Raw genomic sequence first — 72,089 nt, 5'->3', positions numbered from 1 at the left:
AACTCCCTTATAACAAAGAATTGAAAACAAAACCAAATGACAGAATGACACCATTTGGTAGTGTGTACCAGGTTTGATGCCCATATTTTCCTATATTTCCTTATCGATTTTCTAGGACCAATACTGGTTATAACATTTATTCATTGTTTGGCTTCTTTTAAGTTTGCTTTTCATTTATGTGTTGTATTCATCATTATTCTCCTAATTCTAAAAATTTCACTATGAATTAGTTGAAATTTCTTTTTCATGACTACCTATATCTGTAATACCTTTTTTCATTGCCTTAACCAGTGGGGTAGGAAGAGAATTTAGAACTAAAAATAAAATAAAATTGAATTTTAAAAAGTGAACCACAGACACTCTTTTTTTTTTTTTTGTGGGGCAATGGGGGTTAAGTGACTAGCCCAGAGTCACACAGCTAGTAAGTGTCAAGTGTCTGAGGCCGGATTTGAACTCAGGTACTCCTGAATCCAGGGCCGGTGCTTTATCCACAGCGCCACCTAACTGCCCCCACAGACACTCTTTATCAAATAGATGTTTTGCCATATAAAACTGACTGCTTTTATACCATTTATATTGTTATTGATGTGTAACTATTTTGATTTTTTCAGTTTGGTTTTATGTTGATTCATAACATGATTCGTTTCATAAGAAATGCAATAAATTATAATTTCTACAATTATGATGTCATAGATTATATTTTCAGCCTCAATCAAAATAATAATATGGTTTCTTTATTTGCTTCAGGAGTTCTGTTAAAAAGATATCAAAGTAACCTCTAAGCAATGGAGAATAGAGCAAGGTCTATAAACCAATGAGATTCTGTATTTTACCATTTGTCTTTTGCATATTTGGGTATCAAGCCCTATGAAAACAAGGTTCTGGGGACCAGGGGCATCTCAGAGCATGAGGAAGATCTGAGGTCCACTTCATTAGAGGGGATCGTGGACCCTTTAAAAAAGTGCCATTGGCTCAGAACTCTGCCTCAGTGTTTTTTTATTGCAGATTGGGCATTATAATCCCCACTTCTGTTCATACCTCTGAAAGAGCAGCAGTTTCCTTTTTCACATTGTTGCTCTAAATGTCATCTCTGGATCAGCAGCAGGCAGCAGGCACTTGAGGACATGATGATTCATTGCTTGGATCTTTTCAGGAGGATAAATTTCTTGACTGCCTTGATAGGACAAGTATTTGATATACTGATATACTGATCCAATTTCTTTTGACCTCAGCTTCCATGACTTGGCTTTTTGATTGAGGGTCATAAAGAATCCCAGCTGCATCTAGTCTGGACCTCTCATAGTAGGTGGGGGCCTGAAACCACTTGAGAAGACATGCGCTGATGATGCATTGTCTAGACATGTTTCCAGAAGGAGATGAAGGGGGAAGCACCTGGAGAAGTTGAATTCCATTTTGTCCTTGTTGCATATTTTTACTGTGTCGACAAAGTATACTTCTTTTATTAAATTGACATATTAATGCTTCATTTTGTCCCAACAATGAACCTGAAATAAGAGGGTGATAGTGATAAAGACATGACTCTAATATTTGGCATAGTCTTTACTGTTTGGGACAAGACAAGATGGCGTTTTGTGAGAAGTATCTTTGCTCTGAGTTCATGTGGTGGGTAATTGCTGATAAATATATATTTGTCACAATGTAAAAATTGTAGAAGTAAAAATCTAAGTTTTATTATACTCAAGCATATGTTCAAACCTCAAAGGAAACCTGAACACCTTCTGACAAGACTTTTCTTAAGCAAAATTAGATAGAAGTAACAGAGCTTTCTTTTACATATTGCAACTTGATACATTATTCTCTGTCCATAAAAGTTAAAGAAAAGAAAGGATAATATTTCCATGCTTCTTTCAATGTGGTAAAAGTTGAATACTTTTAGTTAAACAGAATTGTAATCTTATATATCCCCTACAGAAATAGACCTCATCAAACACACTCTACAGGTAAATTGTCAGGTTACAGATTGAACTACATTTAGAGGTTTCACAAATAGGCTGATTGAGGAGGAAGATTTTCATGTCACCAAGGAGTCAAGAACAGTTGAGATTCTTCCTCTGACTTCTTATGTAAGGAATGTTTAAAACTCTAAGAAAATGTTCACATGCCATGGGAGAGATTTTAGTCAGATGAGACTAATATTAACCAAACATTGAAGGAGGAATAAAAGGAAATTAAAATTTTCATAACAGTTCACCATTTTGATCATAGAAAGGTCTCCAATACCTCTTTTTGATTACTCACTTATGATAAATTTTATTAATCTCTGCCCTGTGCATTTTTTCAACTGGATTTAAACATACAGACAGAAATGAATATTTAAAACATTACAAACAACAATAAACCATAAATAATATAATTGTCAATATTGGTATTCAATATTGCATAACTTAAAAGTCTCCTTGATCCAACTTATTCTTGGTAACCCATTGCAAATATACATTTAATCACTTTCTTTCTTTCTTTTTTGTGAGGCAGTTGGGGTTAAGTAACTTGCCAAGGGTCACACAGCTAGTAAGTGTCACGTGTCTGAGGTCGGATTTGAACTCAGGTTCTCCTGACTCCAGGACTGGTGCTCTATCTACTGCCCCACCTAGCTGCCTCTAATCACTTTATTTCATCTTGAATCTTAGCTGTCCTATGTTTGATCCTTGGAAATAGTTTCTCTTGGACATTCTGAAATATAACTTGTTCCCACAGCAGTCCTGGAGTTCTGTTCCTCCCAGTAGATTTGCTTCCCTGGTTTCAAGTCACTTGAAAAGGTTAACTAGTTTGTGTGGTAAAAACCAGTTCAAATTTATAAAGCTAATCTTATTAACAACAGAGCTATATGAAGAACATTAAATTAGGAACCCATAATTTATCTTAAAGTTCAGAGAATTTTATTTTTCACATAACACTTGATCTTTCTGTCTTTACCTGAATCCTTTATTTGATATGACTAATGCTATCAACATATAGAAGGAAATATCTTGAAAAGAATCCATCAGGGCCTGAAACTTGCTAAATGAACCATCTATTTCTTACTATAATCAGAAAGAGACTTCAAAAATGAAAAAAACCTCCACAATCTAAAATTTTCTTTATATTGCTGATACAATTTTATGTACAAAATTCCTAATCCAATTCTGAAAACTTATTACTAAAACATAAACAAAGACTGTATATCACTGGAAAAAATTTAAAAATTTTTTCTCTGTATACTCAATTGAACTGGATGTTTAGCATATTGTTCTACTTTTTGGTTTTGTCTGAATTACCTTCAAGATAAAAAGAAAATTGGAGAATTTTCATACTTGTATTATAATAACTCATAGATGTTGGGTATTACAATTACATATACACATTTATATATACATAAATATACATATGTATATATACATTTGTCTATATGCACATATAAATAAAAGAATATATGTACACATAAATAAGTGTATATATGTATATATATCTAAATATCAATCTATATCTAATCTATCAGTCTATCTATCTATTACCTTTTACAATTCACTAACCCTGAAAAGAAGGAGGAGTTACCACAAAATCAAGAATGTCCCTTCAAGGTCACAGACCACCCTGACACAAGCATAATAGTATGTTATGCTTTTGGTTCTGTTTGAGTCCAGGTAAGACAGTTAATATTTATTTTGAAAGAGACAATCATATAGCACAGTTTCACATTATTCACAGGGTTAGCCAGACTCAGGATTAAGCAGATGGGAAAATTTCCTGTTCTGAAAGGAAATAGCACAATGGGGAAACTGAGTCGAGTATTTTATCATCACATTTGCAAGGTCAACCTCTTAAGTTTCCCAGGTACAGACACCCACCTGTAGAAATTCTCAACTTGTTCCCCCTTTCAGAAATATACGGCAGTTCCCTAGAATATTGAATATTTCACAATGATATTTCAGATAATCATACTTTAAATCAAAACTCAGAAAAATATCAAAATATAGTCCCAAGAGTGATTTCCTCAAATAGCAAGTTTCACTAATCACAGCTTAGGGTTAGGTACAAGTTTTATTATTACATCCCTCATGTTGTTGTAATAACAATTAGCAACAAACACATAAAAAGCTTTATCATTTTTTTTTTGAGTTTAAAACTATCCTGGAGCAGAAGTCAATTAAGAAAATAGTCAGATTCTGTAATTTCACAAAAACAGTGAATATATCACAGTTCACTCAACTCCCCCACCACCCCCCTCCAAAAAAAAAAAAAAGCTGGCCAATTTGTTAGCTTCCATGTTTATGGATATCCATATCTTAAGTGATTTCATATTAACCTTTAAGGCAAAAATAAATAACATCTTTAAATCTGAGACCCACTGAGACTAAATTAGCTTAAAGGCTTAGCTTAAACCATACTGTTCCAGGTACAATAATATAATTTTCATAAGCAATAGTTAAATAAGATATCAGATAAAAATTTGTTCTTTATAAAGACAACTTGTAAGCTCTCTTATTTCAACTTTAAGAAGTCCCAGTTTCTCATTAAAACCACTTCATTACTTTAGAATTTCACAACCTTCTGTTAACAAGGCTGATAAAATTTTATGACTGCCTAAATATAAAGTCCCAAGGATTCTCTGAAAAGTCCCTAAAGAACTTTATATATATGGGGGGGGGGGAGTTTGTGATCCTTTCCCCAATCAATAAGTTATTGTTAATCTTAAAACAAAATCTATCCTATTAAATACTTAAAAGTTTTAAAACTTTGTTAGAACATTCTCCAACATATCAATTTATTATCTAATACCATCTAGACTAAAAAAGAAGTTAATTTTTAAAGGCAATAATTACACGGTAGTTACAAAAATTGTTCTCATCAATCAAGATAAGCATAAGGTTGGAACATCACCAGTCCTCCACCCTTAGTTGCTTCCTCTGTATTATTTCTTTCTTTCCCACCACATTTTATAATATAATTTATCCCTTTTACCTTTTTCCTACTGATTTTTGTTTTTTAGAATCATCCCATCATACACAACTGAGCCCCAACCTTTCTTTCAAACTACTTTACTAATGATGACAGTTTTAAGAATACTGATAACATTTTCATGTATATAAGTAGTTTGACCTTAATGAGTGTCTTATAATTATTCTTTAAATGTTCTCATATTTCTCCTGACTCTCTTATATTACTTTTTACATTGAGTTTGGGGTATTTTTTGTTGTTACAAATACCTGAATGTCTTTAAGTTCACTAAATATTCTTTTTTTTTTTCCATTCAGGATTATACTCAACTTTGCTAGTAAGTTATTCATGGACACAACCCTAGATCTTTTGCCCTTTGAAATACAATGTTCTAAGACATGTTATTTTAGAGTAGAAGCTGCTAGGTATTGTGAAATTCTGATTCTATTTCTGTAGTTTTTAAGTTGTTTTCTTTCTTGTTGCTTGCAATATTTTCTTCTTAACTTGGGAATTTTGAATCAGCTATGATATACCTTTAAGTTTTCCTCATCAGAACTTTTTCAGGTGGTTAATGGTATATGTTTTTTTCTATTTCTACTTTACCCTCTTGTTCTAGAATTTCTATGCAATTTTCCATAGTGATTTCTTGTAATATTATATGTAGATTCTTTTTATGATCATAACTTTCAGGTTGACCAGCAATTCTTACATTGTCTGTCCTTGATCTGTTCTCCAGATCAGCTGTTTGTCTGATGACATGTTTCACATTCTCTTTTATTTTTTCTAGCTTTATTATTTTGTGGTGTCTTATAATGCAATTTGATTCCTCTTGCCCAATTCTATTTTTCAAGGAGTTATTTTCTTCTTTAAGATTTTGGACCTCTTTTTCCAATTGGTTAACTTTTCAAAATTTTCTTGGATTGCTTTTATTTTTTCCCCTAATTTTTCCTTTCTCTATTTTGATTTTTGAATTCCTGTTTTAAGTTCTTCAAAGTACTATTTTTGAGTTTGTGACCATTTGATGCTACTCTTGTAATTCTATCAACCTCTTGTTTGGTCATAAATTCTTCCCCTTTCCATAGATCTCTTAATTTGCTTATGGTATCATCTATCATGTCTATATCATGTACCCATTTTGAGTTTATCTTGGCATATTGTGTAAGATGTTGCTCTATACCTAGTTTCTGCTGTGCTGCTTAATAGTTTTCCCAGAAATTTTTGTCAAATAGTGAGTTCTTGTCCCAAAAGCTGGGGTCATGGAGTTCAAAAATGAGATTACTGTGGTCATTTACTACTGTCTTGTGTATCTATCTACTGTATTCTATTTTCCACCACTCTATTTCTTAGCTAGTACCAGATTATTTTGATGATTGCTGCTTTATAATATAGTTTTAGATGTGGTACAGCTAGGCCACCTTCTTTCACTTTTCATATTAATTCTCTTGATATTCTTGATCTTTTGTTCTTCCATATGAATTTTGTTATTATTTTTCTATCTTTATAAAATAAAATAATTTTTGGTAGTTTTTTGATATGGCACTGAATAAGTATATTAATTTAGGTAGAATTGATGTTTTTATTATACTGGCTAGTCCTACCCATGAGTAATTAATATTTTTACAATTATTTAGATCTGACTTCATTTGTGTGAAAAGTGTTTTTTAATTCTATTTATATAATTTCTGAGTTTGTCTTGGCAGGTAGACTCAAAGTATTTTATATAGTCTACAGTTATTTTAAATAGAATTTTTTTTTATCTCTTGCTGCTGGACATTGTTGTTTAATATATAGAAATGCTCATGATTTATATTGATTTATTTTATATGCTATGACTTTGCCAAAGTTGTTAATTATTTCAACTAGCTAATTTTTTAGTTGATTCCCTATGATTCTGGTTATACATACATCATATCATCTGCAATGAGTGAGTGTTGTTTGTTTTCTCAATGCTATTCTAAATCTTTCCATTTCTTTTTTGTCTTATTGCTATAATTAGCATTTCTAGTACAATATTTAATAATAGTGATGATAATGGGCACCCTCGCTATGCCATTTGCATATGCAAAAATGTTTAGTACTGATATTTCTTTATTGTCTATACTGCCTTTTAGCAAAATATAGTTTTCCTAGGTATCTCCTTTGGATCTATTTTTGCTTTTCCTTTGTATGAAATCATGATTGCTACCCTTGCTTTTTTTTTTACTTCGGCTGAAGCATAATAGATTCTGCTCCAGTCCTTTATTTTAACTCTGTGAATGTGTCTTTTGTGTCAAGTATGTTTCTTTTAAACAAGATATTATTGAATTCTGGTTTCTAATCCATTCTACTATCCACTTCCATTTTATGGGTGAGGTCATTCCCTTCACATTCACAACTACGATTACTAAACAGTGTACTTTCCTCCATTCTATTCTTTTTTGTTTACTATTCTCTCTTTCTGTTTTCCCCTGAACCTTCTTTTTTTTTTTGTAGATCATTGTATTTATTAGAGTTGTTAAATCTTTCACAGTTGATTATCTTCACAATATCGCTGTGACTACATACATTGTTCTATTAGTTCTGCTCACTTCACTTTGCATAATTTCACGTCTTTCCATATTTTCCAAAATCATCCTTTTCACCATTTCTTATAGTATAATAGTATTCCATGACATTAATATACCATGAATTAACCATTTCCCAGTTGATGATTATGTCATCGGACTCCAATTTTTTTTTGTATGTTTTTTTTTTTGGTAGGGCAATGAGGGTCGAGTGACTTGCGCAGGGTCATTCAGCTAGTAAATGTCAAGTGTCTGAGGCCAGATTTGAACTCAGGTACTCCTGAATCCAGGGCCAGTGCCTTATCCACTGTGCTAACTAGCTGTCCCCAATTCATTGTTACCAAAAAAAGAACTGCTATAAATATTTTTCTATGAATGTTTCCTTTCCCTTTTTCTTTTTCTTTTAGAGGTAGAGAGCTAATAACAGTTTTCTGGGATCAAAGAAGATGCACAGTTTTATAGCCCTTTTGCCACAGTTTCAAATTGTTATGCCCTAAACATTCTTAAAAGTTTGTTTTGATTCTGACCACTCCACCTCTTAATCTGCCCTCCATTTTATCACCCTTCCCTTTCTCTTATCCCCTTCCCCTCCTATTTCCCTTTTGGCTAAGATAGATTTATGTACCCAATTGTGTGTGTATACATACATACATACATACATACACACATATGTATGTATGTATGCATGTATGCACTTGTGTATGTATTTCTTTTTGTACCAATTCTGATGTGAATGGGGTAAAAACATTACCTACCCTCTCATTTTTCTGTCTAATATAAACCTCTTCTTGGTGTGCCTCTTTTATTTAAGATAATTTTCCTCATTCTTCCTCTCCCTTCCCCCTTCTCCCAGCGCATCCTACTTTCTCACTGTTCCATTTTTATCTTGAGGTCATTCTGACATAATTTACTTACATATATAACCTTTATTTAGAATCCTTCTGACTGCCCCAATAATAAAAAAGTGACATGTATCATCTTCACATTTAAGTGTAAACAGTTTGATCTTATTAAGTCCCTTATGTTTTTTCTTTCATGTTAACTTCTTCATGGTTCTCTTTAATCTTGTATCAGAATGTCAAAATTTCAATTCAGGTCTGGTCTTTTCATCAGTAATTCTTTAAAGTCCTCTATTTCAATGGATGTTTAATCCATTTTTCCCCTTGAAGTGTTAGACATCTGAATCACAGCTCCTCACTCATTAGAATGTCTGGGCAAGTGCCAGACTAAGCACCCCCAAAGCTTCGATAGATTGATTATTCAATTGCAAGAGATAAAAACCAACCAACCAAAAACCAGAACAATATATAGTAGTATAGAGGACACATATAGAAGAAAAACATGCCTCCCTTTCCATGATTTTTTAAAAAACAGCCATCTTTATTGCCTGCCTGAGTTTTTCCCTTCAGAATTCTCCAAGGTAAGTATACCCTTGTGTGGGGGCAACTAGGGGATGCAGTGGATAGAGCACTGGCCCTGAAATTGGGAGGACCTGAGTTCAAATCTCACCTCAGATACTTAATAACTGTGTGACTCTCAGCAAATCAATTAACCCCAATTGTCAAACATCTGAGGCCATCTGTAGCCATCCTGATGTATATCTTGACACTGTACCCAGATAGCTCTGGAGGAGAGAGTGATGTTGGTGACCTTGCACAGCTTTCCCTCACTTAAACCCAGTTACAGTGAAAGTCATGACATCACCCTAATGTCATGGTCCTCTTTGAGATGAAGGACAAAAAATAACAACAACCCTTGTGTGTACCAGAGAACTTCTTAAACAGAAGCATAAGTCTTTCCAACCTTACTTCCTGTCTCTTCATGATTCTCTATATTTGTTATGGGAGAAATATCTCCTATTTGAGTTTGTGTGGTAGGTGTTGTTCTTGTTTAGTCATTTAGTCATGTCTGACTCTTTGTGACCTGTAGACCTTAGCATGCCAATACTTTCCATGCGATTTTCTTCGCAGAGATACTGGAATGGTTTACAATTTCCCTTCTCTATTGGGTTAAGACAGACAAAGGTTAAGTGACTTGCTCAGGGTCATACAGCTGGTAAGTGTCTGAGGTTGGATTTAAACTCAGTTCTTCCTGACTACAGACCCAGTGCTGTATCCATTGAACCACCTACCTGCTTCTAATCATGTAGTAGGTAACTGCTGCCAAATATATATTTACCACAAGACAGAAATTATAGAGGTAAAACTCTAGGTTTTATTTTTATGCCTAAGCATAGACTGTGGCCTCAGAAAAAAATCTGAACATCCATGAAACTTCTGACAAAGCTTCTTATAGGAAAAATTACATCAGAGTGTCAGAGAAATAATTCTTTTACATATTGCAATCTTCTACATTCTTCTTAGGCCATATAAAGCAAGGAAAAGATAGATCCATTATCCTCTAGTGCTTCAATGCCATAAAAGTTGAATAAACTCTGTTAGACAGAGTTGTGATTTTATGCATTCTGTTCCCTAAGGAAACACACCTAATGAGACAAACTACATAGGTAAACTGTCAGATTACAGATTAAACTATACCTAGAGGTTTCACAAATAGGCTGATTGAGGAGAAAGATGTACATGTTTCTGAGGAGTCAGGGCCAGTTGAAATTCTTCCTCTGGCTTCTTACTTAAGGAACGTTTAAGGCTCTAAGTATAGTTTTACAAGGACAGGTTTTGATCAGGTGAGGTTAATATTAGCCAAAATTTGCAAGAGGAACATTAAAAGAAAGGAAATTAAAAATCCCAATAAAAATGACCTTGTGGCTCATATTTTAGTTAAATTGGGGAAAGAGTCCTGCAAATATGAAAGTGGGCGGTGACTTGATCAATGACCAAACAGAGTCTGGTTTCCTGTCACTAGAGCCCTCAAGCATGTGTGAGGGGAGTCCTCTCTGCAGGATTGGCATCACATTCTTGCTGATGCAGAGGGATTAGCTTAATGCATAATAGATCAATGACACTCAGTCCCCTCATCCCAGCTGCTGCTTCTTCTGTGGAGTGGGGTTGAGGCTGTAGCTGGGTCACTGATTGACTTTGCTTCTTTTGTATTTGTTCTTTTCTGATCCTAAATAAATATGTATCCTGAGATGGACATACCTAGGATTAGAAGAGATTTTGTGAGGTTGAGTAGGCTGGAGATTTTACGTCCAATGAGAAACTGGTTGGCATCAGAAGAAACTTCCACAATTGAACACTGTAGCAACCAAAAAGAAGATTGGCCCAAGTTTGCCTTGCCAGCAATTACCAGGAATTGTTAATACTAGGTTAGAGTGAGGTACATCTGCAATGTCTAATTAGCATTATTGCAAATGGCTTTATTTTCTGAAAAGATTTAAATATTTGCCTCCCAGTAGATTATAACAATTTTTAAATTATTGAATCCTGTTCTACTAATGGGCATTTATGTCTTTTGTTTAGCATTATCTTTGTATATAAGAATAAAATGCTTGATCTACACTTGATTCATATTTCACATACAATAACTTCTTTTACTTTTCTCCTTTTTGGGGAGGCTGTAGAAATGAACCATAAGTAAAATTATCCCTACAATGCTAGGGTAGAAGACTAGTATAATCCTTTAATTACAGACAAGATCTCCACAGTACTGAACCTGGTCAAACCACATGCCTGGGAGCAGAAGTATAGAATAAGGATTGTGTACAGTATCCCCTTACCCCACCCCTGTGGTGATTAAGAAGTGGTTCCTCAAAACTGGAATATTTGTGCTTCGATGTGGCGTTATACATTTGAGACACAATGAAGATATTTAACATTTTCAGCTAAAAGCTTTCATTTTATTATAAAAGTTATTAATCTTATCATGTTAACCAGTAGTCAGTAGCTTCCATGTCTAATTTTTAATAATATAAGGAGATAACAATAGGGGCCGGACTTGTGATTTTTTGCTATAAGGAATGCCCAGGTGAATGAACGACCTCTACCATTACAGGTTGGTATCTTCTCTATAACTTAATGTCTCAGACAGTTGCGTAGACAACTGAGAGGTTAAGTGATGGCCAGACACACTGCCAGTATATGCCAGAGGTAGGACTTAAATACAGGTATTCCTGACTTTGAGGCCAGCTATCTCTTCATTATAGCATGTTAAATAATGTAATATTAGCTACCTGTGACAATTTTATAAAATGATCGCTGTTGTTATATCATCATGAATTTGGAATTGTGGAAGAATCTTAATTTCAGACTGTTTGTAAGTTGTGTCATAGGGACTTTATCAAATAGCATGTGGGTTCTATGGCCTCCATTTCAATTAGTGCAATCAGTACAAGTGATGAAGTTTTAATTGTGTTAAGAGAATGGTTTGTACTCTGTATTCTTGTTATGAGTTATGAACTTTTTTGATTGAGTAATTTGGTCAAGAAGGAAATAGCTGATTGGGTAAATAAGTTACACTTCTGAAGACTTTAAATAGAAGGAATAATTTCATCAGCCAAGTAGTGGCTGAGTACAGCTGTGGGAGATTCCACTGTTGCGAGTTTAGGATTCCAGAATTAGAACCAAACCTCTGAGAGGGAATTATTCTTAGAGGAAGGAGAGAGTTTCTCTCACTTTTTCCTTCTCTCCACTCCTGTGCATACCCTTTCTACCCTACATTATTGTAGAAACATGATCAATAGCAAACAGTCAGAATGACACATGGAGGACAAATTTAGTCAGAGAGACAATCACACAAGGGAAGAAGCCAATTCATTGACTGTGACCTCCTGTACCATGGAATAATACCAGCTATGTATTCAAGAAAAGACTTTGTACATTCGACACATGTACTTTACTCCCACTATGATCTAAGTTTGCATGCACTTGTCCTATGCTTCAGGTATTTGGGGAAAATATAGAAGTGGAAGCACATCACCTTAGTAAATGCCTTTGCAGAAAGATAATTTGTTCCACTGACTCACTATTAGTGAGAAGCATACTAGTGGGGCCTAGAAACAACCTCTAGCCTCAGAGGGCCACTAGAAGATACACTAAATGAGAGAAACATTTAAAACGCATTTAATTTAAATCATATTAAAAAGATGATCTCTTTTTTCCTAGCCATAAAGACCAAGTAAAACTGAGGGAACTTAATTTGATAGAGTATAACTCGATAGAGGAGAAAAAAATATGTGTGGATGGAGTCAAGATGGTTGAGTACCAGGAAGCAGTGCAGTTAGTAGCTTTCCACCAAAATTCCTTCAAGTAAATCTAGAAAATCACTGGAATGTATCCTCACAGAGATATCCAAGAAAAAGTTATAGTGATTCATCAATTCAAATTGTCACAGGAAGATAGAGAAGTCTATGGACTTGTGCAGAATGCCCTGCAGGTGAAGCATATCAGCAGCCAGGGACTGACTGGGAACCAGGTTAAGAAGGAGTCTCAGACCCATTGTGGGGCACCATGATGGGGACAGGTGCTAACTTGCTTCTTTGTTATTCATTACCCAGTTCTGGGTCATATATCCAGGGAGGACTGATGAATCTGTGCCCTTCTTTTCCCCCCAAATCCCCTATTTCCAGCAATCTCAGACCTTAGGCAGTATACTGATAGAGTACTAAGTTTAGAAGCAAGTGTGTCTCACACCTAAGGAGCACAGTAAGGTAATATTTCTAGCATTTTGCTTGATCTAAAGTCTTCAGAGGAATAACTGGGGAAGCAATTCCAGACCAATGAGTAGCTTACAATTCCATGACTCAGACCAGTGAAAACTACCCAGATGGATGAAAGCAGCTAAGTTTAGCAGCAATCTACTGTTGCTCAGATCCTAGGTCAGCAACATGTAGAGCTAAGACTGAGGGAGCAGCTATCAGACAATTCCTTGGATAAAATTGCTTTGGAAGCACTGAAAGCTTGCAGATCCTCAGACTCTGCAGTTCCTAGGATCCTGGAATGCCAAAATGATAAATATTATAAAGAAAACAAAGACAGGACCAGTCCAGACCTTCCATCTATAAGTGTACAGAGTTCTTAAAGTTCAAAGTCTGGAAGTAGTCTGAAAGATTGAGCAAATGGAAAAAAATCCACCCATAAAAAACTATGTGGTGGGGATGGTCAAGTCACAAACCCAGGAGAAGAGAATATCTTTAAAACAACTACGAACACTCAAAGAAAAACATAGCTTGGGCACAAATTCAACTAGAATTCCTGGAAAAGATGACATGTTTAAGAAAATTAGAAATATATATTTTGTCAACAAAATTAGAATGCCAGAGAAAAAACAATCAGAAAAGGAATGAAAGTTATAGAAGAAAGAATTGGAAAAAGAATTGGCATCTTGACACTATAGCTACAAACCTTGCCCAAATAACAAATTCCATAAAAATGGAATAGAACAAATGGAAATCTATAGTTCAATGAACAACCAGAAATATTAAAAGAAAGTAAATTTTTTTTCCAGTGACTGAGGGAGGTAAGGGACAAAAAGCAAGAAGGAGAAAAATCTGACATTTACAAAGTACTTTACATACATTATCTCTGGTGAAACTCACAACAAAGCCATGCATTGTGTACTGAAGTTATTATTAATCCTTGCTTATGAATAAAGAAACTAAAGCTAAGAAATATTTCATGATTTGACTATGGTCTCACAGCTCCTGAGTGACAGAAATAGGATACGAACAAATGGCTTTCTAGGTCCAATATTGTATCTCCTATATCATAATGCTTTTCAAGAGGGAAGGAAAGAAAGAATAAAGAAATTAGTTTAGTTACCTCACTACATAAGAAAGGCAAATCACTCAATCACTTTCTTCATCATCACTGAATTTACAGAGGAGCTAATTGAGCAGGCCTCAAGTACTTAGTATTTAGTACTGGCTATGGAATTCTAACTGCAAAGAACTTACAATACTGTGTGAATATAAATGACTTTAATTCCTCTGAAAATTTGACCTTTGACTATTTTTTCAAAGTTTAAACATACAGAGTGTGGCTTTGTCTAAGCTTTCTATAACACTGAAATTGAAATGATATTGGTTACTCATGATTAAAACAAATTGGAATTAATTCCATTTGACCAAATAAGCAAGTTGATGAAATATCTGCAGTATCTTTCTTTTTGGCAAAATGGTTGGAGTGAGGATTCTGGGAAGATGGTGGAATAAGGCAGGAAATTACCTGGCTCTCCCAAATTCCCCCCTCCCTGATAATTTAAAATAATACCTCAAAGTGAACTTTAGTGCAACAGAAATAGTTAAAAGTCAGAGTTAAACAATTGTCCAACCCAAGACAACTTGAAAGGACTGGGAAAGACTTGACCTCCCTGGGGGATAGTCTGGCCTGATTGAAGTGATGATACCCCTAAACAAATGCCTGAATGAACAAAATGAACAAAAAATAAGCCCTTGGAGCAGTTTAAGGAACTTTCACTCCACAAAGAGTGTGGGGGTTAGCTGGTTGGTCAGGGGATTTGCTGGTCCCTCTGCTGGCTGGTGCTGGCTGGGAGCCCAGGTGTCAGCACAATCCTCATCTATGGCTGTGGGCAAGGAGGCGTGAGTACACATGGTGAGTGCAGTTACAGACAGGTGAGGGCCCTGCTGGCTGTGGTCACTCACATGAGACTTGAGTCCCTGGTTTGGTTCCAGGGCTAAGGGGTGAAATGAAGTTTTCAGCTACCAGAGGGTCTAGAAGGAGTAAGAACTTTTGAGGTGACAGTATTTTGGGGGGCCTTGGTCTCAGCTTAGGTATGGAGAATATTTGAGGTCACTCATAGACCAAAGCATGAGCCAGATGAGCAGTGAACATACTTGTTCTTAGATTATAGAACTTTTAGGCACAGGAGACACACTAGTAAATGACTTTAGTAAGGTATTGTTTGATAAACCCAAAGACTCCAGCTTCTGGGATAGGACCTCAGTATTTGACAAAAACTGCTGGGAAAACTGGAAGATACTATGGCAGAAACTAGACATAGACTAGTATCTTATACCTTATACTAAAATAAGGTCAAAATGGGTACATGATTTAGACATAAGAGGTGATACTATAGGTAAATTAAGAGAGGAAGGAATAGTTTACCTCTCAGATTTATGGAAGGGAGAACAGTTTATGACCAAACAAGAGATAGAGAATATTATGAAATACAAAATGGACGATTTTGATTACATTAAATTAAGAAGGTTTTGTAGAAACAGAAGCAATGCATCCAAAATTAGAAGGGATACAGAAAGCTGGCAAACAATTTTCATAGTCAGTATTTCTGATAAAGGCCTCATTTCTAAAATCTAGTGGGAACTAAATCAAATTTATAAGAATCCAAGTCATTCTCCAATTGAGAATTGGTCAAAGGATATGAAAAGGCAGTATTCTGATGAAGAAATCAAAGCTATCTATTGCCATATGAAAAAATGCTCTAAATCACTACTGATTAGAGAAATCCAAATTAAAACAACTCTGAGGTACCACCTGATACCTATCAGATTGGCTAATATGAGAAAAAAGGAAAATAATAAATGTTGGAGAAGCTGTGGAAAAATTGGAACACTAATGCATTGTTGGTGGAGCTATGAACTGATGCAACCATTCTGGAGAGCAATTTGGAATGATGTCCAAAGGGCTATACCACTATTAGGTCTTTTTCCCAAAGAGATCATAAAAAGGGGAAAGGACCCACATGTACAAAAATATTTATAGCTGCTCTTTCTGTGGTGGTAAGGAATTGGAAATTGAGGAGATGCCCATCAATTGGGGAATGGCATGGTAGATGAATGTAATGGAATACTATTGTGCTATAAGAAATGATAAGCAGACAGGTTTCAGAGAAACCTGGAAGGACTTACATGAATTGATGCTGAGTGAGATGAGCAAAGGACTCATGATGGAAAATGTTCTCGAAATACCAAAAAAAAAAAAAAAAAGAACTATGGAATATGGATGCAAATTGAACCATACTATTTCTCTTCTTTTTGGTGCTGTTGGGTTTTTTTGAGGTTTTTCCTTTTTGCTCTGATTCTTCTCTTATAACATGACTAATGAAGAAATATGTTTAATGTTATTTTACATATAAACCTATATCAGATTACTTGCTGTCTTGTGGAGGAGGGGAGGTAGGAGGAGGGAGAAAAATTTGAAACTAGAAATCATATAAAAACAAATGTTGAAAACTATCTCTACATGTAACTGGAAAATAATAAAATACTTTTATAATTTAAAAAGAAAAGAAAAGAAAAAAGAAAAAGGTGGAAAGACTAACATGAAATAATTAAGATTGAGATGAGTAGAACTAAGATAATATTGTATGTGGTAACATTAATATTGTTTGAAGAGTAACTGTGAATGACCAAGCTATTCTGATTATGATTATTTTTCAAACCAACCACAAAGGACCTCTGAAGGAAGAAGGTGCTATGCACCTCCAGAGAAAGAAGTGATAAATAGAAGCATGGAACATTCTCTGTGTTTCTCAGTCTCTGCTTCTATACATATATATGCATATGTATATATGTGTATATGGATGGATGGATATTTATGTGTGTATGATGACAGCCTTCTCTAGTACAGGGTGGAGAAGGAGGAAGGGAGACAGCTTGAAACTTAAAAGGAAAAAGAAATTAAATTTTAATTTTTAAAAAAAGGAAAATTATTGAAGGGAAAAAGCACAATTGCAGGAAAAACAGAGACCTAATTTTAACTTCTAGTCCTGTTACTTACTTCCTGTGTGATTCAGGACAAGTAACATAAACTTACTTATTTTGTAAGGATGCTAATCCCTGATGGTCTGCAATGGGAGGTACTGATTTATGTTCTCTTAGGATTCATAAGGTGTTCCTATACTTGTTTTTCAAGACTTAAGAAGATTATTTCCTTTTTTCTCCTGCAAAAGTCAGTGGCCAAGTCACATGGATAATATCTACACCTTTGACAAGGCAGACTCAGTATTAGTTCTTTGGGTGGCAGTAAAGTGATAAAGTGCATAAAGTGCTGAGCTTGGAATCAGGAAGTCTTAAGTAAAATCACAGTAACTGTGTGACACTTAGCAAGTCATTTTACCTCTGTTTTCTTTAGTTTCCTCAACTCTAAAATGGGTATAGTAACCACACTATAATATGTGGAAAGTACTTAGCATGGTGCATGGTATATAGGAGGTGGTATATAAGTACATACAGCCTTCCTCTTCCCTTCCTTGTAAGTTATGATGATGTAGGGAATAGAAATACATGCAAAAATGTATGATTTAGGGAAGGGAATTAATTAGAACAGCATTAGACTTAATTAGAATTAGTTAGACTCAGAAACTAGAGAACCACATCCAATATGAAATGGGGGTCTAACACATTCATAGAATTCCTATAATGGCAACTTCATAAAATGGATGTACTAGGGAACCTTTTTTTAGTTCTGGAAGGGTCATGATGGTATGGGATGAAAGTGCCATGCAAAGATTATGGAGTAGTGAACCTTGTATAGCTGGTACTGGTCATGGTTATATGTGGTGAAGAAAAGGCTTGCAACTAGCAAAGCATTCATTTCCCCAATGTACAAAGGACATGGAACATCCTCATAATCCTTGTGGTCCTGATGAGCAAGGAGTGACCTTCTAAACCCTAACTCAGTGGTAGCTAAAAAAAAAGGACTTATTCAGCAATGATGCTGATGCCTTTAGATGTGAAAGTGAAAAGTTAATGATGATATGACTTGTGTGGGCAATAAAATTAGACTCAATGGATTTTTTCAAAACCTAATCATGAAATTCTCATAGTTAAGGATGTATCTGAATAATTCAGGGAAAGTAATATTGATATTGAGAAAGCTTTATTTTTCTTCTCTTTGCCTGCTTATCTACTTTAATTCAAAAACATGTAAAAAATTGATATTCACTTTTAGATTTTTGCGTTCCAAATTGTCTCCTTTCCTCCCTCCCTATATCCCTTTTAAGAAGGCAAGCAAGGGCAGCTAGGTGGCACAGTGGATAAAGCAATGGCCTTGGATGAAGGAGGACCTGAGTTCAAATCCAGCCTCACACACTTGACACTTACTAGCTGTGTGACCCTAGGCAAGTCACTTAACCCTCATTGCCCCACAAAAAACCAAAAACCAACAAACAACAAAAACAAACAAAAAAGAAGGCAAGCAATTCAATATAAGTTGTATATGTGTAGTCATGCAAAACATTCCCATATATCATGTTGTGAAAGAAAACAGACCAAAAAAACCTCAAGAAAGATAAAAATTAAAATATGCTTCAATCTGTATTCAGACACCATCAGTCCTTTCCCTGAGTATAGATAGCATTTTTTGCCATCAGTCCTTCAGAGTTGTCTTGGATTATTGTATTGCTGAGATTTGCTAAGTCATTCATAGCTGATGATCTTATAATATTGCTGTTACTAGTTCACGGTACATTTCACTTTGCATCATCTCATGTAAGTCTTCCCATGTTTTTCTGAAAGCATGCTGCTCATTTATTATAGCATAATAGCATTCCATCATAATCACATACCACAATTTGTTCAGTCATTCCCCGATTGATGGGCATACAAGGTCAAAGAGCCGGTATTGTTTTATAACCCTTTGGCCATAGCTCCAAATTGTTCCACAAAATGGTTGAATCAGTTTACAACTCCACCAAGAGTGCATTAATTTCTCATTTTCCCCATGTCCCCTACCAATGTTTGTCTTTTTCCTCTGCTGTCCTATTATCTAATCCAATGGGTATGAGGTAGTACTCTAGAATTGTTTTGACTTGCTTCTTCTTTTTTTTTTTTTGTGGTAGGGCAATGAGGGTTAAGTGACTTGCCCAGGGTCACAGAGCTAGTAAATATCAAGTGTCTGAGGCTGGATTTGAACTCAGTTCTTCCCGAATCCAGGGCTGGTGCTTTATCCAGTTAGCCACCTAGCTGCACCAAATTTGCATCTTTTCAATCAATAGTGAGGTAGAGCATTTTTTTTATTTGTCTAAAAAGTACTTTGATTATTTCATCTGAAAACTATTCATATCTTGATCATTTATCAGTTGGGGAATGACTCTTATTTTTTTTTTTGGTGGGGCAATGAGGGTTAAGTGACTTGCCCAAGGTCACACAGCTAGTAAGTGTCAAGTGTCTGAGGCCGGATTTGAATTCAGGTACTCCTGAATCCAGGGCCAGTGCTTTATCCACTGTGCCACCTAACTGCCCCTGAAATGGTTCTTATTTTAATAGTTCTGTATATGTTTGAGAAATGGGCCCTTTATCAGACAAACTTGCTTCAAAATATTTTTCACAGCTACTATTGCTACTTGTATTTCCCTCCATTTTATCCACTCCCCACATCATTTATGCTATTCTCTATCTCTTTTCACTTTGCCCCTCCTCCAAAGTGTTTTTCTTCTGACTACTGCCTCCCCAACCTTCCCTCTCTTCTATCATCCTCCCCATCCCCTTCCCTTCCTACTTTCCTGTAGGTTAACAGATTTCTATACCCAATGGAGTATGTATGTTATTTCCTCTTTGAGTCCATTATGATAAGAGTAAGGTTGACTCACTCCCCAGCACTTCTCCCATCTTCCCCTCCATTGTATAAGCTTTTTCTTGCCTCTTTTCTGTGAGGTCATTTACTCCTTTCCACATTTCTCTTTCCCTTTCTCCCAGTCTATTTTTCTCTCACTCCTTAATTTATTTTTTTGGATATCATCCCTTCATATTCAAATCACACCTCTGACCTTTGTCTATATATACTCCTCTAACTACCTTAGTAATGAGAAAATTCTTATGAATTACAATTATCATCTTCCCATGTAGGAATTAAAAAGTCTAACCTTTTTATATTCCTTATGACTTCTTTTTTTCCTGCTTAACTTTTTATTCTTCTCTTGAGTCTTATATTGGAAAGTCAAATTTTCTATTAAGCTCAGTTTGTTTCATCAAGAATGCCTGAAAGTCCTCTCTTTCATTGAATGTCCATTTTTACCCCTGAAAAATTATACCAGTTTTGCTGGGTAGGTGATTCTTGGCTGTAATCCCAGTTCCTTTGTCCTCAGGAATATCATATTCTAAGACCTATCCTTTAATATGGAAGCTGTTAAATCTTGTGTTATTCTGACTTTGGCTCCACAATACTTGAATTGTTTCATTCTGGCTGCTTGCAATATTTTCTCCTTGACCTGGGTACTCTGGAATTTAGCAATAATATTTCCGGGAATTTTCATTTTGAGATCTCTTTCAGGTGGTGATCAGTGGATTCTTTCAATTTCTATTTGGCCCTCTGATTCTAGAATATCAGGGAAGTTTTCCTTGACAATTTCTTGGAAGATAATTTCTAGGCTATTTTTTTTTTTTTGCGGGGCAATGGGGATTAAGTGACTTGCCCAGGGTCACACAGCTAGTAAGTGTCAAGTGTCTGAGGCCGGATTTGAACTCAGGTCTTCCTGAATCCAGGGCCGGTGCTTCATCCACTGCACCACCTAGCTGCCTCCCAGGAGAGATTATTTGAAAATTATTGGACTACCTGAAAGCCATCATAAAAAAAATAGCCTAGGGGGCAGCTAGGTGGAGCAATGGATAAAGCACCGGCCCTGGATTCAGGAAGACCTGAGTTCAAATCCGGCCTCAGACACTTGACACTTGACAAGTAACTTAACCCTCATTGCCCAACAACAACAACAACAACAAAAATACCCCCCCCCAATAATCTCTTCTGGATCTATTTTCCAGATCAGTTGTTTTTCCAATGAGATATTTCACATTTTCTCCATATTTTCATTCTTTTGGTTTTGTGTTATTTTCTTCAGCATTTTTTGTCTCCTTTACATAACTGTTGACTTTTAAAAATTATTTTATTGCATCACTATCATTTCTCTTTTTATTGTTTCCTTTACCTCTATTACTTGATTTACAAAGTCCTTTTTGAGCTTTTCCATGGTCTGAAACAAATTCATATTATTTTCTTGGAGGCTTTGGTATAGAGTTTTGACTTTATTTTCTTCCAAAGGTATGTTTTGATTTTCCCTGGGATGATAGTAACTTTCTATGCTCAAAATTTCTTTCAGTTGTTTACTCATTTTACCAGCCTACTTTTTGACTTTTAACTCTTTGCTAAAGTAGGTCTCTGCTTCCAGGGAGAGGGCACACTGTCCTAAGATTCAGGGCGTTTTTGCAGCTGTTTTCAGAGGTACCTCTAGGGACCTGTATGTTTTCAATTCTTCCAAGGTGGTATGATCTAAGGAGAGGTGGAGTTTTTTGTTTGTTTTTAGTTCTCAACATCTGTTTCTATAAGAAACATCTGTAGTCTAAGAGTTCCAGAAGCAGCTGCTGCAGCTGCTGATTCAGTGGCTCACAAGGCCTGTTCATGGTTTCCTGGGTCTTGGTTAGGTTGGCTAGCACTGTGAAAGTTTACACTCCACTCTGACCTGGGTGTGATGGAACCTTCCTTCTGACCTTTTTTAAAAGTAATAAACATTTTTATTTATAGTTTGAGTTCCAACTTTTATCCCTCCTTTTGTCCCTCCCCCCTCACTGAGGTAGTGAGCAATCAGATAAGGGTTATACATGTAGTATTATGTAAAACATTACCATATTAGTCATTTTATATGAGAAAACTTGAAGAAAAGAAAAAAATGAAAGAATGTGAAAAATAGCATGCTCCAGTCTGTATCAGTTCTTTCTCTAAAGGTGGATAGTATGTTTCATCAATAGTCCTTTGGGATTGTCTTTAATCACTTTATTGTTAAGAATAGATGTCATTCACAATTCATCATCAAATAATTGCTGTCTCTTTGCACAAAATTCTCTTGGTTCTGCTCACTTCACTATATATCAGTTCATGTAAGTATTTCCAGGCCTTTCTGAAATCATCCTGCTTGTCATTTCTGTGTCATTTGCACAATAATAATCCATCACCATCATATACCACAGCTTGTTTAGCCATTCCCCAGTTGATGGGTATTCCTTTCATTTCCAATTCTTAGCCACTACAAAAAGAGCTCTCATAAATATTTTTGTACAAATAGGTCTTTTTCTCTTTTGGGGGATATCTTTGGGATATAAACCTAGCAGTGGTATTGCTGGATCAAAGGGTATGCATAGTTCTATAGCCCTTTGGGTATAGTTCCAAATTTCCTGCTGACTTTTTAGGTTGTCTTTAGCTGGAAAATTATTTCACCCTGTCATTTTGTGTGTCCTGTTGCTCCAGGAGTTGTCCTTTGGCATTATATGAAGGTATCTGGAAGGGTCTTGGGGAGAGATCAGGCTAGTCCCTGCCTTTACTCAGCCATCTTGGCTATACCTTCCCTGCTTATCTGTTTATAAAAAATGTACTATATCTCCAGCTGAAGTGTACTTTCTTCTCTGAAGATGTGCTCAGTAAACAGGCAGAATTTTTTAACAAAAATGAACTTACACTAAAATCCAAAATATCCCAACACCTACAATTTCTGGATATTTAATTTTTTTCTTTCCAGAAGGAATTTGCACACATTATTCCTTAGTTCATTTTTCCTTGTGGTATTTCCTCTTAAAGACATTCTGACTGTTTTTCAAATGAATGCATGATAAACCATAATTACCTTACAATTAGATTAAGGGATCCAGAGTTTCAAAAGCTAACTTCATGAAATAAAAACCCTAACATTCTTATTGTAGCCACTAAGAGTCATTAAAGTTAGCATACAGCTTTACTAAAGAATAAGTATTGTTTTGACAATACTATTTGTTATAGCAGTTAATCCTTTTGAAGACATTTTTACCCTTAAAATAACCTTCAGTGCTTAAATATTAAATACTTAAAAAATAAAGAAGAAAAGAAATGATCTATGCAATTCTGCTGTCTATGGCCAGGTTCTTTTGTTGTTTGCTCATTTTTCTATTTCTTGACTTATAACAATGTTAAAGTTGGATTCTGTTTCTGGGGTGGAAGTGGCAATGTCCCTAGCTTCTAGTCTTTCTTGTTGATGTCTTCAGAGGTAGTTCTGGGGTTCTGTAGGTTTTCCTTTCTTCCAAGGTGCTATGATCTAAAGAATGGTATGATCAGTACTCTCTAGGACTGTGCTCTTGTCTATGAGCAACCCAGAAGCTCTCTTAGACACTCTGGAACTCTGCCCATGGCCTCTGAACACCTGTAATCTCAAGTGCTGGTGATCTAGTGATCCTCTTAGCTCTGGTACTGTGACCTGCAATTGCATTCGGGAAATGCAATAGAGTGCCAGTAGGGGGTTCTCTATTATTTCCTGACCAGTTGTCCAACTCCTTTACCATCTGTGGGTTGAGAGGTCTTGAAGGTGCTCCTGTTGAACTGCCTTTGAGGCCTGCTGATGGCACCCCAGCATGACCTATGCTGGGCTCCAGTTATAACCACCACTGTGCTGAAACATTTCCTGCTTACCTTCTACCTCCTTTTGGTTTGGAAAATTGTTTCCCCCAATCTTTTGTTGCTTCTGCCATTACATAATTTGATTTGTGTTAGTTTAAAGTTATTAACAAAGGAATTTGCTACCTGTCAGGTGAGATCCTGCCTGTACTTCACCATCTTGGCTCTATCTCTTCTGCCTCAGATTTTTTATGAGAAATATAAGGTTTGCCAGCCTTTGTCTCTGTCATGAGGAGACCCTGAGAAAACAGAACTGATTCCAGATAGATTTAATTTGCCTTTCCTATAGGTTCAATTCTGATGCACATGCTGTTTTCTTGTCTCAATTCTTCCTTACTTTTCATTTTTTTTTCAGTTGGGTTAAATCACTAAATAGTGAACATGTTTATTGCCCTATTATTACTGAATTAATTTTGTATTAAGCTTCCATTTTGTGGTGATATGTTTTAATGTTTTATAAACTATTTGTTTTTCAATAAGGAAACCAGAGAAGTCTATATGTAGCATAGTTTGATAAGTAACGTGTATTCATAAAAACTGATAAGCATATAAAGTGCTCAGGTAAGGGGAAAATTTGATAAATAATCTCATCATCAGCATATGTTATCAGGTATCACTCAAAATAAATGGTAAACAAATTAGGCCACTGGCTACCCATCAAAACTTGAGTGCAACCAGTTGACAACCATATCTGGAGTATAAGAAATCCACCTGAAGTCCTATCCTTTAGCTGACTCCCAGGTTGCAACTAGGGCTACTTCATTGCCTGTGCTTGACTCTCAAGCCACCCAAGGGTACTGCTGATGGACTCAGAGATTTGAGTTGTCAGGCAGTCACTTTAGAGCAAGATAAGGTTTGACTGGGCATACAAAGAATCTTGTCATTGAGTATCAATATAAAACATGCTTACTGTTAAGCCCTAGGAAACCAGGTTTTGTTCCTGATGGGTTTGAAGTTTATATTACTTAAAACATAATAACAAACTAATGTTTTCATTCTTCGAGTAATAAAGTTAGGTCATGAGCATTAAGAATTATAAGTCTAAATTCCAAAAAATTTATGATGGAAAATTCTACGTACAGACAGAGAAAGAACTATGGAGTCTGAATGCAGATGGAAACATATTATTTACACTTTTTGGTTTTTTTTCTTGTTTTTTTCCTCTTTTTTCTTATTCTTCTTTCACATCATGACTAATGGGGAAATATGTTTAACATGATTGTACATGTATAACTTATATCAGATTGCTAGTTCTCTTGGAGAGAAGGGAGGACAGGGAGGGAGGGAGAAAAATTTTAAACTCAAAATCTTATAAAAATTGTTGATAAGTAGTTGAAAATTATCTTTACATGTAATTGGAAAAAACTACTATTAAAAAAGAAATGTAAGTCTAATGGACATTTCTGACATGCTAGTTACCACATGTAATAATAAATCAGTTTTGAACCTGCCCTGTGTATTATAGGCACCAATTTTTCTTTCATATGTTTATTGAATCATCTGTTTTTTACATAAACACAAATGTACTGTATAGAAGACTGACAACTAGCAAGATAATAGTTTTTGTCATATTCAGGATTTTTTTTTTTTGGAGGAGGGAGTCAGGGAGACAAAAGCTTCCTATGAAAATTATCCTCAAAATTTTCTGAGAGCCTCCTGAATGACCTAAAGCTTTGCTTCTTTAAAGTAACTTAGGGAGAAAAATGTAACTTAGCAGTAGGCTATTAACCAAAAGCTATATTTTCCTGCATATTGTCAATCTGTCTAATGTGATATGTAATTATATTTTGGCAATTTGTCCAGGGTGTAACAATTCCATATGGAAATTGGGTGTCCAAGTGTGCAGGTGATTGTAGAACCTAGACAGGCATTGTAGAACCTAGGCAGGTACTATGGTCCCTGACCTTGACATTTCAATCTAAGTCAGACATTAATGTCACATAAGAAACATGAACTGTTATAGGGTCTAAAGCAAGAAAATAATCAACTTATGTTCCTATTTCCTTATATCCTTACTAAAGAGGTTTAAACTGGTGGGAGAGATAGCAAGTAAACACTATAAATATTTGAATTTTCCATTGTTAATTCATATAGATTTTACTGCATATGCTTTTTCTCTTTTCTATCCTGTGGATTAAGCTCTAATTGCTCTCTATATAGTGAATAGTGTCTTTTTCTAGAGAGTCTAGAGAAATAAAGAGACCTGGAGGGGAAAAGACACAATAGTTCACCATCTTTCTGTCTATATGAACCTATTTATTATTTTTAACAAAGATTCTATTCTTCAGTGAATGGGGGTGGGGTGGGGTGGGGTGGAGGTGATCCAAAATAGCAAGGTGATAACAAGTAATATAGTCTAGCTTTCTTCCATAAAATTCCTTCAGTGAGTGGTCAGGAAATGGGCCTGTTTTTTTTCTAGAAATAATTTTATGTTCCCTAGAAAAAATATGAAATATTATTATTCACTTTTTAATGTATTTAGTAGGGCTAGTGATTTTTGACAGAGTAAGAGCAGCAATAATAATGAGTAACCCCTTTCAAATATATCTTGTCATTAAGTTTTTTAGATTTTACTGAAAGAGTTAAATTTGGTGCTTTTTTGAAAGGTGATTTTTTTCATCAAAATTTATTTTTGCTATTGTCATTTCTGAAGACTCAATCTATTAATTCCTCAAAGATTAGGTTTTGTTCTATTTTACCTGAAACATATATATTTTAAATGACAGACATTTCTAATTTCAGAATCACTGGGACTATACTTGATGTATAAGGCAGAAAGGACATTGTCAAATGTCAAGCTGGGTTTACATTGTTGACAAGAAAATCCCTTACAGTTTGACTTGTAGATCAAGTATGGCTGATATGAATGTTGTTAGTGAAGAACAAATATGAAATATCAGTGTATTATTTCTACAGCATTACTTTTGATGAAATGGCAGTAAATGAGGATAAACATATCACAAACTTAAAAGTATCCTTAGTGGTAATGAATTTGTAATATATGCCATGGGTTTCCAACAATTTTCTTTTTTCATCTCTTAAGGAAGGAAGAGGGGAATCCTTACATTTCTTTTCTCATTGCTATTGATGACTTGAGGCTATGGATATTAGGTTCATCCTACCTATGTGGTGATCCAGGCTTCAAACTATCTACTGAAAGTCACTATTTTCCCCTCAGTGTGAGGCATTTGGTTGTTTTCTGCATATAATCTTGGTTGTGCCTGTTTACTATTTTTCTGACTTTTTTTGAGTTTAAGAAAATTAAAAAAAAAATCTTCTCCTACAAATGGTGTAGAGTTCCTTGATCCTTGCATTTGTTTCATCTGGTGAAGACCAGGTAGTACCACAGAATAGGAAACAGAATTTTTGACAGAATAATAATAACAACAAAACCCCATGTATTAACTTCAAAATATTTCTCTAAGTGAACTCACTTATTTAGAAGATTATTTAGTTTAAATTCAAGTTTTAACAATGGAAATAATCTACTTTGGTCAGCATTCTCAAAAATCATTGAAGATTTAAAAACTCACTTTATGAGATATTATGCTATGCTGAAATACAGTATCATAGGAGCCAGATGAGGCCTTATGAGGCCATTTAATTTTAACTTCCTTATTTTGTTTGTTTGTTTTTTTGGTGGGGCAATGAGGGTTAAGTGACTTGCCCAGGGTCACACAGCTAGTAAGTGTCAAGTGTCTGAGGCCAGATTTGAACTCAGGTTCTCCTGTATCCAGGGTCGGTGCTTTATCCACAGCACCATCTAACTGCCCCTTAACTTCCTTATTTTATTCTCATTTTTTTTTTGGTGGGGCAGTGGGGGTTAAGTGACTTGCCCAGGGTCACACAGCTAGTAAGTGTCAAGTGTCTGAGGCCGGATTTGAACTCAGGAACTCCTGAATCCAGGGCCAGTGCTTTATCCACTGCGCCACCTAGCCACCCCCCTTATTTTAAAGATGTAAAAATTGAGGTCCATAGGATTAACTTACTTTGTATCACACATATACTAAATGGCAGAACTTGGATTATCCAAAACCCAGTTTTATGACTTCAAATATAGTACTCTACCACATATTACTTACTGATGAATGGTCATAAGTCTAGGCTGTTTCTACATGGAAATACCTTTGAGGTGGAAAGTCAATTGAGGATCTGAAATGAGACTTCTGGATTTCGTGTGCCCCCTTATGGCTTATGCACAATAACTATAAGCTAACTCTGGAAAGAATTCTTTAACTTTTGTTATCTTCCTTTGGTTAATCCTTCTGTAGTACCAAGTTTCTATGAGTATTGCTCATCCATATCCTATATATGGGAATTGGACTGATTAGAGATAATCATATGTATCTACAGATGGGTCAGTTTTCACTTATATGGCTTATAATACCTATATCATTTAACAACTGACCTGCTTTATCATATTTGTGGAAGCATGATGGCTGTTAGGCATCAATAAACTATTAAAGGTTATTCTGTCCACTACATATGATGGAAATCCTCTTTGTTATTCTTCCTGCTTCAAGGAATTAATTATCCTTATGAAATTACCATCCCAATATGAGTCAGAAGGTAGACAGCTTGCTTCATGAGTCCTTTATAATCATGTATGGGAAAAGTTCTTAATTCTTTCAAAATTGTTTGTCTTTATACTGCTGTTGATATTGTATGACAACTCCTCACTTAACTCTGAATCTTTTAACAAAAATCTTCCCAAATAATCCTGAAACTGTTTCTTTCATCATTTTATATGACAAAAATTTTTCATTATTTTCATATTTGATGCTTTCTTCATCTGTTCTTTGTTACTACACAAAAGTTATAAATGTTTTAAACTTGTGGATCTTTTCCTTTCTTTAATTTCTTTCAGGAAGAAGACTTGAAATGGTGCTACTGAATGAAAAGCTATGTGCAATTTAATTACTTTAATTAAACTTAATATTATCAAATATTAATTTAGCAATATTGCAATTTTAATTACTTTGGTGGTGCTTACTCATTTGCAGTTATTATTTCTCCAATTTTTAAAGTTTTTCAACTTCCATAAAGAGTATTTTATATTTGTATTCATCTAAAATTTGTTTGCTAGGAAAAAGTTTACCAAATATTTTATAACCTGTGATAAAATAATGGGATTTACAAGATACTCAAAGACCCACCTGGAGATTAATCTAAACTGATTGAATCAAGTGAGAGTGATTGACTGCTGATTAGCCTACTTCAAAGTTAACTTGATCATAATCACCTGACTAGCCCTTAAGAAGGTATTGTTCTCAGAAGTTAGACTTTGAACTTAATTTGAGAATACCTTCAAATTCAGTGAACCAATGGATTTGGAGGATGCCAACCAATCAGCTTGAAGTAGTATGTAAGGACCACCTCTGTTCCAGACCTATAAAAAGCTTCCACAATCAGTTTGCTAGGGAGTTTGTGGTTGAAGCAGGTTGGTGGTGGAGGACTTGAGGAGGGACCAGACCAGGCTGGAACTCTAGACTAGGTAGGCTTTCTTTTTCTTAACTTTCTGAACTCCATGTGAATACCTGTATGCTTTTAATAAATTTTTAATGACCATAGACTGGTACTGAAGCTTTTTAATGTAAGGCACACAATTTAGATTTTAAACATCACAAACCTTACATTGTTATTTTGAATAGAATTTGTCTTTCTACCTTGTTCTGCTAGGTTTTGTTGGTAATATATGGACATATTGATGGTTTGTGTGAATTTATTTAATCTTTTTAAAAAAAATTTTTTTGGTTGGGCAATGAGGGTTAAGTGACTTGCCCAAGGTCACACAGCTAGTAAGTGTCAAGTATCTGAGTCTGGATTTGAACTCGGGTATTCCTGAATCCAGGGCCAGTGCTCTATCCACTGTGCCACCGAGCTGCCCAGTGAATTGATTTAATCGTGTAATTTTGCTGAAGTTACTGTTGCAATAAGATATGCAATAAAATATGTAACACATTTTTAGTGTACTGGTGTTAAAATGCATTTGTTGGGTTGCTTCTGTCTCACAACATTCACAATTGTGGCCCAAACCAGATTAAAATGTAACTGGAAAATATTGTTTAATTTTCTGTTCAACTTATACAAAATTTGGAAAGGAACATTGAAGTCCCATGTCATATTGTATTACTATTTATGTTTTCTTGAAGTTCATATAATCTTTCCCTTATGAATATGGATGCTAAGGCACATTGAATAGATAAGTTTATTATTGATATCAGTCTACAGTTCCTTTCTGCAAACTGTAGTTTCCTTATTTTTTCTTTTGAAATTTTTTGATGTTTATTTTTTGCTTTGTCAGATAGCTTGACTACAGCCCCTGATTTTTTTAATTCACTTTATGAAAAGTTTTTTTTTCCAATTTCCTGTTTTGTTTTGTGTATGTCTTTCTTTTATAAATTTGAAGCACCAGACTATAGGGTTTTGTTGTCTTATCCAAACTATCCCCTTTTTTTCCTCCAATTTTATTGGATTGTTCAATCAATCTACATTTTAAAGTTATGAGAATTAGGTTTATATTTTCCTCCATTTCTTTCTATTTTTCAAGTTATGATTTTCTCCCTCTTCTACTGTAAACATAGTACTATGTTCCTTTAGATACTTTAGTTAATTCTTTTTAAAGTGGCCTTGTTTCCAATTATTCTAATGGTGCTAATCCCCTCTTCCCATTGGTTACCTCTTTTCTCTTTGTGTTTTTTGCTTACTGGTTCCATTTTCTTTCCTGCTTTTATTTGATTATTTAATTCTTCCCTTTTTCTATTTTCCTCTCAGTCAAGTGGATTCTCTCATCCTTTCCTTCCTTTCAAACAGTCTGATTCATTTAAAAAAAATAATTTATGAGCTCTTTTCCAGGAAGTGTTTCTTTTATTCTCTTTGTTATCCATCTTCTCAGTCTATTCTAGACCTTCATTCTCTGATTCATGACCCTTATAATTATCTAGTCTTTTAATATTCTCTAGTTTTCCTCGTGGAATCTTTACTTTGAAGGTCTCAGTTCTCAACTTTTCCCTCTTGACAGATTCTGCCACAACCTTCAGAGCTTGCCCTACAGATTCTCATTTTTCACTATACCTCCCTCTAAGAAAATTATATTTCTTGTAGGATACAGAGAAGGCACTACCCCATGGTAGGACCCCTCCCTCCAAACATTGCATCATTTATTATGAACCCCACCTTTGATCCATACCCTTCCTTTGGTCTCCATTTGTCTCATAAGTTCTTCCCTGAGTCTATGGCCTCCCACTCCTCCAGGTGCCAGTTATTCCTAGGATATCCAGCTTTCCCCCCCTCTCATATGAGGAGTGATGTTTTCAAGTACCAAATCCCCTAGACTACATCCAGCACAAGGCCCATCTCCCTTCACAGAACATCTGTCTTCCTCCATAAAATCCTTTATCAGTGTAACTCCCTACCACTAGCTAAGCAAATAATCTCTTCAGAATTGTTTTTCTTTATAAGAATGCTGCAAATGCCTGTTCATTATTGAATATCTGTCTTTTTTCATTAATGGGTAATCTCAAAGTTGCAGAGTTGGTCGCCCTGGGCTGCATCCGGAGCTTTATCACTTTTTGGAACACATTATGTTTTCTGGTGGGTGCAAAACAGTCTTATGTTATTTGAGTTTCATTCTCTTTGTATTTGAAGACCTTTCTCCTGATTTCAATCGATATTTCATTTTCCATGTTCAGACATTCTAGGCAGTTCTCCTATATTATTTCCTGCATTGTGGTGTCTGGGAGACTTATGATCCTTATTTTGTATCTATGCATCTTGTGTTTAAGATCATTATGCTTTGCTTATATAGTGGAGGAGGAGTTGAAAGAAAAACCAAGTTTTCATTAACATGAAAAAATAAAATAATGAAAAAATATATATATATATATTAGTGAGGCAATTGGGGTTAAGTGACTTGCCCAGGGTCACACAGTTAGTAAGTGTTAAATGTCTGAGGCTGTATTTGAACTCAGGTCCTCCTGACTCCAGGGCCAGTACTCTATCCACTGGGCCACCTAGCTGCCCCCCCACCAATGAAAATATTTTAAAAGAAAAAATTGGTTTATTTTCTTATCGAGTAATGAGCTAGTGTGAATGAAAAGAATTGTTGTCATGATTAGCTTCTTAATTTTTGATGTGTTTTATTTTTGTACTTGCATTCTTAATGGAAATAATGAAAATTAAAGGTATAAGTGTTACCTTACAGATGAATTTACAAAAATTTAGATATACTAATATGGAGACATATTAAAAACTTTTCAGCTTCTTCAGCAATATTAGGAAATAATATTTCTCCATCTAAATCCATCTCCAAACTTTTCCCTTTAGGAGAGTACAAAGAATAAAGGCTAGGCCTTTTTATTCAAATGGAGTACTGGTGAAACTAAACTCTTGACTAGATGACATGATTGCATCCCTACCAGACATCCCCTATGTGATTAATTCATACTATTTGAAGTTATAATTATGTAAAATATGGTCATTTGTTCCAACCCAATAGAAATATGCCATGTGAATTTAAATAAGTTGATCATTTCAGGGAAATTAGTTATTTGCATTAAATCTGGATCTAGCTGTTCCATGACACACCTGGGGACAATGTCTTTTCTTTTGAAATTCAAGGTTAAGCTATTAATAACAGGAAGGAACTCTTTGCAAGAAGTGGTCCAGGAAGGAAATGAATTTTACATTTCATTAAGAAATGAGCTACAATGGATCTGCCTTTTGCAATTGCACCTGCTAGTTCTCACTCTTCTGCCACTGGGCTGCCACTGCCACTGCCACTAAGAGCCATTCTGCCACTTCGTCTGCTTCCACTGAGACCTGCAGCTGTGTACGCTTCTGTTTGCTTCCCTTAGGGACAATCTCTATATACTTTGCCTGCTTATTTCTTGGGGGCCTATGTTAGTCAGGATAAGCTGTTACATCTTTTCCCAGGGCAGACAATTGCCATTACTTGGGCTTGAGCTCCTGTAACCTTCAGCTGAGTCACAATGTTCTTACAGGTCTGAGTACTATTGCTTGCCACTACTGAGGCCTGACTTTACCCCTCTTTTGCAGACCTGCATTATGTAGACGATTGTTACAGGCCTGTTCTACAACTGCGCTCTTTGCTTCAAGCATTGTGGTTCCTCCTCTGCCCCACCTATGTTAGAGGAAAGACAAAAATCAACACAAAAAGTAGCAAAATCAGAGGCTCCACTGTGCTAGAACTATTGCCCTGTGTGAGCAGTAGCCATTTTTGATGGGATTGGAGAAATGTACTGGTGTTTTGAGATCTTTTCCCTTACTAGAAATTCCAGAAAGAGAGAGCTACAGTTAGAACTTCTTAGTTCAGGGTTTAGAGTAGAAACTTTTAAAACTCCCCAGAGATAGAAACAAGATGGCAGAGTGAGAAAAAATAGTTTAGTTTGTCTATTGAACCTCCTCTGCTTGTTGTTTTTCTTTTATTTTGAAGAGGACCATGATATTGGGGTAATGTCATGACTTGCACTGAATTGGATTTAAGTGAGAGAGGGCTGTGAAAGGTCACAAACCTCACTTTTTCCTCCAGAGCCATCTGGGTCCAATGGCAAGATATATATCAGGATGACTGGAGATGTCCCCAGATGTTTAAGGCAATTGAGGTTAAGTGATTTGCCCAGCGTCACACAACTAGTGTCAGAGGTGATATCTGAACTCTTCCTGATACCAGGGACAGTGCTTTATCCACTGCACCACATGGCTGCCCCAAACCTCCTCCACAATGATCTAGAAAATGCACTAGACCAAATTCTGATCAATAAATCTGAGGACAAAAAGTCAAAATGAGTCATTTTTTCCAGGTCAAGGTAGTTTAAGGACACAGAAAGGTATGCAGATAGTGGGGATGAGGCATGGGCAGGACAGTGCCACATAGAACATCACAGAGCTTTGGAACAAAACAAAACAAAACAAACAAAAATGCCAATACAAGGAAACAGAGAATGAAGCGTCAGTGTAGGAAGAAATCCCATGGAATCTCTGAAATTAATGTAGGATTCAGGAATGGGTGCCATCTGCCCTCTCTGTAGCTTCATGCCCAGTTAAAGTGAAAGGTGGCCAGTGAAAGATTGAGGGCAAATAAGAGCTATCCCTGAGGAGCAGTCACTAGCAAGTGTATATATGTGTATTGGGCTTTGTATTAAGCAAAGAACAAGTTCCAAAAGAAAAGAGTACTTGTGTCTCTGAGACTAAGAGCAAAGTTAAGACTTGTTTTAGACTACAGTATATGATGGAATCCTACTGTGGAATAAACCAAGCAGAAGACTTAGACCAAAGGAGAGTCTGAAGTTCAGTCACCCTCAGTCTTTTAACTCAGACACAGAGTCTTTTAACAAGCTAATAGTGGCTAAGTCCAGTAGTAGTCTATTGAAATTCCCAAATAAGGACAAGCCAACAGGCCTGAATCTAAGTCAGACACTTGTAAATACTCAGACTAGGAGGGAAATGAGAATATTTAATGCAGGATTACGGCACTTTAGGAGTATTAAAATTTTCCAGGCCCCTAGTCTGAGATTTGAAAGCTATAGAAGATGTAAGAGGACAGAAGATCAGGTTAGACATTCCTTGCAGTAGTGGTCAAAGCTCAGTAGTAGGCTTCTGCCAGTCACAGATGACCATGGATCAGCGCCTTGAAGAGTCACAGGCCACAGTGTGGCTGTGCAGTCCAAAACAGGAGCCACAGCTCCTGCTGCAACGAGGACATCAGAAAACTGTGCTCTCTGTTGCCTGTCGGTCAGAGCTCAGTATTAATATAAATAACAAAGTCAGGAAGTGGGCTGGAAAAATGAGCAAAAAACCAAAAGCAAAATATCTGTCATAAGGAACTATTACAAAAGTAGGGAAGCACAAGACACAAACCTAGAAGCAGAGCCTCAAAAATGCAACTTGGACATAAGTCCAACTAGAATTTCTGGAGGAGTTGAAGCAAGAAGGGTAAAAAATGATCGTAAGTGACATCTGTGGTAGAAAAATATGAAATAGAATCACAACTTGGAACAAGAGGCATAAACCTGAATGAAAACTCTAAAAAAATTATAATCAACTAAATAGAAACTAAGCATTCTGATACATCAAGAAATATTAATTTAAATGTTATTTCCTACAAAAGTATGAAAAAAAAGAAAAGAAAATGGGGGCTATCTCACAGCAAAAGTAACTGACCAGCAAAACAGATTGAGGAGAGATCATTTAAGAATCATTGGAATGAAAGGTTGAACTCACCACCAATGAAAAGGAAATTAAGACAACTGTTAGGAGCTATTTTGCCCAATTACATGCCAATAAATTTGACAATCTAAATGAAATGGATGAATACTTACAAAAATATAAATTACCCAGATTAACAGAAAAATAAAATAAATAACCCAATCCTAGAAAAAAAAATTGAAGAAGACATCAATGAATTTCCTAAAATAAAATCCCCAAGACAATATGGATTAACAAATGAATTCTACCAAACATTTAAAGAACAATTAATACTAGTACTATGTAAACTATTTGGGAAAATAGGTGAAGTAAGAGTTCCATCAAATTCCTTTCATGAGACAAATATGGGCTGATACCTAAACCAGAAAGAGCCAAAACAGAGAAAGAAAATACAGACCTATTTCCCCAATGAATATTACTGAAAAAATTTTAAATGAAATACTAGCAAGAATATAACATCAATATATCACAAGGACCATACAAGGCATAATTGACCATATCAATAACAAGACCAATAGAGATCACAGGATTATCTCAATAGATGCAGAAAAAGCCTCTGACAAAATACAGAATCCATTACTATTAAAAACACAAGAGAGCATGGGAATAAATGGCACTTACATTAAAATAATAAGTAATATTTATCTAAAATCATATGCTAGCATTATTTGTAATGGGGATAAGCTAGAAGCCTTCCCAATACAATCAGTGAAGAAGCAAGGATAACCATTATCACCTCTATTAGTTAATACTGTACTAGAAATGTTAGCTATAGCAATAAGAGAAGAAAAGGAAACTAAAGTGATTAGAATAAGCAATAAGGAAACAAAAACTATCCCTCTTTGAAGACAATATGATATTATTCTTAGAAATTGTAGAGAATCAACTAAAAAGTTACTATAAATTATTAACAACTTAGCAAACTGGCAGGATATAAAATAAACTCACATAAATTATCAACATTTTTATATATTACCAACAAAATCTAGTAACAATGAAAAGAAAGAGAAATTCCATTTAAAATAATGGTAGGCAATAAAAAATATTTGAGAGTCTACCTGCCAAGACAAATCCAGGAACTATTTGAACACAAGATAAAACACTTTTCACATAAATAAAGGCAGTCTAAACAAATGTAAAAATATCAGTTGCTCATGGATAGACTGAGACTATATGATAAAAATGACAATTCTATGTAAATTAGTCCATTTTAAGGGCTATACCAATTAAACTATCAAAAATATTTTATAGATCTAGAAAAAAATAATGAAATTTATCTGGAAGAAAAAAGGCTCAAGGATATCAAGGGAATCAATAAAAATAGGAAAGCATATGGTCTAGCCATACCAGATCTCAAACTGTATTATAAAGCAGTAATTATCAAAACAATCTGGTACTGGCTAAGAAATAGAGTGGTGGATCAGTGCAATAGAATAGGCATGAATTGCATTATAATAAATTATTATAGAAACCTATTATATGATAAACACAAAGAACCAAGCTTTTGTAACAAAAACTCATTATCTGACAAAAAAAGTATTTCAAAAACTGGAAAACACTATGGAAGAAACTAGATATATGCAAACATCTCACACCATATACCAAATTAAGGTCAAAATGGGTTCATGATTTACACATAAAGGGTGACACCACAAGAAAATTAAGAGAGCATGGAATAGTTTATCTGTCAGATTTATGGATAAGGGAAGAATTTAGGACCAAAGAAGATATAGAGAGTATTACAAAATAGATAATTATGATTATGTAACATTTAAAAGCTTTTGCATAAACAAAACCAATGAAATCAAAATTATAAGGAAAGAAGAAAACTGGGAAAGAATTTTTTGTAACAAGCATCTCTGATAAAGTCCTCATTTCTCAAATATATAGAGAACTGAGACATTTATAAAAATACAAGTAATTCTCCAATAGATAAATGGTCAAAGGATATAAACAGGCAGTTTTAAGACAAAAAAAATCAAAGCTATCTATAATCATATGAAAAAATGCTCTAAATTACTATTGATCAGAGAAATTCAAACTAAAACAACCCTGAAGTGTCACTTATCAGAATGGTTAATATGACAAAAAAGGAAAATGTTGGATGTTGAAGGGGATGTGGGAAATTGGAACACTAATTCATTATTGGTGGATTTGTGAATTGAACAAACTGTTTTGGAGAGCAATTTGGAACTATGCCCAAAGAACTATAAAACTTTGCATACCCTTTGATCCAGCAATAGTACTGCTAGTTTTATATCACAAAGACATTTTAAAAAGAGAAAAGGACCTATTTGTACAAAAATGTTTATAAGAGCTCTTTTGTGGTCATTAAAAATTGGAAATCAAAGGAGTGCCAATCAATTGGGGAGTGGGTAAACAAGTTGTGGTGTATGATTGTAATGGAATATTATTATGCTATAAGAAATCACAAGAAGAATTTCAGAAAAACCTGGAAAGAATTCCATGAAATGATCTATATGGAAATGAACAGAGGCAGGAGAACATTGTACACAGAAATAGCAATATTGTTCACTGAAGAACTGTGGATGATTTTGGTATTCTTAGCAATACAATGATCCAAGACAATCCCAAAAGACTAATGATGAAGCACACTAACTGCCTCAAGAGAAAGCTGATATTGATTGAACACAGAGTGAAGCATGCTGTTTTTCACTTTGTTTCTTTCATTTTTTCTTTTATTCAAGTCTTCTTATTCCAAAATGAGAAATATGGCAATGTTTCACATAATTGTACATGTATAATATATATGATTGTTTGCCACCACAGGGAGGGGTAGAAGAGGGAGAAAAATGGGAAATATAGAATTTGAAACTCAAAACTTTTTAAATATTAATTCAAATAAAGTCCCCTGAGGCAGGAATAAAAAAAAGACTCTAAAACTAACAGTCAACATAATATATGGGGATAAAGTCTTTCCAGTAAGATAAGGGATAAAATAAGGATATCCATTATTACCATTTCCATAGAATGTAGTCCTGGAAATGCTAACTGTAGCAATGAGAAGAAAAAGAAACTGGAAAAAGTATCATAAACAAAGAAGAAACAAAACAATCATCCTTTGCAGATGATATAATGGTTAACATAGAGAATCTTAGAAAATCATTCAAAACACTGATTGAAAAACAACTTTATGAAAGTTGCAGGATATAAAATAAATCCACCAAAATTATTGATATTTCTTTATGTTACCAACAAGATACAGGAATAAGAGATTGAAAAATATTCCATATAAAATAGCTACAAACTTTATAAAATACTTAATTGTTTTTGTGTCAAGACACCCACACAAGAACAATGGGATTACAAATGCCAAATTCATTTTATACAAATATAGAGAGATCTGGAGAACCATTTGTTGCCTTTCAGTTGTCTGAACAAATATAATAAAATGATAATACTACCTAAATTAATTTACTTATTAATTATTACCTCAAACTACCAGAGAACTACTTTATAGGGATAAAAATTAATTAAAATTGTGCAAAGGAATAAAAATTATGAATATCAAACAAATTAATTTTTTTTAAGTAGAAAGGAAAGGGATCTAAGAGATTTCACATTATACTACAAAGACATGATCATCAAAACAACCTAGCATTAAGATAAGAAATGGGTTGATCCCTGGAAAAAGGATAGGTACACAATAATATACATGTAGACAAGCACAGTGTCCTAATTTTCAATAAATTAAAATATCTCAGCTACTTGGGCAAGAATTCACTATTTTACAAAAAACATTTTGGAACACTGCAAAGCAGAATTTCAGAACCTAGGTATAGCCGACCATCTCATCCAAAATGGGAACATAATTTCAGCAGAAAAGTTAATACAATAAGCAATTAGAGGAGCATAAAAAATTTAACAGATGTATGAATAAGCAATGAGTTCATAACCACCACCACCTGAATTAAAATAGAGATCTTAACAGGAGATAAAGTGAACAATTTTGATCATATAAAATTTACATTTTTTGTAGACATAAAAACAATGTAACTAAAATTAAAATAGAAGCAGGAATTTGCCATTTTTTGCAGCAAGTTTCACTAATGAAGGTTTCATTTTTTTACCTACTACTCATCTTTTTTTCTTCAGGGCAATGAAGGTTAAGTGACTTGCCCAAGGTCACACAGCTAGTGTCAAGTGTCTTAATCTGGATTTGAACTCAGATCCTTCTGAAGCTAGGGCCAGTGCTTTATCCACTGTGCCACCTAGCTGCCCCCGAAGGTTTCATTTTTAAGATACTGATTCAAATTTATAAGAATAAGATGCATTTCCTAATTAATAATGACTCAAAGCATAGGAGTAGGTAGTTTTCAGAGGAAGAAGTGTGAACTATCAATAGCTGTATAAAAATGTTCTAAATCACTAATAATTAGAGAAATACAAATTAAAATTACTCTAAGGTACCATATCACACGTATCAAATCCTGAAAGCTGAAAAAAGAAGAAACAACCCCAAATATTGGAGGGACCATGAGAAAAGAAGTACATTAATACACTATTGGTGGAGTTGTGAACTGTTCACAATTATGGAAAGTATTTTGTAAATATGTTCCTAAATATATTAAATTTTTCATACACTTTGAAACAATGGAACCACAATAAGGTCTATAGCCTCAAGTGATCAAAGAGGATAAGAAGCATATTACAAATGTGGTAAAAAAGTTTTAACAGTCGGTTAGATAATGGAGAGGTGCCAGTTTTTCTTAGGACCACCCTTTTGGGGAGAAGACTAACAGCATGAGCTACGCACACCAGTCCGCCTGCGACGCACGTCAGATTGCCTGTTAAGCACTCAACTTCCGGGGTGCAAGCTTAAAAGGCAAGGAGAGAACAGAAGTAGGGCTTTTTTTCCTGCTCCGCTGATCTCCTGGCTGCACTGCACAGACAGATGCGGACTGGAGTTTGACTCGGCCCAGCTCTCGGTTAACAGCACGCGCTTGACTCGGTCTCTCGCCCCAAAGGTGGCCTTCCGCTTTTGGTGAGTTTTATACAGAATATAGACTAAGCCTAGACTTAAGACGATTTGTATTGTATTTCTACTTTCCTATCCTTCTAATCAACATCACCTTGTGACTACCATAAACCAGAACCAGAAGCTTCTTCCATTTACTAGTCTGGGAGATAAATTAAGGGAAAGGTTAAGTAGGGTAGATTTATGATCTAATATCCAATTTTAATCTCACACAAATATGTGTGTGTGTGTGTGTATACACAGAGAGAGAGAGAGAGAGAGAGAGAGAGAGAGAGAGAGAGAGAGAGACTCTTTTTATAGTTTACAAAGAATTAGAAACTGAAGGGATAAATTCAATTGGTGAATGGCTGACCAAGTTGTGGAATATGTAAGCAATGGAATGTTATTGTGGTATAAGAAAGGATTAAGTGGTTGATTTTTAGGAAAATTTGTGAAGATTTGTATGAACTGTACAAATTGAAGTGAGTATAAACAAGATTACAATTTATACTATAATAACAATATTGTGAAGGCAGACAAATTTGAAAGACTTAGGTACTTTAATCAACATAATGAGGGGCAGCTAGGTGGCACAGTAGATAAAGCACCAGCCCTGGATTCAGGAGGACCTGAGTTCAAATCTGGCCTCAGACACTCGACACTTACTAGCTGTGTGACCCTGGGCAAGTCACTTAACCCTCATTGCCCCGCAAAAAACCCAACCAAACAAAAAAAAACCCCAAAACATAATGGATTGAACCACAGTTCCAGAGGATTCATGATAAAACATACTATTCATCTCCAGAAAGAGAGGTGATGGATTCAGAGCACAAATTGAAGCATGCATGCATACATGTACATATGTGTATATGTATGTATGTATTTATGTATGTTTGTCTACCTGCAAAGAAAAACTTAGGAACTACATAAACACAACACTTTTCACTCAAATAAATTCAGCCATAACAACTGGAAAAATATCTATTGCTCATGGTTAGGCTGAGCTAATATAATAAAAATGGCAATTCTAACAATTAATTTGCTTGTTCTGTGCCATTACAATCAAACTACAAAAAAATTTTATAGAGCTAGAAAAAATAATAACAAAATTCATCTGGAAGAACAAAAGGTCAAGAATATCAAGGGAATTAATGAAAAAAAATGTAAAGGCAAGTGGTCTAGCCATACCAGATCTAAAATTATATTATAAAGTGGCAACCATCAGAACTGTTTGGTACGGGCTGAGAAATAGAGTGGTGGATCAGTGGAATAAGTTAGGCATACAAAACACTGCAGTAAATTAATGTAGCAATCCCCTGTTTGATAAACCCAAAGACTCTAGCTTCCAGGATAAGAACTATTTAATAAAAACTGCTGGGAAAACTGGAAAATGATATGGCAAAAACTAGGCATAAAACAAATCTTACACTGTACACCAAAGTAAAGTAAAAATGGGTACATGATTTAGACATAAAGAGTGATACCATAGGCAAATTAGAAAAGAATAATTTACTTGTCAGATCGATGACAAGAAGAATTTATGACAAAAGATGAGAGAGAATATTATAAAATGCAAGTGGATCATTTTGATTACACTAAATTAAAAACATTTTCGACAAACAAAAACAATGCAACAAAAATTAGGAAATCAGAAAGTTGAGAAACAATTTTTTACAGTCATTGTTTCTGATAAAGGCCTCATTTCTCAAATATGTAGAGGACCAAATCAAAGAAATGGTCAAAGGATATGAATAGGCAGTTTTCAGATGAAGAAAGTAAAGCTATCTATAGTTATATGAAAACATGTTCTAAATCACTATTGATTAGAGAAATACAAATTAAAACTACTCTGAGGTACCACATCACACCTATCATATTGGCTAATATGACTAAAAAGGAAAATGATAAATGTTGGAGAATATGTGTGGAAAATGGAACACTAATGCATTGTCAGTGGAGTTGTGAATGGAGCCAACCATTCTGGAGAGTAATTAGGAACCATGCCGAAAGAGTTATAAAACTTGTAAACTCTTTGACCAAGCAATACCACTACTAGGTCTATGTACCAAAGAGATCATAAAAAAGGGAAAAGGACCCACATGTACAAAATATTTATACCTGCTCTTTTTTGTGGTGGCAAACAATTGGAAATTGAGGGGATGCTCAAATTGGGGAATGGCTGAACAAGTTGTGATATATGAATGTAATGCAATATTATTGTGCTAAAAGAATTGATAAACAGGCAGATTTCAGAAAAACCTGGAAAGACTTACATGAACTGATGCTGAGTGAAGTGAGCACAACCAGGAGAACACTGTACACAGTAATAGCAACATTGTGTGATGATCAACTGTGATAGACTTAGTTTTCTTAGCAATACACTGATCCAAGGCACTTCCAAAGGACTCATGCTGAAAAATGCTATCTACACCCAGAAAAGGAATCATGGAGTCTGAATGCAGATTGAAACATACTATTTTTATTTTTTTGTCTTTTTTGTTTCTTCTTGTGTTTTTTTCTTTTGTTCTGATTCTTCTGTCACAACATAAGTAATTTTGAAATATATTCAAAATGATCACACTATATAATCAATATAAAATTGATTGCTGTTTTGGGGAGAGGATAGAAAGAGATGTGGGGGAAATTTGGAATTCAAAAAAATCTTTTAAAAATTAATGTCACAAATTATATTTACATGCAACTGGAAAAAATAAAATTCTATTTAAAAAGATATATATTGTACTCTAAATTACCTATTCATAAATAGTTTCTTATAGAGCCTTTTCAATTTATTAATTTCTTCAGAAGGAAGATACTCTCCACTTCCAGAGAACGAATTGATAACTAGAAGTATGCATAGTTTGTTTTTACATACATACATACAATTTATTTGTGTGTGTGTGTGTGTGTGTGTGTGTGTGTGTGTGTGTGTGTGTATGGTGGTGTTTTCTAATAAGAAGTGGGGAGAGAAGGAATGATGGAAGGAGGGAAGAAGCAAGAGACAGAGACAGAGATAGACACATAGAGACTAAGAGACCTTTAAGGACTTAAAGTGTAACAAAAATTAATTAAATTAAACAAGAAAATGAAACTAAAAAAGACGTTAAACTTACTTAGCCAGAGCAGGAGAAGACTATTTAACAAGAATAGGTATGGAGGATACTTGGGTTTATTCTGATAAGCAAAGCTCCCTTACTTGAGTTGCCCAATATGATCTATAAGCCAAGGATTACAAATCACAAATAAAAGGTTTAAAAAGAAAAATGATAGGTATGTAATATACCAAGTCAATGATAAAAATATTAAATGGCACAGGGCCTTATACATCTGCTCAATTTCTAGTTAGATTAGTTAACACTCAGTATTTTATACATTGATTCAGAATGACATTTTCTGGCATATCTCCAAAAACTGGCTCCCAGTATTTCTCTTCTCTGTTCATAAACAACTATTGCTAAATACTCCTAAAGAAAATTATTCAACGGTGCAAGCTTGGTTTACTACAAATTTGTGTTATCTAATCTTAATTGGCCTCACTGCCACATAATAATCTTTTTATTATACAACAGATTCCAAATCTCTCCTCTCCTTACACTTCCTATACCACCTTCTTCATGTACTCTCTGAATAGAACATCTAGATTTCTATTTCTGTTGAGGGAAATAGAGGTCAAAAGTCATGACTCCTCCCTTCTTCCCAACTGCATACCTCAAAACTTCCTTCCAACATCAATTTTCTTACATGCTCTACCACTATACTTCACTCTTTTTGATGAAGAAAAAGATTTTTTTTCTTGCCAAGACCGAATCATCCACTTGTGCTTTTATTATCACACCTTGTATTCTCTTCTGGGAGCTTGCCCACTTAATCATAAGTCTATCTACCGGTTCCCTATCTATCATCAACAAACATGCCTATGTCTTCCCCATCCTTAAAATTTTTTTTCAATCCCACCATTTTCTCAGATATCATCCCACATCCTTTCTTCCTTTCACAACAAGAACTCCTGGATCATGTTGTCTATAATATACTTACTGCTTTCCTTTACCTCCCAAATACTTTTAAATTCTTTTCAGTCCAACTTCTGACCTCACAGCTTAACTGAAAATACTGTATTCAATGTCATGAATAACATTTTAATTCCTATATTTAATGCCTTTTTCTCAACTTTCTTCCTTTTTTATCTCTACACCTTTTGATAGTCCCTTTTCTCTTGACTTCGTGGACCTAGTTCTACTTAGAACACATATTTCCACTATAGCATTTAAGACCTCCTAAGGTTGAGATCTGTATTGGCAAAAGTATTACTTACACTGATGGGATCAGGAGTCTTTTGAAGTAAAGGAGTATCATGTGGAAATTAAGCTCCTGGAACTTCTGCTTCATAGAATCATTTCATATAAAGACCATCCATATATATTTCATTTTTATTCGGTGGATTAAAGCTTTGGACACTATCAAACCAAACCAGGATGATAATACCCTTATTAGAGTGTTAGCAGAGAAAATATGGAAAGGGAAAAGCAAGACAGAGTGAAACAGAATTTCAATATTAGAGAATGCAGCTAAGGATATTCTTCTAATGTGGTCAAGGAAAAATAATGTATATGGGTAAGAGAAAAACAAAAAGTAGACTAAGAGAGAAAGTAATACAAGAATAGCAAGTGGAAGAATGGTAGGTAAAGTGTCAGCTCAGCCCATCAACAAGTATAGTAGAAGAGAAATCCCAGAGAGAAGGAATAAAAAGAAATAGTATTTGGGTAGGAAGGACAAGTAATTGACTTTCAAAATTCATCAGAAACTTTTTAGGGTCCACTTCGCACTAAAAATTGCATCTTAGCTTAAACCAATAAAAACACGAATCTCTCATTCCTCTGCCTTGGACTAGGCTAGTCTCTCAACTAGCCACCTGGGAATTTGCTGACCTTCACTATGAAGTTTTCTGGCACATATTTTTTTTTAAAATCTATTTTGTTTTGTTTTTAATTTATTAAATAAAACAAGCATTTCCATAATATTAGAATTCTCAAATAGGTGATTGCACATGAAACTGTAAATCTATTATGTACAACTTACTATTTGGCTTAAATATATAACATTATGTAACTTTTTTTTTACTTCCCTCTCCCTCCCACCAGAGATGACTACTATTAGACATAAAAATGTATATATACATACATTATATACACATATATATGTGTGTATATGTATATATATATGTATATGTTAAATTATTCATACATACTTCTATTTATCAGTTCTTTCTCTGGATATAGATAGTGTCTCCCTTCATAGGTCCTTTGCAGTTAACTTGGGTATTTATAATAGTCAACTTTTTTGCTCAAAGTTGTTCTTAAAACAATATTGTTCTTACTGTTTACAATGTTCTTTTGGTTCTGTTCACTTTGCTCTTCATTATTTTGTGCAATTCTATCCATGTTTTTCTAAGATAATAGACCTCATCGCTTCTTATAGCACAGTAGTATTCCATTTTAATCATATACTGCAACTTGTTCAGCAATTCCCCAATTGACAGGCATTCCTGCAATATTTAAGAAAATATAGATTCTTCTTTTTTCTCTAATCATCTTTGGAAATAGATCTAGTAGTTATATTTCTTGATCAAAAGGTATAGGAAGTTTAATAACTCTTTGGGCATATTTTCTGATTGCTCTCCAAAATAGTTAGATCAGTTCACAGTTCCACCAAGAGTAAATTAGTGTCCCAATTATTACACACACCCCTCAAAATTGTTGCTTTCCTCTTGAATCATATTAGCCAATCTGGTAGGTATAAAACATCTCCAGGTTTTTAAACTTGCATTTCTCTGATCAATAATGATTTAGGGGGCAGCTAGATGGAGCAGTGGATAGAGCACCGGCCCTGGAGTTAGGAGTACCTGAGTTCAAATCTGGCCTCAGACACTTAACACTTACTAGCTGTGTGACCCTGGGCAAGTCACTTAACCCCAATTGCCTCACTAAAAAAAAATAATGATTTAGAACATTTTTATGACTGTAAATTGTTTTGATTTATTCATCTAAAAGCAGCCCATATCCTTTGACCATTTATTAATTGGGGAATGACTTGTATTTTTATAAAGTTGACAAAATCCCCTATATATTTGAGATATGAGACCTTTATCTGAGAAACTGTCTATAAAACTTTTCCCCAATTTTCTGTTTTTCTTTTGATCTTGGCTATGTCTGCTTTATTTGTACAAAACCTTTTAAATTTAATGTAATTGAAATTATCCATTCTATACTTCACACTGTTCTCTGTCTCTTTTTTATTCATAAATTGTTCACCTATACCTTAATCTGATAGGTAATATAAGACTATCTTCCATGTTCTTCAAATGTGCTTATAATATCTCTCCATACAGTTTGACCTCTCCTTGATAAATACTGTAAGATATTGGTCCAAGCCAAATTTCTGCCAGATTCCTTTCTAGTTTTCCAAACAATTTTCATCACATAACAAATTCTTATCCCCAAAACTTGTCTTTACACTTGTAAGTACAAGGTTATTGTGTTTTAGGTTTCTTGGGGTCTCACTGCATACCCACAGCATTCCTCACTCTCCTTATTTCTGGGGAAAAGGGTGCAAAGGCCCATCTTCTGTAGCTTTTTCAAGGCTGAAAATGGGGCATAGAGATGTCTCCATTGATTAAAGAGAGAGGGAGTGAAAAGTTTGGTGGGTACAGTCCAAGGATCTCAAAGGCATCGCTGTAGCTTCAGTGAAGAGTTTAATCCTAGAGTGGACTAAGGAAGTGACAGTATTAAAAATACAAGATCCACACAGCAAGATGCATGCAATGATCAAAATTATGGGTATGAAAGGAGCGAGTAGTGAAAACAACCATGAAGTATAGGCTGAAGAACTGGAGGACAATTGGTCATGAATGTCTGCCATGTTACACATGTAGCACAAAGTATTCTGAATCTCGCATACCCCACCATCAGCACCAAGTAAATAGTCTAAGGCTATTCTATTGTCCATTACTACATTAGCCAAAGAATCTAGGGACTCTAGGAGGTCCTCATGGTCTAAAGAAGTTACCAGTTTCATTAGAAATCTTTTCAATTGCTAATATCAGATTAGTCAGGACTGCCTCATATTCTAGGTAGCCCATCAAAGGAGTGGCAATCACTGCATTTTTATGGCTCCACCACAGGAAATTATCCCAAGACCCCCTTTTTGTCCTCTGCCTTTCCTCAGGAGGGAGAGGGCTCAGAGGGTTTTGATATCGGATACTTGAGGATCCATAAGACCCAAGGTGCACTTGACCATAATTGATATGGGGCTGATGCAAGAAGTGTTTAGGACCACAGACATTAAAGCTTCCTCAGAAGACCATCCTGGCACAAAGAATGATATCTCTGCCCAAGATGCCAGAGGTGTTGTGTAATGACCACAAATAAACATATATCCTGGAGGAGCCTACCTACATTGTTTGGTTGACCTTAACAATCAAGTAATATTAGTCCCCCCATTCAGAAGAGTTGTCACAGGAGGTGTGAAGCCTGCCTGCAATTGGGTGTTTCCTGGAAATTACTGGCAAGGGATATGGCCTGGAGGCATTAAGGCCATGAGCTAGGGGAGAGTTCTCTTGACTCTGTGCTTGTCTCTTACATACCTAGTAGTCAAAAGGGCCTGACTTAGTTACAGCTTCTCCTAAATGAATCAGGGCTTTATCATTAGAGCCAAGAGGAAGGTGAGGGGAGTGGCCATATATGGGATGGTTCATTCCCTGAGGCAACAGGCAGTGTAGGAACAATAGTCCCAAGGAGCAGAAAGGTCAAAAGTAAAAAATGAGGGTTTCAAGGGGAGAATACTCATTCCAAGATATCTGTCTACAGAAGAGAAACTGAGATCCTCCACCAGTTTGCAGGAATATATTTCTTTTTTCCCTCTGTTTGATTCTGAGGGGACAAAGGGTTTAATGTGAGAAAAATAAGTCCACATATTCTGCCCCTTAAGCTTTATAGCTGTGGGTATTGAGAGAATGACTCAATGGGGACCCTCTCATCAAGGCACTAGCTGGTCCTGTCTCTGTTTTTCACCTAACTTAGGTGAAACACCTAGTTTTCAGAAACCCTAGGTCCCCTGGCTGGGCTGGGTGTTGCGGTTTCTGCCAATCTTCCCCTGGTGGTTCCCTTCATCTTTGGATTGTCTTAAGGAAAGGGGAGAGTTTGAGGGTCTGGGTGGTATTACTTTGGGCGCAAAGGGCACAGGAATTGCAGGCATCTCTGATGCTCTTTTGAGATGCCCTTAACCATAGAGACTTTACTAAAGTGGTTAGAGCTTCTCTCCCCAGGGGAGTGGAATTGTGGAGGCTGATGGCAAATCTCCACATCGTATTCCTGGGAAGAAGCAGTAAACCAGGAGAGAGCCACCATGCTGTATCCTCGGGGAAAAAACCTTGAATTTTAGCCTGTTTAGTCTCCTCCCTGGTATAGGAAAGGGAGATACCTTGGGGCACAGTAGGATGCAAGAGAGCCAGAACTAGGGCAGACAAGTGAATGGACCTGGCAGCCAATTTAGCAGCAAAGTCTGCCCTGTGATTCCCTTGTGCTATAGAGAGTTGATATATCTACTCAGTTCCACTGATCTACCTTTCTATTTCTTAGCCAGTAAGAGATAGTTCTGATAATTATTGTCTTATAATATAGGTTAAGATCTAGTACTGCCAAACCTCCTTCTGATGTAGGAGGCAAAAAAGGGGTTAACAGAAAAACCTAAGACCTGAGCTCTAAAAGGGATTCAGACCCCAGTTAATGGATAACTTAAGATTTGAGTCTTCATTAATACAAGTCAGGGTATGGGTTCTTGTTACCCACATTAATCAGCACCTATAATAAGAACATAAAGAGGTAGGTCATAGAGACCTTAACTATAACAATGATACATAGACAGGGCATAGAAATTCAAATGATAAATGAAAATATTTTGAAACTAGACATGGGAATCAAAAAGAGACATGCACAGAAAAGGACAAATTTGTCCCCAGATTCAGCTTATGAAACCCCTAAAACACATCTCCACGGAAAAAGGTACCTGATTTGGGGGTTGGCTTAGGACCCCAGGAACTCCAAATTAGGATAAGCCCTCCTCTGTATCTCCCTAAGGTGAAGATTATTATAATGAGACTGATAATCAATTTATCCATACTATAAATATAACTATCTTTTCTTTTGCTGTGATACCTTTCCACTTTTCTGTTTCTCTCCCTGATTGCCTCACCCAAAACAAAACAAAACAAACAAAAAAAAGAAAGGCCACATCCTCCACCCCTGGAATTCCTCCCCCACCCCCACCCATGCTGGCATGCACACATATCCTTGCTTGGGGAGTGGGCCTTTCTAAACCCACCTTTCCTCCAAATTCCTTACCCGCCTTTGTCTAAACCCTAAAAACCCTTGCAATCTATTGCATAGCATCCTATTTGGCAATAGGCTGGATCACACCTGTGAGAAACCCCATTTAAAAATTTCTGGGGCTCAGGGTTGGAGAAGTATCAAAGGTCTTTATTTACATTCTTGGGAGAATGGGCCCATTCCCTAACGGAATGGCTGTGAAATGTGGCTCCCTCCCTTCTTCCCCAGTTACACTGGTGCCAAAAACTAGCCAATCAGAATACAGTGTAGCCAATGGGGGAGGTGACACAGAGGCAGCCCTCTAAACTCCTCCCCAACGTGACTAGCCTAGTGTCTCCCTCATCATATAATTTGGTTTGCTGGGGAGGGGAAGGGAGGCAGCCCCTTTTTAGACTGGGAGGAGCCAGGCTCCTGTTTGTGGATATTAGCATTTTCAACTTTTGAGGGGGGCCCCTCATATCCCACAGCACCTGTGATAATATTAGATTTTTTTTCCCTGCTTAATAAAACCTTTCTTTTTTTTTTTTTTAAATTAAAGTGAGGCAATTGGGGTTGAGTGACTTGCCCAGGGTCACACAGTTAGTAAGTGTTAAGTGTTTGAGGCCGGATTTGAACTCAGGTACTCCTGACTCCAGGGCCTGTGCTCTATCCACTGAGCCACCTAGCTGCCCCTCTTTTAATTTTTATAGGCATTGTCTTTTTCTGGTTTCCTTCCCTTTTAGGATAAAGGGTATTTAAATACTGAGAACTGCACTTTGCATACTCTGGAGAACTGGCCTTAGGGTTCTTCATCTCCTCCTTTGGGGAAAGAGAGATCTAAATTCCATTAAGAGAGTGTTAATCCAGCAGCTAGGTGGCACAGTGGATAGAGCACCAGCCCTGGATTCAGGAGGACCTGAGTTCAAATCCGGCCTCAGATCCTTGATACTTACTAGCTGTGTGACCCTGGGCAGGTCATTTAACCTCAATTGCCTCACCAAAAAAAAAAAAAAAAAGAGTGTTTGTCTCAGTTTATAGCAACATTATGATATTATATAATGGCAATAGCTAAAACAATAGAGCACTCAAAATCATGACAACTAGCATTTACATAGTGCTTTATATATAATGTGGGCAAGGCCTGATGTTAAGTAGTCTATAAACAAGAACTTCTGACAAACTATCCTAAAAGGTAGGTGGATACCAGATGCTTAGGTCACCTTGTTTGTGCCAGACTAAAAAGTCAAAGCTTCAGAAAATTCTTAGGGTAGTGTATGGATATGAATTGTATCTTTTCCTTTTGTAATTTCTAGTTCACAACTGAAATTAAATCACTGTACCCTATTTCCAGTTAATTTACTGCCAAAGATTTTAAAAGTGGAAGTCGAATATTAGGTTTTAATCTACTCCAATGATTCCACTTAAGAGCACAGTTTAATTTACCTCAACTCTGGGTTTTACAGGAAACTACTGATGGTAATATTAAAAATCTCAGAAATAATCCATTGTTTTCAGTTTACTCATAGCTCTTTATAACTTTTCTCTATTTACTTTCTTTTTTTGTTTGTTTTTTGTTTTGGCAGGGCAATCGGGATTAAGTGACTTGCCCAGGGACACACAGCTAGTAAGTGTTAAGTGTCTGAGGTCAGATTTGAACTCAGGTCCTCCTGAATCCAGAGCCAGTGCTCTATCCACTTCACCACCAGCTGCCCTTTCTCTATTTACTTTCAAAGCAATCTGAAATTGTTATTATTGTAGTTTCTATAAAATAAATACATAATTTTTCACACAATCTTCCAACTTAAACCTTTCTTTCAACATACTCAAACCTTATTTTCCTGTTTATAAAATTCCTCTGTGGTTTGAAAACTCACGCTTTTCTTATTTCCTTTGTTATGGGCCTGGGGTACCTCAGAAGTTTTCTGGGGGCAAATCAAAGAACCTTCTCCTTGAGAAACTAAACCAAAGAACAGACATACCTAAAGAGATAAATGGCACTGGATTGAGACTGAGTTAGCTCCAGTTCTACCACCCTTCATTCCAGTCTCCCCCACCCCTCAAGGAGATAAGATTAGGTATGGCTGCTGCCTTTGTGGTGTGAGGAGGAAAGAGATGGCTTGAGAGATCCAGAGCTGCCACTCACCCAACTTTCCCCAACCACCACCAATTGGGGATGGTCCTCCCCCAATAAGGGAACTTTCCACAGTCAGATGATCACCCCATGGGACTACCATCAGTCCTGTATAAAAGTATCTGCCTGTCTCCTGCTGGATGAGGAAGATATCCCAAAGAGCCACGCCTCTGTGCTATGCCTTCTCCCCATGAGAAGAAGTCCAAGGACTTCTCGCTTGGTTTCTTTTCCCTAAATAAAATATCATTTTATTCTAATTGGATTTGTGTGCAAGAGGGTGTAATTTTTAAAGAGAAATTACTAAGAACCCTTACCTCAAACCACCATCAATTTCCCTCATAACACCTTCATATTCCAATAATATTTCAGACTATTATTTTCAAATCTATACTTTATTGAATTTCTCCTGAAAATTTTAGTATGCAGGGGCAGCTAGGTGGTACAGTGGATAGAGCACCAACCCTGGAGTCGGGAAGACCTGAGTTCAAATCTGGGCTTAGACACTTGACACTTACTAGATGTGTGATGCTGGGCAAGTCACTTAACCCCAGTTGCCTCACCAAAAAAAAAAAAATTAATATGCAATTGTTGTTAAGCAAATCTAGTGACTTCATATGTTGAATTATTACTAATCAGTTACAATTCTGTTATTTCCTAAGATATGGAAGCAGACAAAATCCTTAAATATTTTCTTAGCAATTATAAAAACTTTAAATTGCTTACCAAAACTTTTTCTATTCAAATAACAATTAAATTCTGTCAATTTGTTCAGAGAAAAAACTTAAAATGATTATACAAATAACTTTCATGTATATTTCAAGTTTCTTTTTAAAAATGAGATTCTCTTTTTGTGGGCAAGAAACATGTTTCAAAAATCCAAATAATTTAATGTGAAAAAATGATAGAAGTTTCATAATTTATAGCAAAATTTCTAAGTTAAAAAACACACATGAATTGAAATTATTTCTAAATTGATTTCTTCTTCCTTTTAAGTTGTAAAACTCCCAAGTATCCAATTACATCTTCTAATTAAATTCTAATTATCTATTGATTGGTTCCTGATTTCAACAAACTTTTCTCTTTTTTATGAACTGGGAGAGTTAAGATTTAAAAGCTGAGGATTCCCCTTAGATTTGAGGAATGCAAAGACAAAGAGAGAATTGTTCTGAAGACTTAAAAGGCTTAAAAGGCTAAAAAAGTTCATCACAAGGCATGGAAAGGTAAATTTCCTGGCAAAGTGTTTTCCTTTTAAGCTCCCTGTGAATAGTTATTGTCTCTATTACTTTTAGCTTAATGATCTGTTGCAAACCTTAGGTGGAGTACTACTGTGCTCTTTAAGAAAGAGTATAAAATGGATAATTTCGATTACATGAAATTAAAAAGGGGTTATACAAATGAAAAACACAATTGACTGAGAACTGACTGATACCCACCTGGTTTCAGTTCCAAGGCCAATGAGCTGCCTGGGGCTGACCAGACATTATCATTCTGGCTTCTGATTATTTTGTGAAACCCCCAAGCTCTCCCATCCCTAGATTCCCAAGCTTTCTTCATGGACATTAACTTTTTTTTTTTTGGTGGTGCAATGGGGGTTAAGTGACTTGCCCAGGGTCACACAGCTAGTGTCAAGTGTCTGAGGCCTAATTTGAACTCAGGTCCTCCTAAATCCAGGGCCAGTGCTTTATCTACTGCACCACCTAGCTGCCCCTGACATTAACTTCTAATACAAAATAACTCATCTGATGAAACTATAAGATACTTACCCCAGCCCTGCCCCAGTCAGTCTTATCACTCTTTCTGTCTTGGTACCCTATATAAACCCTATTCCTGCCCTCCTTTTTGGGTACTATGGCACTTGCTGTGAGGTACCTCAAGATGCAACTCTTCTGCCCCATTAAAGATCTCAATGTTGTTGCAGTGATTGTTTTCATTAAAACTTCAGGTTGACACAAATAAAATAAATATAGCCAAGATTAGAAGGAAAACAGAAAATTGGGGGTGGGGGAGAGGAAGATTGATAGACAGCTTGTCAGATAAAGGTCTCATCTCAAATATATAAAGAATTTTGTCAAATCTAAAAGAATACAAGTCCATTCCCAACTGACAAATAGTCAAAGGATATGAAAAGGCAATATTACAATATAGAAATCAAAATAATTTTTAGTTATATAAAAATGCTCTAAATCATCATCATCTATTAGAGAAATGCAGATTAAAACAATACCTAAGGGGCAGCTAGGTGGTACAGTAGACATAGGTCCTGGATTCAGGAGGTCCTGAGTTCAAATCCAGACTCAGACACTTGACACTTACTGACTGTGTGACCCTGGGCAAGTCACTTAAACCCAACTGCCCCACAACAAACAAATAAACAAAACAAACAAAAAACCAAAACAAAACAAAAAACAATACTTACCTGTTTAGCTAAAATGATAGAAGGGGAAAGTGACAAATGTTAGAGAGGATATGGAAAAATTGGGTCACTGATTCATTGTTGGTAAATTTTAAACTAATCTAACCATTCTAGAAAGCAATCTGGAATTATGCCCAAAGAGTTATTAAACTACCTATACCCTTTGAGCCAGCAATACCACTACTTGGTCTATTTACAAAGTTTGTTGGAGAATAAGGAAATGTAAGGGGCTAAAATTCTAGCTAGTCTGTCTAAAATATCTAATGAGTGGTTGCCAATAAATTATAAGCTTTAGCAAGAGTTAGACTTTTAAGCATTTATTAAGGAGAATAAGAATTTGATGAAGAGAAAGAGAAAGGCCTAGAATCATCTATCTATCCTGATGAAATAATGAGATTTAACAGATACTCAAAAACCCACCTGAAGATTAATCTAGACTGATTGACTCAAGTGAGAGTGATTAACTGCTGATTAGCCTACTTCAAGTTAACTGGATTGTAATCATACCTTGAGAACACCTTCAGAACCAATGGATTTGGATGATGCCAACCAATCAGCTTAAAGCAGTGTGTAAGGACTGCTTCTGTTCCAGACCTATAAAAAGCTTTCACAACCAGCTTGCTAGAGAGTTCCTGATTAAAGCAGGCTCTTGGAGGAGGACTTGAGGAAGAACCCAACCAGGCTGGAACTCTAGGCCACATAGGCTTTTTCTTAATTTTCTGAACTCTTTGTGAATACCTGTATGCTTTAATAAATGTTTAATGCCCAAAGTCTGGTGCTGAAGCTTCTAATTTAAGGTGACCAGACCACAATTTAGATTTTAAACATCACACTATTAAAGGGAGAGCGCATTTCTAGCTCCTTTCTCCACCAGAGTCATGAGGAAAGACAGAGAAAGTGCCAGCCTCACCCCCTCTTCCTCCCACAAGCAAACGTCACTTCCTGATGCCAAAGAGCCACATGTCTTGCCCTCAGACGCCTTCTCCTCATGGCAGAGCTTTGCTACAGTAAGTTTCCAGCAGGTGGTGTCATTCCAATCTTTGCAGAACCTATATACTCTAAGATATTTATAATTGTACTCTTTGTGGTTGCAAAGAACTGGAAATTGCAGGCATGCCCATCAATTGAGGAGTGGCTGGATTAGTTGTGGTATATTATTGTGATGGAATACCACTGTGCTATGAGAAATGATAAGCTTAATGATTTTAGAAAAACATTTTTAAAAGACTTACATGAAATAATGAAGAGCAAAATTAGCAGAACCAAGAGAACATTGTATACAATAACCGGAATATTGTTTTAAGAACTACTTTGAGCTAATATGTTATTTTATTTATTACAAATACCCAAACTAACTGTAAAAGGCATATGAAGAAAGATGCTATCAGCATCCAGAATAGAACTGATAAATAGCAGACTATATAGAATAATTTTACATCTTACTTTTTTGGATAATCAGATAATACATTTTCATCTATAATCTAGTTCGAACAACCTCTGCAAAGTTTCAGTTCAGTCTTCTTTATAGAAAAAACAAACCAGAACCAATAATCCAGGTACTGTGCTGTAGAAAATAAATGAACTTGAATACTGTGAGTTTAGCATATTGACTCAGTTACGCAGCCCTGCTTCTCAAATGATGATGGGGGAGGCTCTAGTGGGGAAGGAGACACCAAAACTGAAGTTTCTGTATCACCAGCTCTTTGTCATGTACCTCTACCTGCAAATGGTCATACTGCTACTTTGGGGAGGAACTGAGATTCAAAGGCCCCCTTATCTCTTTTGCTGAGGTGGACCTATCTACATTATCTTAAAGTTATCCATAAAAGCTGCCCCTACCTTGAAGCCATTTCTGCTCTCCAGTGATCAGACCCTATTTTAGAACACTTTTAGGCAGAAACAGAAACTATGGATTAAGTCAGAGAGTGTGACTTGATCTCAGCTCCAGATATAACTCATTGTCTCAGGACAGGCCTTTGAAAAAGAGGAAGGAGATCAGGATCCAACTTCCCTATTGGAAACTGTGCGGTGAAACAGTAGCAATATTAAGACTCTAGGAGGCTACTGATTAGAGAAATGCAAATTTAAACAACTCTGAGCATCAGATTGGTTTTTATGACAAAACAGGGAAGTGATAAATGTAGGAAGGTATGTGGGAAAATCGGGACTCTAATGCATTGTTGGTGTTGTTGTGAACTAATCCAACAATTCTGGAAAGCAATTTGGAACTGTGCCCAAAGGTTTATAAAACTGTGCAAACCCTTTGATCCAGCACTATCACTATCTGTTCCCCAAAGAGAGAAAATAAAAGGAATTGGGGAAGGATTCATTTGTACAAAAATATTTATAGCAGCTCTTTTTGAGGGGATGCCAATGAACTGAAGAATGACTTGACAAGTTGTGGTATATAGTTGTAATGGAACACTGTTGTGCCATAAACAATGATGAGCAGAATGATTTCAGAAAAACCTCAAAGGACTTAAATGAATTGATAGAGCAAAGTGAGCAGAATCAGGAGCACACTGTACATAGTAACAGTAATACTGTATGATGAACAGTTGTGAATGACTTAGCTATTATCAGTTGTACAATGATTCAAGAAAAATCCCAAAGGACTCATGATGAAAAACACTGTCCACTTCTAGAGAAAGAACTGATGTCCTCTGAATACAGAACAAAGCATACTATTTCCCCTTCCTTCTTTCTTTTTCTTTTCTTCCTTCCTTGTACAACATGACTAATGAAGAAATATTTTATATGATTGCATATGGATAACCTATATCATATCGATTATTATCTGAGAGAAAGGGAAAGGCAACAAGGGATAGAGGGATAGAATTTTGAATTAAAAACTTTAAAAAAATAAACAAATGTTTAAAATTGGTTTTGAATGTAATTGAGGAAACATCTATTTCCCCAATTACATATTATATATATATATACAAAGATATATACATACATACATACATATATATTTATATATCAAAAGACTGTAGAATAGATGGAATCAGGCCTAGCAGCCCATTTAAGAGTATAGAAGAAGACAGAGCTGGTCCTGTCACAGGGTTTCAATCTGGGAACTGAGGCTAAAGTAATGACTAAATGGAGGAAAACTCCAAATACAATCCAAGTGTTAATGAACTAGCTTGTATCTTCACAACTTGCAATGGCCTTCAGGTTTTCCATTAAAAATACTTAGTTTTATAATATGAAAATTATGCACAGAATGACATTTTAACCTTTACTTTTCATAGTATTTCATTCTTACTCCATTTTAAAAGACAGCTATTAACATTTTAAAAAATCTTTCAGAAACCAAATGTTCTAACATGCAGAATTCCAATTATGCTGTGTAAAAGGGTTATCAACTATTCTATAAGAAGACTTTGAAGTGCCTGGTATTAAAGGAAGAGCTAAAATGTCAGTTGCACATAGACAATAAATTAAGGTTTATAAAACTTTGTAAGATTTATTTAATATTACAATTTTGACCTTTAGAATGTCATCCCCGTAGCTTGCTTACATTTTCTCTTCTCTTCCTTTCATTATCTTTGTAATCTTACTCTAACATTAAATAAAGCCTGTGCTGCAAGTTATTCAAAGTTATATAAACTGTTCTTGTAGTATAGTAGATTCTACTTCCTTCAGCTCCTGCTCCTACTCAGAATATTGTAATTATACATAACATTGCATTTTTTCCTTAAATTCAGCTTTGAGCTCATCACTAAAATTCTCAAATATCAATCAATCTGTCCTTTGGACAATGGCATCTAACTTCAGTCTTTGAAGAAATCTGATGCAAATGTCCTTGGACAAATTTTCAGAAAATTGATATGTTAGGGATAAATAAAGAAACCTAGGGCAATTCAGAAGGAAACTATAAACAAGAATACATGTTTTACCTTCATGAAGTTTGCAAGCCTTGATGAAATGACTAAGTTTAATGTAGGAAAAAAAGAAAAATGATTTTATAAATACTCATAGAACTGGGGGGAAAATCAGAGAATTAATTTACTTCAGAATGGGCTGTAAAACTAGGTTTGCATGCCTCTAATCCTGACATTCCTTATTTCTATGTATTTTTCATTTTATTTTATTTTATTTTTTGTGGGGCAATAGGGGTTAAGTGACTTGCCTAGGGTCACATAGCTAGGAAGTGTCAAGTGTCTGAGGCTAGATATGAACTCAGATCCCCCTGAGGGATCCAGTGCTTTATCCACTGCACCACCTAGCTGCCCCCTCATTTTATTTTACCTTTAAAATTAATAACCTCTTGTGTTTTCTTCCTTCCATTTCCCCTCAGAAAAATAAAAAATAAAACAAAATTCTTGTAAAAATATTTGTGGTTAAGCAAATGAAATTCCTTTCCACATCCGAAAAATATATGTCTCATTTTCTATCTTGACTCCATTACCTCTCTATTATGTGATTAGATAGCACGTTATCATTGTTCCCCTAGAATTGTGGCTAGTTATTGTGTTGATTAAAATTCTAAGGTCTTCAAAATTGCTACTCTTTTTTTCTGATAAAAGTATTTTATTTTTTTCCAGTTACATCTAAAGATAGCTCTCAACATTTGTTTATACAAGTTTTCCAATTTCAGATTTTTCTCCCTCTGTCCCCTCCCTCCCATCTCCTCTAGACAGTAGGTAATCTGATATAGGTTATTATATATATATTATAATAACATGAAACATATTTCTGCATTAGTCATGTTATAAGAGAAGAATCAAAGCAATGAGGAAAAACCTCAAAATAGAGAGACAACAGCACCAAAAACAAAAGAAATAGTATGGTTCAATCAGCATCTATACTCCACAGTTCTTTCTTTTTTCTGGATTTGGAGATCCCCTTTCATCATGAGTCCCCTGGAACTCTCCTGTACCATCGCATTGGTGAGAAGAATCTAGTGCGTCACAGTTGATCAACACACAATGTTGATGATACTGTGTACAATGTTCTTCTGGTTCTGCTTATCTCACTTATCATCAGTTCATGCAAGTCCTTCCAGGTTTCTCTGAACTCCTCCTGCTCATTGTTTCTTACAGCACAATAGAATTCCATTACATTCATATACCACACCTTGTTCAGCTATTCCCCAATTGATGGGCAACCCCTCGATTTCCAATTCCTTGCCACCACAAAAAGAGCAGCTATAAATATTTTTGTATGTGTGGGTCCTTTTCCCTTTTTTATGATATCTTTGGGAAAAAGACCCAAAAGTGGTATTGCTGGGTCAAAGGGTATGCACAACTTTAAAGCCCTTTGGGCATAGTTCCAAATTGCTCTCCAGAATGGTTGGATCAGTTCACAGCTCCACCAACAATGCATTAGTGTTCCAATTTCCCCACAGTTTCTCCAACATTTATTATTTTCTTTTTTTGTCATATTAGCCAATCTGATAGGTGTCAGGTGGTACCTCAGAGTTGTTTTAATTTGCATCTCTCTAATCAATGGTGATTTAGAGCATTTTTTCATATGGGAATAGATAGCTTTGATTTCATCATCAGAAAACTGCCTGTTCATATCCTTTGATCATTTCTCAATTGGGGAATGACTTGGATTCATATAAATTTGATTTGGTTCCCTATGTATTTTAGAAATGAGACCTTTATCAGAAGTACTGGCCATAAAAATTGTTTGCCAGCTTTCTGTATCCCTTCTAATTTTGGATGCATTGCTTCTGTTTCTACAAAACCTTTTTAATTTAATGTAATCAAAACCATCCATTTTGCATTTCATAATATTCTCTATCTCTTGTTTGGTCATAAACTGTTCTCCTTTCCAAAGATCTGAAAGGTAGAGTATTCCTTCCTCTCTAATTTACCTATGGTATCACCTCTTATGTCTAAATCATGTATCCATTTTGACCTTACTTTAGAATAAGGTGTAAGATGTTGGTCTATGCCTAATTTCTGCCATACTATCTTCCAGTTTTCCCAGCAGTTTTTGTCAAATACTGAGTTCCTATCCCAGAAGCTGGAGTCTTTTTAGTTTATCAAACACTACTTTACTAGTGCCATTTACTACTGTGTCTCCTGTGCCTAGCCTATTCCATTGATCCTCCACTCTATTTCTTAGCAAGTACCAGATAGTTTTGATGACTGCCACTTTATAGTAAAGCTCCAGATTTGGTACAGCTAACCCACCTTCCTGTGCATTTTTTTCATTATTTCCCTTGATATTCTTGACTTTTTGTTTTTCCAGATGAATTTTGTTATTATTTTTTCTAGCTCTATAAAATAATCTTTAGGTAGTCTGATTGGTATGGCACTGAATAAGTAAATTAATTTAGGTAGAAATGTCATTTTTACTACATTAGCTCTGTCCATCCATGAGCAATTGATATTTTTCCAATTGTTTAGATCTGATTTGATTTGTGTGAAAAGTGTTTGGTAATTGTGTTTATATAATTCCTGGGTTTGTCTTGGCAAAATTGCTACTCTTTTTTTTTTCTTTTTTCTTTCTTTTTTTTTTTTTTTTAGTGAGGCAATTGGGGTTAAGTGACTTGCCCAGGGTCACACAGCTAGTAAGTGTTAAGTGTCTGAGGCCGGATTTGAACTCAGGTACTTCTGACTCCAGGGCCGGTGCTCTATCCACTGTGCCATCTAGCTGCCCCCGAAATTGCTACTCTTTACAATATTGTTCTAATTGTGAAAACTGTTCTCCTTATTCTGCTCACTACAAGCTGCACCAGTTCATAGACTTCTTCCCAGTTTTCTACAAAATGATCTCTTTTGTTACATTTTATGGCATTATAATATCCCTTTACATTTATATACCATCATTTGTCTGACCATTCCCCAAGTGAGTCACCCCCTTGGTCTCCTATTATTTGCCATTACCATGACCTATTAGAAGTTGGTGATTTTGGGCAGCTAGGTGGTGCAGTGGATAAACACTGGCCCTGGATTCAGGAGTACCTGAGTTCAAATCCGGCCTCAGACACTTGACACTTACTAGCTGTGTGACCCTGGGCAAGTCACTTAACCCCCATTGCCCTGCCAAAAAAACAAACAAACAAAAACAAACAAAAAACAACAAAAAAGAAGTTGGTGATTTTTTTGTTTGTTTTTACAACTGGGTCCTTTTGATCTTTCTTTGGTCACCTACAGGCTTGGTAGTGATATCCTTACTTTTAGTACGTTGTTTTCCAGAATGACTGGACCAGTTTAGGGCTCTACCAGTATGCATTTTGTACCTGTTTTCACATAAACTTTCTATATTTATTGCTATCCTTTTTTGTAAAATTTACCAACTTTATGGGGGTGAGAAAAGAACCTCAGAATCACTTTAATTTGCATTTCTTTATTAATACTGATTCAGAGAATTTTTCTATATAGCTATTGATAGTTTGCTTTATATTTCATTTTGCTAATTCTAAGTTATTTTTAATATCTCATTTTTTCATATTATTTTTAATAGCTTGGTTCTATTCTTATAAAAACTTCTTGGTCATATCCTTTGATCATTTATCAATTGGAGAATACCTCTTTTAAGTTTGAATCATTCCTTAAATTTCTTAGAAAGAAGACATTTTATGAGCAGTTAGTTGGCACAGTGGATAGAGCTCTGAGCCTGGAGTTTGGAAGATCTAAGTTCTTCTTCATTTTTTTTTTTTGGTGAGGCAATTGGGGTTAAGTGACTTGCCCAGGGTCACACAGCTAGTAAGTGTTAAGTGTCTGAGACTGGATTTGAACTAAGGTCTTCCTGATTCCAGGGCTGGTACTCTATCCACTCTGCCACCTAGCTGCCCCTGGAAGACCTAAGTTCAAATCCAGCCTCAGACAGTTCATCGCTGTATAACCCTCTCCACATCATTTAACCATGTTTGCTTCAGTTTCTTCATTTGTAAAATGGGCTCAAGAAGGAAATGGTAAACCATCTTTGTAGTATCTTTGCCAAGAACACCCCAAATGGGTCAACTTGATCAAAAGTGAATAACAAAAAAATCAGAGAGACTTGTTTCAAGGACTTAGTTTCCCTTAAATTTTAGTTGCATTGGTTTTGTTTGTGTGAAAACTTTTCTTTATCTGTAATCAAAATTGTGCATTTTATTTTCTGGATTCTTCTCTATCACCTGTTTGATCATGAGTTATTCTCCTATACATAAGTCTAAAAGGCAATTTCATCCTTGTTCCATTAATTTGCTTATGATATGACCTTTAATATCAAAAGTTAGGTATTCATTTGGAACTTATCATGGTTTTATGATATGAGCAGTTAGACTAAATCTAATTTGTATCAGATTGCTTTCCAGTTTACCTAGTATTTCTTGTCAAAGTATGTATCCTTATCAAGGAAAGTATTATATTTAGGTTTATCTAACATTAGCCACTAGGCTTGTTTGTTACTTCATGTTGTGTACACTAATCAACCTCTCTATTTTTTTAACCAATTGGTACTACCAAATAATTTTGATGATTCCTGACTTATAGCATATTTTCATGTCTGATATTTGATATCTGATACTGTTAGTCTTCTTTTCTTCCTTTTAAAAATAAACCATTTCCCTTGTGTGTTGTTTAAAATCGAAATGATGGGTTCTAATCTGCCCCCCCCCCAAGTCTTGGGGGGAAGATGGCTAAAATCACTGATAAATCCAGCAAGAGTTTAGGCTTTTAAAGATTTATTAAAATATATATTGTAAGTTAGGGAAGAGAGAGAGATTGAGAACAGATTCCTTATAGCATGGAAATCCTAGCTCAGATCTAATTTGGTATAGCCAGAGAGAAAGAAAGCAATTTTCTTTCCCAGCAGCCCATGTGAAATCTCTCACCAGCATGCCAGTGTCCAAACGACTAAAAGGGCCCCCGTTCTCCATCTGCCACCATGCTGGTCTTCCTCACCAAAAAGAGAGTTATTCTCTGAGCAAGTGTTACTTCCTCCTCCCAGAAACCTTCCTTCCAACAGGAAACAGGGCTGTCCACACACCCACAGCTCCAAGCTAATTGGCTGGTAGCTCTGATTGACAAGTCCCACAGGTGGTTCTATAGATGTAACTTCTGGATGCTAAAGTCACATGGTCTCTAAATCACATGCTTTCTCCTCATAGTTGAGCTTCCCTACAGTATCTCTCTAGTAGGGGGTGCAATTCCAATTCTCACACTTGAGAGTAATTAATTTTTGTTCCTTTAGATTATTTAATTATTATTTTTCTTAATTTAGAAAGTAATCTTATGAGAGGTTGATTGGTCATGGTGCTGAATAAGTAAATTGATTTATGAAGTATTTTCATTTCCCATGAGTAATAATGTTTCTCCAATTGTTTAGGTCTATCCTTATTGTTGGAAAGAATATTTTAAAGTGTAATCATCTAGTTCCTCTGTATATCTTGATTGATAATTCTCCAAAGTATTTTATGTATTTTGTAGTTATTTTAAATAGAATTTTTCTTTCTAGCTCTTGATAGGTTTTATTGGTTTTGTACAGAAGTACTGATGATTTGTGTGGATTTATTTTATATCTTGTAACTTAGCTGGTTATAGTTTCGATCAAGTTTTTTTAGTGTAATCTAAATAAACTATAATATGATCTGCAAAAAGAAAAACAAAAACTTCTCTATCTATGCTTATTTCCTCAATTTCTTTCTCTTATCATATTGGTATAATTAGAGATAATAATAAATAATATAAGTTAAATAATAAAGGTAAAAGTTGGAAGTTACCTTTAGCCTTGTTTTGCTAGAAAAGCCTCTAGTCTTCATTATGTATAATTTTGTTTTTTTATTTTAGATAGATACTATATATCATTTTAAGGAGAGTTTTGTTTATTCTTATGTTTCCTAGTTGTTTTTTTAAAAACAGGAATTGGTCTATGTTGATAGTTTTCTAATGTTGAACCAACCCTATATCTTTTTGGTTAGTTTTTCTAATACTGAACCAACTTTATATCTATTGTATGAATCAAACCTGTTAATCATGGTGTTACTGTAGTTTATTAACAATTTACTTTTAAATTTGGGTTAAATTCCATTAGGGATATAGGTTTAGAGCTTCCCATCTTTATACTGACTATCTCCTCAAACCAAAGCACAAATCTGAATTACCATCTAATTTTCTCAATACCCATGCTCTTTCTAAAGCCTAGGGATCATATTTTCCTACTCTGCTTTAATGTGAGGACATTTTCACCAAAATTATAGTTTATTTCTTGACTACATTCTACACATACCCCTACTCCCTGTCAGCTGGAGGACCATGATAGCATAGGACATATTTTTTCGTAATTCATTTTTTCATGCTATCCTAATGTAATACTGTTCAGAGTCTAGGAATGACTAAATGAGAAGCTTTAAGGGCAGAATGAATGGACAGCATCTTCTCCCTAAAAGCTATAAACAAGTGGGGTTTTTTGTTTGTTTTTAGGGCAACGTTTAGTTTAGTGTCATTCATAAGTTTAGGAGGTTTTATTTTGGTGGTATGATTAACATGAACTTCCCTGTTCCTGCATTGGAGGAAGCTGTCTGTGGGGAGAGGTGCAGGGGAGAAGAGGAAAGGCCAGAACAAGATCATGTCTATCATGGAAGGAATTTGATAGAACCCTTTCTTTTCCTATTTTTTTCCAATTAGTCTATACGATATTTGAATTGTTCTCTAAATATATGATAGAAATAACTTTTAAATACGTCAGGTACAAGAACTTTCCCCCACAATTATTTCTTCTTCAATTTATTTTCCTCAGATTTAGTTATTTAAATCATCCATTTCTTAGTCTATTATACCAGGCATTTTATATTTTTGTAAATATTCATTTCATTGAGTTTGTCAGTTCTAGTGTCATACGGACAGCTATGAGGCAGTGGATATAAAGTCAGGTCTGAAGTCAGAAAAACTCATCTTTGTGAGTTCAAATCTTGCCTCAGATACTTACTAGCTTTGTGACTCTGGACAATCCACTAAAAAAAAAAGATAGAAAATAGAGCAAATATCAAGGGGAGGGAATAGGATGGAGGGAAATACAGTTAGTGGTAGTAACTGTGAAAAAAATTTGAAGCAAGTTTGTCTGATAGGCCTCAGTTCTCAAATACATAGAGAACTGAGTCAAATTTGTTAAAATGGGAGCCATTCCCTAATTGATAGATGATCAAAAGACATGAAGTTTTCAGATGAAATAATCAAGGCCACCTATAGCCATATGAAAAAAAATACTCTAACTCACTATTGATTGGAGGGATTCATGTCAAAATAATTCTGGGTACTGCTTCATACCTACTAGATTGAATAGTGGGACAGCAGAGGAAAATGACACATTTTGTAGGGGATATGGAGAAAATGAGACATTAATACACTCTTGGTAAACTGATTCAAACATTCTGTAGAGCAATTTGGAGCTATGGCTAAAGGGCTATAAAACTATGCATACTCTTTGACCTAGTAATACCACTACTAGGTCGATATTCTAAAAGAGATTTTTTTTTAAAAAGGTTGAATTAAATTGGTTTTCTCACTTAAAAATTCACCAATATGTTCTTTAAATATTTTGTTGAGGAAAGCATTTAGAGATATAAGTCCCTAAGGACTAATTTGCTTGTGTCCCACAAATTTTAGGATATTGCTTCACTGTGATTCTTTTAAATGACTTTTTCTATTCTTTCTATGATTTGATCTTTGACCCACCAATTTTACAGGATTATGTAATTTAGTCTCTGGCTAATTTTTTGTCAGTTTGTTTTGTAGATGGCAAATTTACTAATTCCCCAGGATTTTCCAAGTAAGCCATCATATCATCAGGAAATAAAGATACTTTTGTCCCTCTTTAGCCATCACAATGCTTTTAATGTCCTTTTCTTGTCTTATTGCTATTTTTAGCATTTCCAGAAATTATAGGGGGAAAGTGGGCATTTTTGCTTTACTCTGATATTTATTTAAAATATTTATGGTGTATCACCATTGCTTATGATGCTTGCTTTTAGTTGTAGACATTTTTGTGATTGATATTTTTTAAAAATCCTTTTATACTTATGTATCATAAGATCTTTAACATGAATATTATACTTTTAAAGAAGTTTTTTCCATGCATTTATTGAGATAATCATGTGGTTTAGGGTATTTTGTTTTTCATATTTTCTTAATATCGAATCATCCTTGCATTCTGGTATTAATTCAATTTGGTCATAATGAATTATTTCCTGGATAAGTATAGGATATTACTTTAAGTGTGATGGGATTTTATTTAAAATTTTTGAGTCTATATTAATGAAAATGTTGGCTTTTTGTTCTTCTGCAGTATTTTATTGTTCCCTGGTTTAGAAATTAGGACTATATTTGTCACTTAAAAAGATTTGGGTAGGGTGCTTTCTTTCTCATTTTAAAGAATTATTTGTGCCTCTGAATATTAATTATTCTTTAAAAGTTTGATTAGATTCTTTTGGAAATACATCTGTGCCAGAAGTTTTTTCTTTCATATTTCCTTTACCCCTAGCTTTATTTTCTTTTTTTGATTGGGCTATTAGGAGTTCTATTGGTCTCTCAGTTTGGGAATTTTATACTTTTGAAGGTATTACTCTAATTTTGATTCTCAGATTTGTTGGCATATAACTATATAATAGATGCTGATTACTTATGTCTTGTGTTTTTGCTTTGATTTCATCTTGCACATTTGCTATTATGTTGATTTGATCCTCTGTGTTCTACTTTTTAACTACATTGGCTAAAGGTTTATAAAGTTCATTAGTCTTTTCAAAGAATCAACTTTTAATTTTATTTTTAAATTTCTATACTTTATTTCTGTTTCCACTTCATTTTTTCCACTATTTTTTATTTCTGCTTTTGAGCTTATGTTAAATTTTTGTGTTAGTTTATTAATTTTTAAATGCAAACAAAATTGTTAATCATCTCTTTATCATTTTGTAAATATGTTTGTGGGTATATGATTTTCCTTCTAAGAATTATGTTAGCTGCATCTCAGATATTTTGGTTGGTTGTTTCATCATTATAATTTTCTATTACATGATTCTATTAATTTACTGCTCTGTTTTGTGTGCCTAACCTATTCCAGTGATCCACCTCTCTATTTCTTAGCCAGTACCAAATACTTTTGATGATTGCTGCTTTATAATATAGTTTTAGATCTGGTACAGTTAGGCCACTTTCTTTTGCATTTTTTCATGAATTCCCTTTTGTTCTTCCATATGAATTTTGTTATTATTTTTCTGGCTCTATGAAATATTTTTTGTGGTTTGGTTGATATGGCACTGAACAAGTAAATTTATCTAGGTAGAATTGTCATTTTTATTATATTAGCACAGCCCACCCATGAGCAATTTAAATTCGTCCATTTTTTAGATCTGATTTTTAGCTAATATTTTAGTATGATATTGAATAATAATAGGGATGAAAATAGGCATTTTTGGCATTTCCCTGATTTTATTGGGATGGCTTCTAGCTAATAATCATTACAATTAAAGCTTGCTGATAGTTTTAGATAAATATTATTTATCATTTTAATGTAACCTCCATTTATTCCTATGCTCTCCAGTGTTTTCAATATTAATGGATATTGTATTTTTTAAAGGTTTTTTCTGCACCCTTTAAGACAATCATATGATTTCTTTTCATTTTGTTATTGATATATGGTCATTTTTGCTGATAATTTTCCTAATATTGAACCAGTCCTGCATTCCTGGTGTAAATATCACCTGGTCATAGTATATGATCCTTGTGATACACTGCTATAATCTCCTTGCTAGTACTTTATTTAAATTTTTGTAACAATATTCATTAGGGAAATTGGTGCATAATTTTCTTTCTCTGTTTTGGCCCTTCCTTTACCAAAGTTGCAGGATATAATATAAACCCATGCAAACCATAAACATTTCTTTCTATTGTCAACAAAGATGAGCAACAAGAGATAGAAAGAGAAATTCCATTTAAAATAACTGTAGACAATATAAAATACTTGGAAGTCTACCTGTTAAGACAAAACCAAGAATTATATGAACAAAATTACAAAGTTCTTCTCACACAAATAGAGTCAAATCAAAACAATTGGAAAAATATTAATTGCTTACTGTTAGACTGAGTCAATATAATAAAAATGACAATCCTACCTAAATTAATCTATTTATTCAGTGGCATACATAGCAACCCACCCAACATTAATTTTGTGCAGCTAGAAAAAATAATAACAAAAATTCATCTGGAAAAACCAAAGGTCAAGGAGAATCAATTGGAAAATATGAAGGAAGGTAGTTTAGCTGTACCAGCTCTCAAACTGTATTATAAAGCAGTAATTATCAAAACAATCTGGTACTGGCTAAGAAACAGAGTAGTGAATCATTGAAATAGATTATATACACATTACAATCTAGTAAATGACCATAGTAATCAAGCGTATAATGAACCCAAAGATCCAAGCTTTTAGAACAAAAACTCATTATTTGACAAAAATTTCTGGTAAAGCTGAAAAATAGTCACACCATATACTAAAATAAGTTCAAAATGGATACGTGATTTACACATAAATGGTGATACCACAATCAAATTAGGAGAGCATGAAACAGTTTACCTCTCAGATATATGAATAAGCAAAGAATTTAAGACCAATCAAGAAACTGAGAGCATTGCAAAAAAAGTAGAATAATTTTGATTATATAAAATTTAAAAATTTTTGCACAAACAAAACCAAAATCAAAATTTAAAGGAAAGCAGATAACTGGGGGGAGGGGGGGAATGTTATAATAAGTATCTCTGATAAAGGACTCATTTTTCAAATATACAGAGAATTGAGTTAAATTTATAAAAATATACAAATTAATAAATGGTAAAAGGATATGAACAGGCAATTTTCAGACAAAGAAATCAAAGCTATAATCATATTAAAAATGCTCTATGTTACTATTGGTTAGAGAAATGCAAATTAAAACAATTCTGAGGTACCACCTGACACCTATCATATTGGTTAATATTCCAAAACAAGGAAAATGATAAATACTATAGTCGATGTGGGAAAATTGGTCTTGGGTGGGTGTCCCAGGCAGGGGAAGGAACACAAGCAGCCTGGAAATTGTGGCCACAGTGGGGTGGGACTCTGTTCATAGTTCTAGGGCAGAAAAGCAGGTCTGTGGCTCCTTGCAAACCAGAGAACAGTCCAGGAGAGTAATAAATATACCTTTCCTTAAATCATACCATCTTGGAAGAGCTAAAAATTTACAAATTCCTATAAGTATCTCTGAAAACAGCTTCTCAAACACTCTGAAGCTTGGGACAGTGCATCCTCCACCCCGAAAGCCATGCCCTACTTTAACAAAATGTTAAAAGTCAAGAAATAGGCTGTGAGAATGAGCAAAAAGGAAAAAATCCTGACACTAGAAAGTTTCCAGTGTGACAAGGAAGAACAAAATACAGCCTCAGAAGAAGATAACAAAGTCAAAGCTCCTACATCTAAAGCTTCCAAGAAAAGTATGAATTAGTCTTAGGCCACAGAAGGCTCAAAAAGAACTTTGAAAATAAAGTAAGTGGTAGCTATGTGGCCCTGGATTCAGGAGTACCTGAGTTCAAATCTGGCCTCAGACACTTGACACTTACTAGCTGTGTGACCCTGGGCAAGTCACTTAACCCTCATTGCCCTGCAAAACCAAAACAAACAAACAAAATAGGGGCAAATACAAAGTAGAAAGAATAGAAAATAAAGTAAGAGAGGTAGAGGGGAAAAGTGGAAAGAGAAATGAGAATGATACAAGAAAATCATGAAAAAAGTGAACAGCTTGGTAAAAGAGATACAAAAAATATTGAAGACAATAACACCTTAAAAAACATACTAGGGCAAATAGTAAAAGAGGTACAAAAATCCAATGAGGAAAAGAATACCTTGAAAAGCCAAATTGGCCAAATGGAAAAGGAGGTACACAATTTCTCTGAAGAAAATAACTCTCTAAATATCAGGATTGAGCATATGGAAGCTAATGACTTTATGAGAAATCAAGAAACAATAAGGCAAAACTGAAAGATGAAAAAATAGAAGGCAATGTGAAATAACTCATTGGAAAAACAACTGACTTGGAAAATGGATCCAGGAGAGAGAATTTGAAAATTATTGTACTACCTGAAAGCCGTGGTCATATCAGGGAAAAATGCCCTGATATTCTAAAAGCAGAAGGTAAAATAGAAATGTAAAGAACCCAATGAATACATCCTGAAAGAGATCCTAAAAGGAAAACATTTAGGAATAATATAACCAAATTCCAGAGCTCCCAGGTCAAGGAGAAAATATTGCAAGCAGCCAGAAACAATTCCAGTATTGTCAAGTCATAGTCAGGATAACACAAGATTTATCAGCTTCTACATTAAGGGATCAGAGGGTCTGGAATATGATATTCTTGAAGGCAAAGGAACTGGGATTACAACCAAGAATCACCTACCCAGCAAAACTGAGTATAATCCTTCAGGGGGCAAATGGGAATTCAATGAAAGAGAGGACTTGAAGGCATTCTTTTTTTTTTGGTGAGGCAATTGGGGTTAAGTGACTTGCCCAGGGTCACACAGATAGTAAGTGTTAAGTGTCTGAGGCTGGATTTGAACTCAGGTCCTCCTGACTCCAGGACCAGTGCTCTATCCACTGTGCCATCTAGCTGCCCCTCTTGAAGGCATTCTTGATGAAAAGACCTGAGCTGAATAGAAAGCCTCTAGAAAAGCATAAAAAGGTAAACAGGAAAAAGATATCATAAGGGATATTAAAAGGTTAAACTGTTTATATTCATACTTGGGAAGATGATACTTATAATTCATAAGAACTTTCTCATTATTAGGGTAGCTGAATGGAGTATTTTTTGACAGAGGACATAGGTGTGAGTTGAATATGAAGGGATGATATTTAACAATATATTTTAGCTGAGAACATGAGGAGAGACACAGTATGATAGGTAGTAGGGTTAGAAGGGACTAAGAAGGCTTTTTTAAAGATGGAGAGGGGGACTTTGGCATGTCAAAGGCTTCAGGGAAGAAGTAAATAGAGAAAAATTAAATATTACATGACATGGATAATAGTAAAGGAAATCATCTAGAGAAGACCAAATGCTACAGGGACATGGAGAGCAGTTGCCTTTGGAAAGGGGAAGGGATATATCATTATCAGAGACTGGAATGAATGAGAAGATGACGGAGAATAAAATCAGATGAGGAAAAAGAGAAAAGATGGGGCTAATCTCATCTTCCCTCAACTTTCCTGGAGAAGTATGAAGCAAAATCCCTAACTGGGAATGTAAGGTGGGAGATCTGAAAGAAGAGAAGGGTTATGATGGTCACTGTGATAAGTCAGATAAAGAAAAATCAGTTAGGGAAGAATGGATCACTTGCCTTGCTGTTGCAAGGACCCATCTGAGATTAGGTTACATGGATTCATAGAGAACCTAAAAGGCAATAAAGTCTTGTGACTCGCTCCAGTTCTATTCAGTAACGCATGAAATGGTGGGAGTAATCCAAAGTTGGGGAATGGCAAGGCATAATCAGCAATAGAATAAGAGGGTAAGGGATGGCAACAGTTGCTGGTAAAAGGCCAATGCCCAAGAAGAACTGAATTACCACCTACAAATGTTTTTGAGGAGAAAATAATGATAGCCAAGAAATATATCTACATGCCAAAACACCCTGACCTGGCAAACAAAGATGTTCTTAAACTCCACATCCTGAAGACCACACTACCTTTGCAGTGGAATAGCTATGTCAAGGATAGAGAAATTTCTACTGTTATTCTTGCCAAGAAGGACATGAGTTTCACCTCCTCACTGAGGTTGTGCTTGCCACATTTTGTAGAAGTTGTCCTCCCTCAGGCAGTTAGGCCAAGGCCCAACAGTTTGCTGACTGAAAGCCCATCTGGCTTACTTGCAGCAAAGGTGACAGATAAATACAGAGAGGAAGTGCTGCTCCCCTGGAAGTTGGAAAGAATGTGGAGGCCTGGGAGAGGTCAGCAACAGAATTCCAATTCAGAGGTGTATTTGAACATGGCTATAGTCAAATTTCCCAAAGAAAACTAGAGATTTGTTACATATTGAAGAAAGTTTAGGAAAAAAGAGAGAGAGTAAAAAATAATGTAGAGTTAAAGTGGTTCACCAAGGAGTTTGAGATCAAGAAGGAAAAGAACTATAACCAAAGCAGAAGTGGTGGACTGGATAAGTACTGAAGAGTGGAAGAATTGGAAGTCATCTTAATTGAATAATTTTATTTATTAAAGCTTTATGCTTGTTATTAATTTTAATATCGACTATTTTAATCTATAAAAGAGAA

The sequence above is a fragment of the Dromiciops gliroides genome, chromosome 1 (assembly GCF_019393635.1).
Source record: "Dromiciops gliroides isolate mDroGli1 chromosome 1, mDroGli1.pri, whole genome shotgun sequence".
NCBI lineage: Eukaryota > Metazoa > Chordata > Mammalia > Microbiotheria > Microbiotheriidae > Dromiciops > Dromiciops gliroides.
This window is presented reverse-complemented; position numbering follows the sequence as displayed.